Consider the following 72,089-nt stretch of genomic DNA (forward strand, 5'->3'; position numbering starts at 1 on the left):
AAGAAAGAGAAAAAACAGAATAATACAGAGGAATATAAACATCACACAACAATAATTTATTAAAAAATGATTAAAAAAAAAAAAAAAAAAGTGCAGTAGCCTATGTGCAATAGTCCACAATATTTATGTTTAATCATATGTGTAATATATTGTTGCTTACTTAACTTATAGCTATAACTTATTGGAATCAACATAGGGAGAAGGTGACGGTGTGGGATTTAATAAGCTGTGGCTTCTTTCTGCTCCTTTTGAACATGAATAATTGTTAAGTTTGGTTGTGTTTCTTTTATTCTGTGTTGAAATAAACTTTCATTCATTCAGACTTGATTCTAGAAGTTGAAAAAGACTGAAATAAACTCACTAAACTGAACCAAGTCTTGACCTTTTGTCCTGTAACTGTCCTCATGTGTTGAAATGAAGCTTTCATCTTCTATTTTTAAACATTACATGTGATGAATTCACCAAATCGCTGCCTGTTTTAACTTTGCAGAAGCTTTTGAAGAAACCCAGAGGACGTTCTTCACCTGTCAAACCTCCTGCTGATTCACTGAAGTCGTCTTCGTCTCTCTGATGTTTTCTCTCCTGCAGCTTTGAGTCTGTGAAGGTGAAGTGGAGAAGACGGTTTGTGTCTCGTGTCGCAGACGGAGGACGAGTTGAAAAGAAACCGTCGTCATCACGGTCACATTTTTTGTGGACTTTGTGGACTTTTCTCTCTTTGCTCGGTCAAGTTGCTTCTGTTCTTTTATGAATGTGTGTGAAAATCAATTTCATGGACTAATAATAATAACTGTTAAAGTCAAAGCCCTGATGATGGTTGTTCTGGTGCAGATTGAATATTATGAATAGAAAAGTTCCAACTAGTTTCTGTGTTTTGGAGGCAAATTAAATTTCAGTCCTCGAGGCTCCAGTGTTCTGGATAAACTCCTCTTTCTCTTTCTGTTTGTTGTTTCAGAGTCGTAGGAGCTGATGATCAAACCTGCTTCACCTCGACTGCACTGCAAAAACTCAAAATCTTACCAAGAATATTTGTCTTATTTCTAGTCAAAATGTCATTTCTAGTCAAAACAAATCTCATTCTACTTAAAAATTAGACTCATCACATTAAAAGCAGCTTGTTTTTAGACACTTTTTACTTCTTTCAAGCAGATTTTCCACTTTAAATAAGTAGAAAAATCTGATAGTGGAGCAAGTTTTTCTTTCTTATTACAAGCACAAAAAACTTGCTTTCACTGGCAGATTTTTCTACTTATTTCAAGTGAAAATTTGTTTGAAACAAGTGAAAATGATCTAAAAACAAGTTCATTTTTTAGGTTATGAGTCTTATTTTTAAGTGGAGAGAGATTAGTTTTGACTAGAAATGAGACATTTTGACAAGAAATAAGACAAATATTCTTGGGAAGATTTTGAGTTTTTGCAGTGTGTATCTGTTTGTTTAAACCAACGTCTCCCGACTGATTGTGAGTCTGATTGCTCTGGTTTTTATCCAGTGAAATCCTTTTTCTTCAGCTTATTCACCTCAGTGTTACCTAGCTGGGACTTATTACATGATGTGCATTTATTTAGGACTTGACTGGATTTGTTTTGCAACCAAAAAAACAAAAAACAGATTGCACATTTCTTAGGTGCAACGATTCATTTTCTTGTAGCCAAGTTGGTTCCCTTCTCTTAAAGAAAGAAAAACACACAATTAAAACACTGAAATAACATGAAACCGACAAATGTAATAATGAATAAAACTTTACGAAACGAAAATCAGACATTTGCTTTCGAAATGTGGTTCAACAGAATTGTTTTTTGAAACTGGCCCGGACAACAAAATGTCTGTATAGCAGAATTCATACATAAGGCAATTCAAAATGCTTTATAGAGGCACAGAAATACATTAAAATCACAGAGGTATTAAAAGAAAAAGAGACAAATAAGCCACTAAAAGAGACTAAAATCATTAAAATAATGTATTGAAGCTGCAGCAAATAAGGTTTTCAACCCTGATTTAAAGGAGCTGAGAGTTGGAGCAGAGTTTGATCCACAGACGAGGAGCAGAAGAACTGAACTTTGAGTTTTCATCAGTTAATTATCAGTTAATTATCATTATTATAAACCAGACGCAGCAGGTGAATGCAGATTGGAAACGAGCTCCATCGGCTCAGTTGCATTTCTTCCTGGTGACCAACAGAGGTCAGAGACAGATCAGAGTTCTGCTTTTATCTGAGGAAAGAAGAGAGAGGAACTCATTTATGTTTGTTTTTTTTATTTTAAACAAAAGGAGATTTAATTAGATGTGTTAGTGCGATATTTCACTTTACAAAAAGACCAGTCGGTATAAAACAAAGATGTGAAACATTTGTCATTAGATGTAAATCCTACAGAGCCACTGTGGATCCTCTGGGGTTAAATGACAGGTAGTTGCTGCCTGTTCTAGTGTATTGATTATGGATTGATTAGAAAAGGAGGAGCTGGTGCTGAATGAAGGAGATTAAAGGGATTAATTAACCCTCTATGGTACAGTAGCTACGCATTATGATGCCATTGGGGTAAAAAAAAAAACAGTCTCTATGTACTTTCACCTTCACTGGCCTCATCATCCTCATCTCAATCTCACTCTCATCTTCCTCATCATCATCATAACAGCCTGAAGTTTACTTTACAGCAACAAAAATCTAATTTATTGTAAGGATCAAAACAAAATTATGATGAATTATTTATTTTTGAACATTATATTTACACCTAAACACACACTACCATAGTCTCCTATGCAATGTTGATTCCATAATGGTCCACTGTCGCCTCAAGGCAACATTGCAATTTTCTATAATGGTACGTTGTTGCTTTCGGGCAACAGGTGCATTTTAACAAGTTTCCATTATTTAATAAGTAACTAAATTGCATGTAACTATTAAAAATTAAACTTTACTAATCTATTAGTGTAAATGTATTTTTTTCCAGATGAAAAAGGGCCAGGAAGTTACTGTATGTTTTCAGACCGTTTTAGTGGAGCAAAATGGCAAACCTGTTTCCTTTGAAAAGGTCTGCATTGCAAAAAAGGGTTTCAGTGGCTTCCTGAAAGTCATTTGGTAAATTAAAGCATTATTTTTTTTGTTCTCTATTGTTTCCTCTCTTTTTTAAAGTAAATGGCTCATACAACATCATTAAAGGGATAGTTCAACATTTTGGCAAATTGGCCCATTGCCATAATCCCTATAGTCATAGCAGTAGGTTTGTTACCTTTAATTGTCGGTGCAAGCTGTTTTTAGAACGGCGGAGCAGAGCCGTGAGCTGCTCAGAGCTACGCTACGGAGGCTCATTATGGGATTTCTTGGTTTCCCTCATCATCAAACTCATCAAATACACAATCCAACAACTCCACAACGCTCTGGTGGACAAGTTGTGACCTGCACATTCACCACGCTATGAGATAATAACACAACGTTACCACACAGAGTTGTTGTAGAGGGAAATTCATGCAAAACCGCTGATGCGTGTTGCCTTCAGGGACAGTTTTTCATCAACAGTCTCTGTATTTCCCTCTAAAACAACTCTGTGTGGTAACGTTGTGTTATTATCTCATAGCGTGGTGAATGTGCAGCTCACAACTTGTCCACCAGAGCGTTGTGGAGTTGTTGGATTGTGTATTTGATGAGTTTGATGATGAGGGAAACCAAGAAATCCCATAATGAGCCTCCGTAGCGTAGCTCTGAGCAGCTCACGGCTCTGCTCCGCCGTTCTAAAAATAGCTTGCACCGACAATTAAAGGTAACGAACCTACTGCTATGACTATAGGGATTATGGCAATGGGTCAATTTGCCAAAATGTTGAACTATCCCTTTAAAGGAAAAATAGGAGTAGAAACAGGAGCAGGAGCTTTATGGGTTATGTTTAAAATAATAAATATATTTATATGTGTGTGTGTGTGTGTGTGTGTGTGTGTGTGTAATAGAGGCAGACGTGTGTGTGTCCTTCAGGGCCTGCAGGAGATCTGAGCTCCGACTATGGAAATGTCAGTGTTATTAAAATGCAGCGACCACTGACCAGAGGTCGTTGTCTTTCTCTCTGCAGGCGACCCACTTTCCTCTCTGATTAATTCCTCTGTGTGTGTGTGTGTGTGTGTGTGTGTGTCTGTGTGTGCATGTGTGTGTGTGTGTGTGTGTGTGTAAATGTGTGTGTGTGTGGCATAAAGCAGCAGCAGTGATGATGGGATACGGATGGTTGTGTTTCTCCTCCTCGTAAAAAAGAAAAGAAAAAGGCTGCGGCATATTTCCGCAAATCTCTCTGCATCGTGTCACATCATCGCGACAGAGCGGTTGCCATGGTGATAATCTCCCACCACTAGAGACGATGGGGCGGCGCCTTCTGGGGGGGAAAAAAAAATAAAATAAAAAAGCGAAGAGGGCAGGGTGGGGTCACTAGACACAAAAAAAAAAACATGATGTAAATGTATAAATATAAGATATATAAGATTAAATATTTAAATGTGAAACTCATTAACATAAATATATTCATGTTCATATCTTACATTAATTTTCATGCCTATTCTAAATGACAGATGTGATGAAGCGTTAATGAATAATTATTTTTGCTTTTCATGAATGTGAATGTGAATGAACTCCTCTGAACACATGTAGGAAAAAATAAATAAAATAAAAAATAAGAGATTCAACAAGATTAATAATGATGCAGACGGATTTTACAATAAAAATGAGATTAGAGATTAAAGCAGCGCTCCTCCTCTTCCTCTTTGTTCATGATGAATAATATCAAAACTTCTTCTTTTTTTTGATCATCTTTCCCTTCTAAATAATTTATATCTTGAGCAGCTGATGTGATTCAAAGTGTTTCACATATAATTGAATGAAAAATGAAAACATAGAAGACTTAGAAATAAAAGCTTTAATGATAAAAGCAGTGGAACTATGATATACTTTATATGTATAAGCAGGGCCGTTGCTAGGAATTCTGGGCCCCCTTAAAGAATACTAAAGTGGGCCCCTCCCCCTAACTTTTCCTTTTTTTTTTCTTAGACTACGTATGTATTATCGTTTTTTATTTAGCCTTCTTTGTTTTGATGCTAATGCAGCATTACACTGCAAAAACTCAAGTATCTTAGCAAGAATATTTGTCTTATTTCTAGTCAAAATGTCATTTCTAGTCAAAACAAATCTCATTCTACTTAAAATAAGACACATCATATTAAAAGCAGCTTGTTTTTAGACAATTTTTTAATTCTTTCAAGCAGATTTTCACTTCTGATAGTGGAGCAAGTTTTTCTTCCTTATTACAAGCACAAAAAACTTACTTTCACTGGCAGATTTTTCTATTTATTGTGAATTTAAGTGAAAATTATCTAAAAACAAGTTAATTTTTAGGTAATGAGTCTTATTTTAAGTGGAAAGAGATGAGTTTTGACTAGAAATGAGACATTTGGACAAGAAATAAGACAAATATTCTTGGAAAGATGTTGAGTTTACAGTGTACTATGAGTATTAGTCAGGGTCTTATGCAGAATAAATCAGTCATACAAAGATTAGACTACTGGGTTTTTTATGGGCCCCACTGGGCGCTGGGCCCCTAGAATTATCATCACCTTTCTCCCCACAACGGCCCTGTGTATAAGTCTGTAAAAGGAGGAATAAAAACCACAGAATGACACAAATACAAGTCGTTGCAGTGAAAAGCTGAGTTAAAGGAACCACCCGTGTAAACTCCTCCTGCATATTGATGCATCAGGATTAACAGTCTAATAATAATGATAATAACAATGTCAGAGATGATAATAATTCAGTCGCTGCAGATTTCTGGATCGTCCCGGTTCAGTTTTAAGGCTTTAGAGCCAAAATCCATAGTTTGAACTCTTCAGTTTTAAATCATTATTTAATCGTTGTCTTGTTTTAACGCCTTTTATTCCTGCACATAAAACTCTGAATTCCCTCGATGTCGAGACGACGACGAGATGCTATAAACTCCACTAAACCTGCTTCTGGCTTCTAAACCAGACGGATTTGATGCCACTTTATTGCGACGCTGCCCCACGAGGACGAGGAAGACAAGCAGACTCATAATCGCCTCATTGTTGTTGTTTGGAGGAGGAAGCAGCAGCTCGCACACTCAGAGGAGATCAGACCAGATTTACTTCTTTTATTTCTTCTTTTTTTTATCTGTCTCTGCTCATTTTTCAGGATCAAGTCCAACTCTCAGATTCCTGATGAATAAGCACAAACACACACAGAAGTGTTTTTTATACAGCTATGTATGGCACTCGTTCCATTACAGTTCTCATTCTACTTAATGAGACACTGATTAGGTGGTATTTATAGAAGATTATACAAACCACTGCTGGGATTAAACATTATAACATTTATAAACTCTTGCTAAGTTAAAGCAGAAGTAAGCGATCCGGTGGTTTTGACTAATGCTGCGTTCCAGGCAGGCTTTTGAAACCGTAAATTACAGCTTCAAGTCACGACTTACGACTTTGTAGCGTTTCAGGCAACCCACTCGTGTTTCTCCGACCTGTTTTACCTGTGAAAGTCACTATAATGGCCACTCGTAACTTCTGACCCGTGAACTTGTACCAGATCGAACTGGTACGACTTCACAGGTCAGAAAAACACCAGTTACGAGTTGCCTTGAACGCACCGTAACTTCCTGTCAGCCGATGGAGTTAGCAGCCCCCGCCCTCGTCATGGATCTATTGGTCCTCGTCCCTACGTCACCACATTCAGGCGCATCCCTTGGCTGCACACACAGAGAGGACTGCCCCTTTATGCCGTTCTCTCTCCTCATTGGATAAAGGTTGTAGGATACAAGGAAAGTTTTCTCCTGGGCTCAGAGCAGAGCAGAGTGACTGACAGACCCGTGTTTCAGACCAAACACTCTATAGAAGTGATTGCTGTCAGAAGATACAACTATTTAAGACTTAGATTAACACAAAAATATCGCTGTCTTCTGCTTTAATGAGACACTGATTAGTTGGTATTTATAGAAGATTATACAAACCACAGCTGGGATTAAACATTATAACATTTATAAACTCTTGCTAAGTTAAAATATTCGTGTTGTGCTGTTTAAGGAATGAATATGAACATGTTTTCTTTGCATTATTTATTTTTCAAGGTCTGAAAAGACTTAAGATTTGACCTGACGAAGAGCCAAACGCTCGAAACGTTGTCCTTGTCCTTTTATCATGTAATCCTCTAATAAATTATTTGATATTTTGGGAGAAAACAGTGTGGCGAGTTCATTTTCTGCCAATAAATGAGTTGTTTTAGAGGTAAATTTATGCAAAACCTCTAATGCGCGTTGCCTTCAGGGACAGTTTTTCATCATCAGTCTCTGTATTTCCCTCTACAACAACTCTGTGTGGTAACGTTGTGTTATTATCTCATAGCGTGGTGAATGTGCAGCTCACAACTTGTCCACCAGAGCGTTGTGGAGTTGTTGGATTGTGTATTTGATGAGTTTGATGAGGGAAACCAACTGAGAAATCCCATAATGAGCCTCCGTAGTGTAGCTCTGAGCAGCTCACGGCTCTGCTCCGCCGTTCTAAAAACAGCTTGCACCGACAATTAAAGGTAACGAACCTACTGCTATGACTATAGGGATTATTATGGCAATGGGCCAATTTGACTAAATGTTGAACTATCACTGCAGCAGCTTTGGTCTCGGTGCATTTGATCTGGTCTGTTTATCTGTTATAATGTTATAAACTGAAAATACAACAGCAAAAGTAAAGGTTTCTGTCTTCGTATCACTGCAGCGAGTTCAGAGATCAGAGGAATCGGTGTGATCACTATAAGGTGAGGAACAGAAACAGCTGAGTCTGCTGCTCGATTCACCGCTGCTGCTGCTGCTGCGTATTATTATGGAAATGAGGAGTAAATGTCCAGGATGGAGCTTCAGTCCCTCTGGCTGGAGCTGCATCATCATCATCATCGGCTCCTCTAATTGGCACATCTCACAATGACACCGATAAACCTCCCATAAAGACGCTACAGTGCTAGGCTATACTGCTGCCCTTAAAGGGATGGTTCACCCAAAGTTGAAATTTCTACTCATTATCTCCTCCCCCTCATGTGGACTAAGGGCTGGGAGAAGTTTCAGAGTCCTCCGTGGCTTCTCTGAGTTACAGGGGGTCTCGGCGTAGCAGTGCATGTCCATATGACGGTTGCAAATGGATACCAACTGTCTTCGTAACAAAAAGACACACCAAAAAACATCCAAACACCTCCATGCTGCTCGTATGTAATGTCCGTCTTGTATTGAAGCCCCAAAATATAGACTTATTTAATTTTTTTCGGGACAATTTCACATTTCGGGGCTTCAATACTTTTTAACAGTTCTATTTAATTTATAATGTCTGTCGCAATTCTTTTTGAAATCTCCCGTGCACTGCACTTTAAATTGTTTTTTATCCATAGTTGTCTACCAGCAAGCACTTTTTTAATCTGTTACTTTGCCCAGCAGGTAGAGAGCACCGTAGCATTTTCTTCTTTTGTCTTCTTCTTCTTAAAGTATTTTTATGAATTGTGTATTTTATTATTTGTCCTGTTTTATTTGTTAAATGCTGCTGTCATGAATGAATTTCCCCTCGGGGATGAAATAAAGTATAATCTAATCTAATCTAATCTAATCCAATACAAGACGGACATTACATACGAGCAGCATGGAGGCATTTGGATGTTTTTTGGTGTGTCTTTTTGTTATGAAGACAGTTGGTATCCATTTACAACCGTCATATGGACATGCACTGCTACGCCGAGACCCCCTGTAACTCAGAGAAGCCACGGAGGACTCTGAAACTTCTCCCAGCACCTTAGAAATTTCAATTTTGGGTGAACTATCCCTTTAAACAATCTGTGATGGTGTGTGAGCTGTGGCAGATATCCATTACCGGCTCTGTGAGGAGGCATTTAGGGTTCATCTGTAGCTAAATTGTAGCTCTGTCTCCTGGTAGTTTTCTTCTTTCTTTGCCTCGGTGAAGTCAAGAGGATCACCGCTAGTAAAGAGGAGGAGGAGGAGGAGGAGGAAGAGGAGGAGGAGGAGGAGGAGGAGGATGAAGCTGTCAGAGATTAAGTTTGTGCCTTTTCCAGGAAACCAAACCTATAAAATAAAAATGGAAGGAGGCTCAGCAGAGATTTAACCCTCGCAGGACGATAAAACATCCACCACAACGTCGGCTGATGAACTCACGACTGAGTGGACGACCAGAGCAGAGGTGGGTAGAGTAGAGTAGCCAAAAATTGTACTCAAGTAAGAGTATAGTTACTTTAGAATAATATTACTCAAGTAAAAGTAAAAAGTAGCCATTCAAACATTTAGCTACTTGAGTAAGAGTAGAAAGTACTTGGTGAAAAAGCTACTCAAGTACTGAGTAACTGCTGAGTAACCTCTGATTTGTTCGTTTAATGATCAGCGCGTAAATGTAGGACTAATCAAATACACAGAAATATAATAGCAATGAAAAAATTCAGTTATTGCCAAAGAACAACATTTAACGACTAAGACAATAGCCTAAATTACATTTTTTTTTTTTTTTACAAAGTAACTTAAGACAAATTCAGCCACAATAACTTACATAGGCCTATGAACTGTCTGAGACTAATGCCAGAACCAGGTATTTAAACTGTGGATGGTCCTATGATTGGTTTCTAGTGAAACCAAAGTCACATGACCACACCCCCGAAACTGGAGTGGTGGTCATGTGACTAGGAGTCACATGTCTCCAGGTGTGTATGGGGTTTAAACTTCCTGGGGAGGAAGAAGAATAAGATGACCTGGATGATTTATATTGAATATCTTTGCCTTGCCGGACATTATCCCCGACATACCAGGGCTGACGTCATCCTAATCGTTTACTAGCCGCAGTTTCTCAAATTTGAGGCGGAGTGGCCGTCCTGTTTACCGCAGAGATTTTGTGAGCGGTCATGTGACTGCCTGGCTCTGTCTGATTGGTTACACGGAGGCAAACGTCGCGAGTGGCTACATCTGATTGGTGAAACGCAGTCACGTGACAGAGGCTCGGACGTATCTCCATTAAAACAAAACAATTTTCACATTAGATCGATAAGAAAAAGTAGCGAGTAGCGACCGGAATGCAGCTCGATGTAACGGAGTAAAAGTACCGCTTCTTCTGAAGAAATATACTCAGGACCACGTTACCGCCGAGTGATCTGATAATAAAGTATAATCTAATCTAATCTAATCTATGACGCCAGAATCAGACGACAAGAGTTCAGGACGACGGCACAATTGGGAACACATTGGGAACGACAAACAGGCGTTTAGTCCAACATAGCTGAAGAACAGTGGTTTTGGGTCAGTGCCGCTCCACAACGCCCCAACCAGAAGTCTAGTCTGTTAGAAGACTTTTCATTTCCCTGCCTGGTTTTAAATCTCCTACGACGTGAAGAACCTTGACGTTGACCAATATGTCTATGGATATTCTCATTCATCCAGGTCATCGTTCTTTTCTGGGCAAATTGAATCGTAGGCAACTGGAATAGTATTTGTCTGGGAAGACGTTTCTCCTCTTATCCAAGGGGCTTCATCAGTTCATACTCAACAAGACTCGTCTAGCTAGTGCGGACTAGTGAGACTTGTTGCGTATGAACTGATGAAGCCCCCTGGATAAGAGGAGAAACGTCTTCCCAGATAAATACAAGTCCAGTTGCCTACAATACGATTCAATTTGCCCAGAAAATATTGACCAATAGGATGACAGAGCTCTGACGCCTTGTTTACACACAGTGGGTCTCATTCATGAAACGTGAGTAAATCTGTGTGTTGATTTGCACATAAAAGCTCACTCTACTAAAACTCTACTCCAGATTCATGAACGGTGCGGGAAACTCAGATTTGATCGTAAACACGTGTGTAAGATGATGAATGCCAACCCATCGTAAACTAACAACACGCCCCCGGTGATCAGCAATTAGCATAGATCTCCATACATGAATAGCCATATAAGGAGATCCTGACCACCATATTAGGAGGTAGGTGCATCCTGTTCACCTGCGGCCATGACGCAATCGAGGAAAGAGGGAGAGAGAGAAAAAAGAGAGAGATCGCGGATCGAAGTCATTTTGGGTGAAGTGGAGTCCAGAAAAAATATTTAATTCTCTTCTGTTAGTAGTGGTGTGACTGGAACAGGTCAAAGGCGTGGAGGGAAGAAACAGATTTAGTGAATAAAGTAGGTCTATCCTTGGTTGATTAAAGAACCGTTTAAGAAGTAAAGCCAGAATAGTTCGATATGAAACATGAAAAAAAAAAAACCAACAACTCCAGAGCTACAGCAGCGACGGGAGGAGGAGGCTCTTCACAGCCTCAGCTGTAGAGGAGCATGGTTGGATCAACACATGAAGTTATATAGGTAGGTTATATTGTTACAGAAGCACCAGCCGTCTGTCACAGCTCCATCCAAACCGGTGCCGACTGCGCTGCTGCGCAGGGTGAAGTGTGCGGCCACCGAGCGTGTAGCAACACAAAAAAGTTTTTTCCGGTTTTATATCAGATTATTATCATCATTAGATGGAGCCTTGACGTGTTTGTGCGTGTCCGATCCCTAAAACGTCTCTCTCTCCAAATATTTCTAATTGTTTGTCATGTTTAAATTACGTGTTTCAAAGGCGTTGGCGTATTTTGAACATGAGAGAGAGTAATACGGATTAAAATTGTAATTTTCAACAGTGACAAGCAGTATTTATTTGCATTCCTACATTTACACAAGCGCTACACACAGTCCGGAGCAGGTGTAGATTTTGTGAGTAGCTACGAAAAAAATCAGCACTACTAAAAGATTGATGAATGCGGAAATCCACATAAATTTGCGCTGCTCAGGGTTTACACACAAATCCGTGCTGCTCACGTTTCATGAATGAGACCCAGTGAAGCTACGTTAGCTCGCTTCATGTACGCAATGTAAGTTCATGATTTTGAGGTTTACGCATGTGTTAACGTACCTAACGTTCTCTCTGAAGAACAGACAGTCCATCCTCTCCTCTTCATCCAGGAACGGCTGCACCATCGTGTCTAAGCCAAAGACCGTTAGCATCACACAGCACTTTGGTAGCCACGATTAAACGATGAATAGTCAGGAACTCTCTGTTGGTGACTGACTCTAGTGGTCAGGAGAGGAACTGCAGCTGCTGCTTCTTCAACGTTAGCGTATTTGGCCTCGAAGGTTGGAGCTTGGTCACACTAGGACTCTGGAGCTGGAGCTAAGGGACACAAGGAGCTGAGTTAAGGTGGAAATCTTGCATATTTTTTTTTAAATCTGATGTGGACCATCGTGAAAAACAAAACCCTAGACTGATCTCGGCATAAGTGACATCCTGGATCCTGCCTGTTCCCTTTCTTCTCTCTGGAGGAAGATCCAGGACAATAAATGTTTTAGATTTAGACATTTTGCTTGAACCAATACATTTTACTGTAGCACCTGATGTAACGACCTACATTGAACTAAACTAAACTCCAGCTCCGTGACGTCATCAGCAGCTGGCTGCAGGTTCTGATCCCATTTGATGAAGATTAGGAAACTATTGTGATCGTGGATAAAAACAAAAACAAACTCTGGCTGCTTCCTGGTTTTCCTGTTATTGTCCTGAAACGGTTTTCCAGTTGGCCCGCCTCATTCCACTGGAACAGAGCAGCAGACTTTAGGAGTAGAACAGGATGTAGTCGTCCAGCTTATTGCATTTAGCCCCGAGGAACCTGAGGACGAGGACGATCATGTCACATCTTCTAAACATCTGCTGGTTGAGCAATTACTACGGTTCACTTCCTGCTGAAGCAGCGAGGAACTCTCTGATCATTCTGTTCTGAGCTTTCTCCTCCTTCCTGGATCTAGAGCTCAGTGGGAGATTCTCTGATGATGAAATCATGCAGGGGGCAGTAATGATGCTGTAATCCCTGAGAGACCGGGCAGCGTCTCACAGCGTCTATCAGAGCAATGGAAATATGAATCTGAAAGAGGCAATCAACTTCAACGGGACGGGGAAGGAAGGAGAGGGAAACAGAAGGGCGCTCCAGTTCCCAGGAGGAGGAGGAACTGATGTTGGTCTCGGCCTCTCGGAGGGAAGAACCTCTGTTTGTGTTGGAGCTGATTGTCCTGGATCTTCTTCCAGAGAGAAGAAAGGGAGCAGACAGAATCCAGGGCAGGATGAGCTGGTTTTCTTGCCCAATGTCAATGTCCACGTCAGATTAAAGCAGAAGTAAGCGATATGTTTGTGTTAATCTAAGTCTTAAATAGTTGTATCTTCCGACAGCAATCACTTCTATAGAGTGTTTGGTCTGAAACACGGGTCTGTCAGTCACTCTGCTCTGCTCTGAGCCCAGGAGAAAACTTTCCTTGTATCCTACAACCTTTATCCAATGAGGAGAGAGAACGGCATAAAGGGGCAGTCCTCTCTGTGTGTGCAGCCAAGGGATGCGCCTGAATGTGGTGACGTAGGGACGAGAACTGTTATGGTGCGTTCAAGGCAACCCGTAACTCGTGTTTTTCCGACCTGTGAAGTGGTACCAGTTCGATCTGGTACGAGTTCACAGGTCAGAAGTTACGAGTGGCCGTTATAGTGACTTTCACAGGTAAAACAGGTCGGAAAAACACGAGTGGGTTGCCTGGAACGCTACAAAGTCGTAAGTCGTGACTTGAAGCTGTAATTTACGGTTTCAAAAGCCTGCCTGGAACGCAGCATTAGCCAAAACGACCGGATCGCTTACTTCTGCTTTAAAGAGGAACTATGTAGGATTTCCACCTTAACTCAGCTCCATGTGTCCCTTGTCTCTAGTTCTGCAATCTGCAACAAACTGCAATCCCCTCTTCTTCCTCTGGGGGCTGGTGTCAGAAAGCAGCATTCTCCATAGACCCCCATGTTAAAATCACCCACTTTACATCCTCAATAAACATGTTAAAAGCCTGGTGTCAGAACGTTTTTTGGTCTCAATCGATAGTTTCTACCCCCACACACACTCTGAGGGGGGTGAATTTTTTTTTAACTCTACCGTTTTACTGTTATTAGGTTAAAACTCTGACCAATCAGGGCGCAGAAACGTTGAGTGACAGGTCCGAGCAGCTCCGTGGACAGCTGCTTCGAGGCCAGTGGGCGGGTTCTCGGCCGGCCAATCCAACATGGCTCTGTTCAGGCCGCCATGTTGGAGTCACAAAAACGACTCCCCAAAACCAATGGGGGACGTCACGGTGCTAAGTCCATTCTTTTTACAGTCTATGGTTCTGACCAAGCTCCAACCTTCGAGGCCAAAACGTGAAGCTAACGCCGAAGAAGCCGCAGCTGCAGTTCCTCTTCTGACCACTAGAGTTTCTGTAGACTCAACATGTTTACAGCCTGCTACAGAAACAGACTTGTTCTCTACTGACCAGAGTTTAAACTTTTATATTTTTCGTCGGTCCAACCATCAGGACTTCTTTCTGTCTTTTTTTTTTTTTTGCAGGGTAGAGTTTCCACGGTTACGCCAGCCTCCATCCTCTCTGCTACTGATCCTCTGTCTGTTGTGGCTGCAGAGACAGAGAAATTGATTCTTTATATTTCCAGGAAATTTCATAGAGGGCCAGTCTTCATACTGATTCACTGTACAAATATAATATATACATGCACAAACCAAACTTTATTATGTGACATATTTGTACATGTACAGATTAGAAATTAGAACAATTTCATATGAACTTACTTGTCTGACTCATACAAGTATCCATATTAATGTCTGCTAATCTTGCAGACACACTGTATGCCGCAAAGACATATTTCCTGTTACCACGAGCTGATGTTATTATATTATATTATATTATATTATATTATATTATATTGTATTATATTATAAACAATAGAGTCCAAAAGTCTGGGACAGTTTTCCCAGAATGAGATCACGTGTTTAAACTTATGAAGGAACGTATTTATGGTAGAAGGAAGGAAAAACATGTAAATATAGAAAGTTTTCATATAGATACTTTATTAAACACACATAAATATAATGTTAACAGATGGTTGCAGCAAGTTATAGAAAAACTATTCTTATGGTACTTCACACATTGTATTTGTCTTCTATAGGAACACTAGAGGACATTTGGCCTCTTATCCGAGGTTCGCAAGGTCAGTTTGCAACGCAACCATCAAATCTGAGCTATGAGAAACCTCTGGACTCTAAAAATCATATTTAATTTGCACATACTGGTAATTCTTTAGTTTAGACCTGTTTGTATGTCATATATAACATTCCCGTGTCTATGCAACCAACATTTACTTCATGATTTATTCATTTATTTGTTTATTTCTAACAGGGACAGTGCAGCCAAACCAGAGTTACTGTAGCTCGAGTTGAATTTCATCTGTCGTCCCCGGGGAGGAAACAATGAACATCTGCAAAACACAACACAAAAACACTAAACAGCATCTTCAACACCTACAATATTTAACAACATTAAGAGAAAACAACGCAGCTACAGCAATGCAGTTTCAAGATTACACAACAATAGAGTCCAGTGTTTAGTGTATTTAATGAAATATGATTAAAAACTCGTCTGTTATCGCTATAAAACAACCGAACCGGGCCGATAACCATCTTCACAGAGCTGAGAGGCTTCATCATCAGTCTCAGTCTGAGTCATGTAGATGCAGCAGCTCGTCCATTTCCTCTGGAAGAAACAGCGAGCCGATAAGAGACCGATGCTGCTGGTGCTGTGGAGGTTCTGATGCTCTGGGCCGGATCGCTGCAGTGCTGCTGCTGCTGCTGCTGCTGCTGCTGCTGCTGGAGTTGGATTAAACGCCATTAGTCGCTAATTGGTTTTAGAATCAGGAAACCGTCCAATGTACTGTAGTAGCCTATAAAGTGCTTTTTATTTTGTGTAGCAGCCTGTACAGTAAACTCTCTCTCTCCTCCTGTGATGATACAGCTGGAACAATTACAGTGCACTTTTCTAGAAAATCATCTAAAGAGTTGTAATAAATAAAGAAATATGGTCCCATCCTATCTCGGTATTCACCTTGTTAGAAATCATGGACATTAGGCTTCGCTCCACTGGCTTTTTACTCTAATATAACTGTCCCTCGTGTTTTCTCAGAACTGCACAGGGAAAAAGGCGTTTTGTTTCGTTTTGCTGCTCCCTCTGCATGCAACTCTCTGCCAGATGAATTAAAATGGTCAAACCTGATCCCTCATGTTGATAACCTTGTTATAAGATTCTTAAAACTAAGGAACTGGAAAGCATTGGGCTCTGTCACTTCCTTTACTGTAATCTATCCCTGATAATTTCATTTTCATTTATTGGACTATTGTGATTTTGCTGCCTCTTGGCCATGCAGGTCGCTTTTGAAAAAGAGATTCTACATCTCAATAAGTTTTACCTGGTTAAATAAAGGTTAATAAAGAAAGAAATAAGGACCCTGTTGTGTTGAATTAAAGGCATGAGCCTATAGCTGTGTCTGATGCAGGAGATATTTATGCAGAAAAGTCCTGAAATGATCAATGCATCCTGGAGCAGGAGGAGAGGAGGAGGAGGAGGAGGTGGTGTGTGTGTGTGTGTGTGTGTGTGTGTGTGTGTGTGTGTAAGGGTTGGGGGTGTGGATTTGTTTTGCTATATTATTGCTTAACCATGTTAAAAAATAGCCTCTATTTTGGAATTCTGCTGGAAAATGACATGTCCATAATGATTAGGGGCTGTGTCCACCAGACGCGTTTTTAGCGCTCTGGGCGTCTACTTTACATTCAAACCCTATTGAGTTGGGCGCTCACAGCGCTCAGCGCCCTCGGCGGTAAAACGCCCTCGGCGCTTGCTTCTTTTTGTCGCGGCGCTCAGAGCGCTTCGAGTTGAAATCTGTTCAACTTTTAGAACAGCGCTACGCTCGTCAATGTCACTTTTCCCCGCACTGACCAATCAGAATCAAGAAGGGGCGGGACTTACGTTACCGACAGCAACACAACCGGAGACGTGGCTCGGTTTATATCATGACCCACTTGTATTGAAGGTAGGCCGACCTCAGGGTCCATGTCAAAAGCTGCTGCTAATGCTATTGTGTATTTCTGACACTCGTTGTAGTGTTTACATTAAACAAGGCCAGAACACGGAAGTGTCAGAGGACTCGTTTTGTAACCTAGCAACAGCGGCGTTCTGACGAGGGAGAGAGAGAGCACTAAGCGCTGGGAAAGCAGCGCTGAGAGCGCTGTCAGAGCTGAAAGCGCGTCCGGTGGACACGGCCCCTTATACTGTATCTCTGCAATCAAGGTCTATTTGAATAATCCTGTATCATACTGTAATAAAGGGAACACTTGTAAGATTTGTTCATATGTGTAAGTCTCAATATATATATGTGGGTCAGAGTAAATGAATGACAGATTTAATTTACGCCTAAAGAAAAAATACAATTTTAGAACAAGTAGCCCCTTGGAATGATGCAGTTGCAGCTCAAAATATGTAGCAAACCCTATCGTAAAACATCTGATAAAACATTTCCTGTTCCACAGTGTATATGCTAATATAGTGAAGCAGAGCAAAATTACAGAGGTTTTAGTAGCTACAGAGTAGTCAGGCGGAATTTTCAAATTTTGCATTTTGGGCACATTTAACACGGCAAAAACTCAAAATCTTACCAAGAATATTTGTCTTATTTCTAGTCAAAACTAATCTCATTATACATAAAATAAGACTCATCACATTAAAAAGCAGCTTGTTTTCACACCACTTTTTACTTCTTTCAATCATATTTTCACTTGAAATAAGTAGAAAAATCTGATAGTGGAGCAAGTTTTTCTTTCTTATTACAAGCACAAAAAACCTGCTTTCACTTGCAGATTTTTCTACTTATTTCAAGTGAAAATTAGTTTGAAACAAATGAAAATTATCTCAAAACAAGTTCATTTTTAAGGTTATGAGTCTTATTTTAAGTGAAAAGAGATTAGTTTTGACTAGAAATTAGACATTTTGACAAGAAATAAGACAAATATTCTTGGAAAGATTTAGAGTTTTTGCAGTGGGATGGCACCAGCATCTATAACATTGGAAATGATCAATGATCATCCTGGAGCAGGCGGAGAAAGTGAGGGTGGGGGGAGCAGAAGGAGCAGGAGGAGGAGGTGATAGTGTGTGTGTGTGTGTGTGTGTGTGTGTGTGTGTGTGTGTGTGTGTGTGTGTGTGTGTGTGTGTGTGTGTGTGTAAGGGGTGGGGGGTGTGGATTTGTTTTGCTATATTGCCTAATCCCGCGGCAGCAGCAGCACTACTGCATCACACACCAACACCATCTGTCACCAGTCAGTCAGTCATCATATATTACAGCCTTACCGGACCATACTGGACTGGACTGAACCGGACCGGACTGGACTGGACCGGACTGGACTGGACTGGACCGGACTGGACTGGACTGAGGTTTTGGCTGACTGGTTCTATACTGGTCGGACTACTGGTACCGGCTGTTTGTTGGAAGAGGAGAGAGTCCAGAGAGTCCGTATGCGTCTGAAACCAGAGCGGATTTGATTTGCAGCAGCGGAGGAACAGACGCTGATGCGGTGACACATGGCTGCTTGAATCCGAACCCAAACCCAGATCAGAATCGCTTGCATTACATTGCATTACATCGCCACGCATCGCCACGCATCGCCACGCATGATCCTGCTGTGACTGCAGCTTCCACCGGTGGAGAGCTACGGACACTGGGATGCTGAGAGCCGCTGCTGCTGGAAGGATCAACCAGACCACCGAGACCGAGGAGTCCACAGGAGGAAGGAGCAGCCTGCGGGTCTGATCTGGTTTTACCTCCTTGGTGAGCTGCACCTGTCACTACCTGCAGTGATTTATTAATAAAAAATAATAATAATGACTGATACATGCAGGTTATTGATCTTTATTCTACAGCATGCAGCCTGCACTTTAATCTATAGTATAATGTAATCTGCATTTCATTTCATTTCATTTCATTCCTGTCCTGCTGCTGTTATAGCCAGTAAAACAAAAAAAGGAGCTGAACATTCAGTATAGCTTATATCTGCATGAAAATAAAGACATATCAATATATACTGTAGGCTATATACACTGCAAAAAATAAATAAATAAAGGGAACACTTAAACAACACATTGTAACTCCAAGTATATCACAACCATGTGAAATCAACCTGGGATGATACAGTAATTTAGATTTACATTGATCATTTTTGTTCTCAACACACTCTACTATATATTGAATAATGATTTTAAACTGCATTATTTCGTTAATTGAGATCTAAGATGTGTTGTTTAAGTGTTCCCTTTATTATTTTTTTGAGCAGTGGTATGTTTAATTGGATGTACTGCCAGGGCCTGTGTGGGAAGCTCAGCCGACTCAAGGTGACATTCATTAGCTAAAGTTTTCTCCTCAGGTGTGAAACTTCACGCCTCAGTAAACCGTACGATTCATTTTACATTTTCAGCTGTAAACTTTTCTATTTCCCTTTCTTTATTTCCTTATTAGGCAATTAACACATAGATCTTTGGTCTAATATGAACCACAATCAAAAGGAGAAATTATAATCAAACCACCACTGACAAATACCGATGAGACTCTTTTGCACCATGTAAACATAAATATATACAGATACTGTGCAATAGATGTGAAATCTGAAGGTAAATTAAGTAAATATATATAAAATATGATGATTGCAGTAAATGTGTATGTTATTTTCAAAATAAAAGAATCTTCACTTCACTTTGAACTCACATCTAGTACTGTCTGATAAATCTAATATATTTTTATTCACTTTTACTTAAATGGATTTTTCTATTTTAGCATTTAGTATGTTATGTTAGTTATTATTTATAATCTATCTATCTATCTATCTATCTATCTATCTATCTATCTATCTATCTATCTATCTATCTATCTATCTATCTATCTATCTATCTATCTATCTATCTATCTATCTATCTATCTATCTATCTATCTATCTATCTATCTATCTATCTATCTATCTATCTATCTATCTATCTATCCAGCTAATCTACAGTATATTGCAACCAGATCATTATTTAGCCTGTAACTTGTTTGTTTGATATTCATTTACGTATTTTCATTAATGAAACATGATCAGGGCAAACTGAAAAAGAGAAAGACATTATTACAGTAAACACTACAAAAACATGATAAAAATGAATAAATGCAAGACAAGTGATGTACATAGTTTATTTTATTTGTTCTGTTTATTCTTATTCATTTTTATCAGTCCTCATCCTGACTGTGCACATTTATTCGTTGCACATGCATGTAAAAGGACAATGAAGTATCTGCAGTGGTGGACAGTGACGGAGTAAATTTACTTGAGTACTGTACTTACAGTAAGTACATATCCAGAGGATTTGTAGGCTACTTTACTTGAGTATTAGATTTCTTTGGTACTTATTACTCTTACTTGAATACATTTTCAAGACAAATATTTATACTTTTACTGGAGTTAATTTCTAGGGAGGCTGAAAAGTACTGGTTACTTTCAGGTCTGTTAGGAAACCCTAACCCCTAAAAGCAGCACATCAGTGCAGCTGCTTTCAAAGAGTTAATTCTCAGAAACAAGAGCTAACAGGTCCTTAAATTCATTTAGAAAAAAATATAGTAATTCATTGATGTGAAAAATAAGAAATTTACTCTTACTCTTACTAAATTTAAAAGCATGTATTTTTGGATACTTAAGTACCTTTAAAAGCAAGTACTTTTTTTACTCTTACTCGAGTCGAGTAACATGTCGACTGAGCTACTTTTACTTGTAACGGAGTAAATTTTGACCATTAGTAGGCTATTTCTTACTCACTCCGGCCAATTTACCAGTTTACAATGTATATAGAAATACACTTTGATGACCGTATTTAACTCTAATCTTGTTAATTAATCTCACTTTTATGTGTGTTTATCTACAGTCTATGGTGTTTAATCTTCTTTTCTAAAAACGCGATTTTTAATTCCCTTTTTCGCGTTGCAGTGTGCCTAGAGGGCTAGTGTCCGCGCCGAGCCGCCGTAGCGATGGGAGATCACGTGTCCAAGCGGCTGAAGCTGATCTCGGCGGAGGCGGAGATGGAGGAGCGCTCCTTCCCGAACCCGTTCCCGGACTGGGACCAGGACCAGGGGGGGCTGGCCACCCCCAACTCCGGGTCGGAGGACGACTACACCCCCGAGCAGTTCGATGCCGACGGAAAAGTGAGAAGTTTTTATTTTTAAATACGTTTTATTTTAATAACAACATCGTCTCACGTGCTAATGTTTTGACAACAGCTAGCAGCTAACAGCTAGCTAACGTAGCTATGATGCTGCTGCTGTGTCGTAGTTTACAAAAACTTCGTCGTAACATTAAATTTAACGTTTCCATAGCGACTGACTTTGTGTGTTCGGTACGTGTTTGTTGTGATTAATGAGCTGAACCGACGCAAACGAGTTGACAAACGTTGCTAAATGCTAAAAAAAAAATGCGAAGGACTAGCCGTTGGCAGTTGGGAGCTAACGTTGCTATGGTAACGTCAGGATTCGGCAGCTCGTGCGCTCAGCGTTGTTTGGATTGTGACGCAGCAAATATCACGTCGTTGATTATGAACCTTATCAATAAAAGTTTCACTTTCTTTGATGTTATTTGATGATAAATACATTTATTTATATATATAAATGAAAAAAGTTTCACTTTCATACCAGTGGTTGAAAAAGAAAAGATGTAAAACACAGTCATCAGTCTTTGTAGTGGCCTATTTTGAACCATTTGGAAATAAAAAAATAAAAAATACAGACTAAAAACTACAATCAACTTGATTATATGTATTTTTTGTCATTCAAATTTTTTATTTGTTTTAACATATCTTTACAAACATTTCAAATGTCACAGATATGGCATACACAAATTGATAGATAGATAGATAGATAGATAGATAGATAGATAGATAGATAGATAGATACTTTATTAATCCCGAAGGAAATTCATCTGTCAGCTGCTCCAAACAGTCTGTTTAAGAAAGTAAAAAGGAGAAACAAATAGATAGGACGAAGAACTTGATTATATATAAAGATTTGTGCACATAAGGATAGTTTTATGAATCCACTGCCATTCACTGTTTTTATTTCATTCATTCACTTTATTCATTTTTATTTGTCTTTATGTAGTTAGTCACTCAGGAGTTTCACAGACATGATGTGCATGTTTTGTGTTGAGATGCAGCTGGATTTGTTGTTGTTTAGTCAGGTGTTGGTTTAGTACTAGGAGTGTTATGTTTTTAGTCTTTTACCAACACTCACCCTGAGCTACGGTGACCCTGAGAGCTCAAAGTACTGTGGCATACGTCAGTATTGAAAACACACAGGGCTAACTTAAGATTTTAGGAGCACAAGCAGAAACTTTGAGGGGCGCGCACTGTAAATCGACTTGCAAAGAAATATTCACATTTCCTTTCGCATAGGAACTTCGGGGTAATTTTATGCAGGAACCGTCTACAGGAGCTAAATTCATGCAAAACCGCTGATGCACGTTCCTGTTGGGGGCAGTTTTTCATTGCATTTGCCTCTAAAACAACTCTGTGTGGTAACGTTGTGTTATTATCTCATAGCGTGGTGAATGTGCAGGTCACAACTTGTCCACCAGAGCGTTGTGGAGTTGTTGGATTGTGTATTTGATGAGTTTGATGAGGGAAACCAAGAAATCCCATAATGAGCCTCTGTAGCGTAGCTCTGAGCAGCTCACGGCTCTGCTCCGCCGTTCTAAAAATAGCTTGCATTGACAATTAAAGGTAACAAACCTACTCCTAAGACCCTTTAATGGACTTTTTGATGCTGGAACTGAACTTGTTTGGTTGTTATTGTAAGAAATAGTCTTGTTTCCTGCATGAGAATGAGTTTATATCTTATATAAACTAACAACAGTGGATCTAACAATAATTAAACTGTCACTTAGTGCCGATAATATCACGACAATAACTCATTTTGTGCAGCGTGTGTGTGTGTGTGTGTGTGTGTGTGTCTCATGCAGACGGAGCTTCAGATCCTCAGTCTCGTATCAGACTCTCTCGGCTCCTCTGAACGTTTCATTGTGATGCTAAACAGAAACATTTATTCTTGTTCGACAATCCCATCACTTTGCTTTTCTGCTTTGTTCTCGTTGCTACTCCCCCCCACCCTCTCCCCTCCAACCACGATGACAGCAGCCGTGAGTCACAGCAGAGAGAGACACAGAGGTCTGGGGGGGGGAAGAGGATTCACTGAGTGACAAGTGACCGATGCAGACCAGAGGAAACGCTGCTGTGTGTTTACCCAGGACCGGCCCTACTGTAGCATTTTGGTGGCCCCCTAAACAAGATTTTTGTTTGTGGCCCACTCTAAGTGCAAACCATAGACTGTAAAAAGAATGGCCGTAGCGTCCGTGACGTCCCCCATTGGTTTTGGGGAGTCGTTTTTGTGACTCCAACATGGCGGCCTGAACAGCGCCATGTTGGATTGGCCGGCCGAGAACCCGCCCACTGGCCTCGAAGCAGCTGTCCACGGAGCTGCTCGGACCTGTCACTCAACGTTTCCGCGCCCTAATTGGCCAGAGTGTTAACCTAATAACAGTAAAACAGTAGAGTTAAAAAACAATTCACCCCCCTCAGAGTGTGTGCGGGGGTAGAAACTATCGATTGAGACAAAAACAACGTTCTGACACCAGGCTTTTAACATGTTTATTGAGGATGTAAAATCGGCGATTTTAACATGGGGGTCTATGGGGAATGCTGCTTTCTGACACCAGCCCCCAGAGGAAGAAGAGGGGATTGCAGTTTTTTGAACGCAGAAGTGAGCTTCACTTCTCAGACCCACAACTGCCCCCTTGGTGCAAACACCAAATCACATACACTGCTTGAAGCAGAAGTAAGCGATCCGGTGGTTTTGGCTAATGCTGCGTTCCAGGCAGGCTTTTGAAACCGTAAATTACAGCTTCAAGTCACGACTTACGACTTTGTAGCGTTCCAGGCAACCCACTCGTGTTTCTCCGACCTGTTTTACCTGTGAAAGTCACTATAACGGCCACTCGTAACTTCTGACCCGTGAACTTGTACCAGATCGAACTGGTACCACTTCACAGGTCGGAAAAACACCAGTTACGGGTTGCCTTGAACGCACCATAACAGTCCTCGTCCCTACGTCACCACATTCAGGCGCATCCCTTGGCTGCAAACACAGAGAGGACTGCCCCTTTATGCCGTTCTCTCTCCTCATTGGATAAAGGTTGTAGGATACAAGGAAAGTTTTCTCCTGGGCTCAGAGCAGAGCAGAGTGACTGACAGACCCGTGTTTCAGACCAAACACTCTATAGAAGTGATTGCTGTCGGAAGATACAACTATTTAAGACTTAGATTAACACAAATATATCACTTACTTCTAGGGCTGGGTAAAAATATCGATTCAGCAATGCATTGCAATTCTTTTCTCTGCAATTCAATATCGATTCAGCAATCTTCTGAATCGATTCAAGCCCCTGGCCAGTGGGGGCGCTGCGAGCAACACCCTCGTGTGATTCGCGCTGTACGGACGGGGGCCGCACTAGACCAAACCATAACAATATGGGAGTGAGTAGCAGCAGCAGCGGGGATCGATCGTCGGGGGAGGGACGCACCGCGCCGTGCCGTATTAACTTTCGCTTTCAACACGCGCTGCTGTTATGCATGCGTGCTTCTCTGTGGTGTGTATGTGTGTGAGAGGATGCGGCCATCGTCCGACGGGGGGGGGGGGCGGCGGCGAATATCGCTACTTTTTTTTTTTTTTTAAGACGTTAGTTTAGGCGGCAGCTCTTTGTTGTTAAGGCGGCCGCCTTAACAGGAAAGCGCTGCGGGAAACCCTGAAGCTGCTCTCACTTCTTCCTCTGCTCCTCCTCACTCACTCACCTACACACAGACAGGACTCTGTCTTCCTCACACTCACCCCAGCCCCTCAGTTTCTCATCCCACCTGCCTGTACCATACACATTGACAGTCAGTCAGAAATCACAGAACTTAAACATCATAACAAGAACATTACTGCGGGGTCGCTACAATATTTTCAGTTGTGCAGTCAACTATTATTAATAATATTGTTTTGTATTGTTTTATTACTCAAAATGTTATGAGTTATTTTCCAAGAGGAAAGTATCACATAGCCTAATTTAAATTTAGCTGCACTGTAGTTCAGTGTTAAAGCAGTGTCATATTTTGTTATGCTATGAGTTATACTATGGCTGTTCATAAGGCATGAAACTAAACAAATAATTATTAAAAAAAAAAAAATCTGGTACTCTTATTTGTGTATTTCTGCTTGATACTGAATCGATATCGAAGCATTTCAATCAATATCGAATCGAATCGATATCGAATCGAATCGATATCGAATCGAATCGTGACCTAATGAATCGAAATCGAATCGAATCGTGAGATTCTCAACAATACCCAGCCCTACTTACTTCTGCTTTAAAATTGAATACAGACATGTTTGATAGACAGATGTAACAATACTCAAGTGTTTTATGTCTAATCTTCCGCTCTAAGTAGCCTACACTGAGGCCAGTTTGTCCCAGAACACTGTATGAAGAAATAATTTAGGCCAAATTTTCTGAAAAATAAATTTCAAATCCCTTGTGAAAACACTCCTTCAGTCATGAGAATGAACTGATTTGGTGCTTGAAATAGGATATGAATACAGTAATAGATAAGTGTAGAAAACAAGTCTAAAAGGAAATTTTGTAAAATTGCTTTTTGAGCACAAATGTTGTCATTCTGCCGTTCTATTTTCACAGAATGTCTCAAATGTGAGATAAAAGAAGCTGAATATTGACTTCAAAGCTTCATCAGATTTTTTAAATGAGAAATTAGCTTTTTTTTCCTCTTCAAACAAAAATACTTACTAAATAAACAGAAAAGTGTTTATGCCAGGCCCTGTGTTTACCGATGACAGCGTCTCCTCGAGGAGCAAAAAAAACAAAACGTCACACCGACCTCGACCGGCAAAACAAGCTGTAGAAAAACTGCACAAAATCTCTTTAGAGCCGATTATTATTATTATTTATTCATTCATTCACGGCTGCTTATTTATTCATAGTTCTGGTTCTGTAGCTTATCTCTTTTTATTGGTATTTATTGCAGATTTTAGCAGCAGTGGAATAAAGATGGAGACTTCAACATGTTGTGCCTAGTTACGGTTTCTAAGCTGTGATTGGTACAGGTGTGTAGCGCCGCATGATGTAATAATAACATTACATTATAATACATTTTCACCTCATGATGTAATAATGACGCATTTTGTAATAATCTGTCACATTTTGTAATGAATTCTTGAACACAATATGTAATAAACTTTGCTGCATTTTGTAAAAAGTTGTAACATATTGCACCAAATTATTACAAAATGTGGGTGTTGCACTTTTTAATGAAAAAAATATAATAATAATTATGCGCAATATGTAACAACAAATGTGGCAAAGTTTATTACATACTGTGTTCAAGAAGTTATTACATATTAATGCACCAAATTATTACATTTTCTTCATAAAAAAAGTGCAACAACTGCATTTTATAATAACTGATGCAATATGTAACAACTTATTACAAAATGCGGCAAAATTTATCACATATTTTTACATATTTTTACATATTGCGTTCAAGAACTTAATTACAAAATGTGATTAGTTAGAAGTTATTACATCATGAGGTATTACGGTAATAATGTGGCGTTAATATATAATGTGGTGCTTCAAGGTGTTGTTTAAGGGCGCGGCCCATAGCTGATGGTCTATTGATTAGTGATTGACAGCAAATAATTAATTCATGAAAAAAAACTAAAGGATTTGCAAAAAGGATTTTCTTTCTGCTTTTAATCGTTGGTTTCCCGTTGATGAATCTTTAATGACGATATTTTATTATCAGATGCATCATGTTCAGTGGCTCGTCTCTCCTCTCCTCTCCTCTCAGCGTTTCCTGTTAATTTATCCGGACCGAGCAGTAAATGGGCCTCAAATAGCTCATCCTGCATCCCAGAATGAATCCCTTCGGTGTTTGTCTGAGTCTCAGTCAACTGTCTGTGAATCTGTGAAGCTGCTCCCACTGTCGCACAGTTTGTGTTGGGTGAATATTATAATACGAGCCGGGGGTGAGGCGGGGTGGGATAGAGGCTGTAGAGAATTAATTAACGATCAAAACCCGGCCCTTGAAGCTGAATCTGACCTCTGCTGTGAGATCTGGAAAAGGGTAAACGAGGCCTCGTGGAAAATAACCTCATTAACATAAACACGAGTCCCAACACGTCTGGGTCAGAACCTGCTGTCGGATGTGTGAGGCCTCATGAGGACGACCCGCCCGCTGCCGCCACCACCTCTTATTTTTATCCTAACTCTGTAATAATAATGATAATCTGGACACAGTAACAGTGAACATGTTTCCATCAACTTGTTTTAGCGAATTAATCTGAAGATCGATAAAAATATTAATGCGAATAACGCCGGCTCTAGTGCATTTCCATCTAACCGTGCGTTCACATCGGGCGCGAGTAAAATATTCACCTCGCTCTACTCGCTCGAGTTTGCCCGCTGGAATATTTGTTTCTACGCATTCGCGCAAATATTTCGCTTTCGCGTTTTCGCTTCATTCGCGCCGCGCCATTCACGTCATTCGCGCCGGCACAAATTCGCGTCCATTCGCGTCTGTACATTGACTTTGTATGTAATCTTATTGTGCGAAAAATTTGCCTCGTGCCCGGTGTGAACACGCCGTAAGGCCTTTAAATCGAATAAAAAGCCGTGCGTAATGACGTCATGTGTTGTTTTGTATTGAAGAGAATTAGGGCCAGATTTCTATAAAAACTCAGAATATCTGGAATAAAAAGTTGGAATTTCTGACAAATTTTCTCAGAAATTCTGACTTTTTTTTCAGAAAATGTGAGTTTTTTTCTCAGAATCTTAAAAAACAAAAAAAAAAACTTGTTGGGCCCTAATGCTGCGATCATATTGGTGTATCGGATTGTTTTCTTGCAATTTAAGGTGTTTTCCTAAATGAATAAATAGGGGAATCGACATAAAATATGATCATAACTCACATATCCGGTAAAAAACTTTCTTTCAGCATTTGTCGCATAAACTTTGTATTGATATTGAATAGAAAATCCGTATTAACTTTTTATCGATATTCATGTCATTTAATCAAATTTTACTGTTTCTATAAGGCGTTTTTAATTCAATATTGCTTAATGCTAATAGAAATGTGTGGATGGAAACATGTTTAGTAACTGAACCTGAGATCACATCTATAATTTCCTGTTTTTAAATTTTGATCTCTTTCCTCCTCAGGTGAGTTCAGGATTTCAGAAGAAGGTCCAGAGTAAGATCAAAGACCTTCTGCAGCAGATGGAGGAGGGGCTGAAGACCGCCGACCCCCACGACTTCTCCACCTACACCGGATGGACAGGTCCGTCTCGTTAGGATTTTTATGAATCCAGTTCTGCTTATCAATTCCCTGTTCCCTACGATTCCTTATTTCGTTTCCAAAATAGTGAAAAATAAAAGGCCAAATGTTTATTTAAAAAAAGTAACTCTTCAATTTACAGGCTGTTAATTGCGTGATAATGTCAAGAAATAGCTTAGAAATAACAGTCCATTTCATAGTAATGTCATGTTTTTCATGAAGGCAAAAGATTACACATGCTTTTCATGCTTAGATTTTTTTTTGAAAGGCCAGAATTTTTCTCCACCAAGTCGTTGTAATTGACCGTTATATCTGGGATATTTCTACGTAATCAATCGTTATTTCTCTGCGATATTTCTCGACATTAACACGTAATGAACGGCCTGTAAATTAAAGTGTTCTTACTTTAAACATTAGTTAAGCATCAGAGCAGTCCTCCTCTATTAAATAGGAAAGGAGGACATGTCTGTTCTGATGATAGCGATCCTGAAACGCGTGTTTCTCTTCTATAAAACTTATTCTACATCTCGGAGGCGACGTTTTTCCACGTACGAGCTTCCTTCTCCCTTCGTAGTCCAGGAACCGATAAAGAAAACCGAATTTAATTTATTTTTGTAAGAACCTCTGACTGAAAACAAGAAGACATAATGAACGTTACCACTAGGGCTGGGCCGATATGCTTTTGTGCCGATTCGATTTAAATTGCGATTCTGATTTAACAAGTATTGCAATTCGATTTTACCAAGTATTGCGATTTTATATTTCAATTATTGTGATTTTCTTTCCTTAAACAAGAGCAGGTTGAACCAAACACTTGTAATTACATCATAAGTCATATTTACAAAAACAATACACACATCACATCAGTTTGTCTGTTGTGTTCGTTTGTTCACAGAGATATCTGTGAACAAACGAACACAACAGGCCGGTTTGACTTTGTCGAGTGATCACAGAATACATGATTGTACAATAAAGATTGGTCGTCCCAAAAAAAAAAAAAAAAAATTAAATCGCTAGAAAAAAATTGCGATTAATATAAAAATCGATTTTGGCCCAGCCCTAGTAACCACGCTACTAACCGTCCCTGACGCTCAGTGAACGCCTCATCATCACTAACCTCAGCTGCGTCTCCACCGTCAGGTATTGCGCTGCTGTACCTGCAGCTGCACCGCGTGTCCCTCGAGGCCTCCCACCTGCAGAGGGCGCTGGACTACGTGAAGCGCGCCATGAGGATCCTGAACGGACGCAAGGTCACGTTCCTGTGCGGCGACGCGGGGCCGCTGGCGGTGGGCGCCGTCGTCCACCACAAGCTGAACAACGCCGACGACAGTAAAGACTGTCTGACCAGGTGAGAGGCGTTCGAGTCCCTCTGTAAAGACCAGGGGCCGGATTCACCAATATGTTCTTAAAGGGATAGTTCAACATTTTGGCAAATTGGCCCATTGCCATAATCCCTATAGTCATAGCAGTAGGTTCGTTACCTTTAATTGTCGGTGCAAGCTATTTTTAGAACAGCGGAGCAGAGCCGTGAGCTGCTCAGAGCTACGCTACGGAGGCTCATTATGGGATTTCTTGGTTTCCCTCATCAAACTCATCAAATACACAATCCAACAACTCCACAACGCTCTGGTGGACAAGTTGTGAGCTGCACATTCACCACACTATGAGATAATAACACAACGTTACCACACAGAGTTGTTTTAGAGGGAAATACAGAGACTGTTGATGAAAAACTGTCCCTGAAGGCAACGTGCATCAGTAGTTTTGCATGAATTTCCCTCTAAAACAACTCTGTCTGGTAACGTTGTGTTATTATCTCATAGCGTGGTGAATGTGCAGCTCACAACTTGTCCACCAGAGCGTTGTGGAGTTGTTGGATTGTGTATTTGATGAGTTTGAAACCAAGAAATCCCATAATGAGCCTCCGTAGCGTAGCTCTGAGCAGCTCACGGCTCTGCTCCGCCGTTCTAAAAAATAGCTTGCACCGACAATTAAAGGTAACGAACCTACTGCTATGACTATAGGGATTATGGCCAATTTGCCAAAATGTTGAACTATCCCTTTAAGAAAAATCTTAAGAAATGTCTTAAGAAGAAAACAGTCATTTCTTACAAATTTCTTATTTTTCCGACTTAAGAACTTCTTAAAATACGTTGAACAGCGTATATAGTTTGCATCTTAACCGTCAGTCACTCACTAACCATGGAGAAGGACAAAAAGAGATGCAGAAACGTTTCAAGGCAGGAGCTTGAGGTTATGGTGGATGGAATTAATGTACGAAAAAAATTACTAGGGAAGATTAATAATATGGGAATAACAGCGGAAAATAAGACAAGAGGGTGGGCCAAAGTGGCTGAAGCTCTTTGTGTTATTAATTAAAAAATATACGTATTTACTTAAAGTATGACCTACGTACTAGTCTAAACTTGTCTAAAATTTGTTGAAAAAGGTGATATTAGAGGCTTACCTATTCGCCGTAGGAATTTTAAGACAGGTCAAGGTTGTCTTAAAGTTTAGAAAAAAGTTAAGAACAAATTTGAGAACTTTGATTTCAAGAATACCATTTATTCTTAAGAAGAAAGTTGAGAAAATACTTAAGAACTTATTTGGAGAATATGACTTCTTCTCTTTTTTCTTCTTAAGACTGAAATTAAGAAACACACTTAAGAAGGTTTTGTGAATCTGGCCCCAGATCAGTTATATGCCGTGTGTTTTATGTCCGGTGTGTTTCCCGTCAGGCTGCTCCAGCTGCAGCGCTCCGTCCTCAGCCCAGACTCTGAGATGCCCGACGAGCTGCTGTACGGCCGCGCCGGATACCTGTTCGCTCTGCTCTACGTCAACAAGGAGATCGGAGCCGACACGGTGGACGAGGCAACCATCGCTAAGGTAACACGCTTTTTCTTTTACTGTTTAACCTGAGAAACGCTGAGAGGTTAAACATCAAGTGTCAGGAACTGAACATGTTGTGTTTTTATCTCAGATCAGATCTGTGCTATGAGACGCAGCATTTTCTAAACTATGAGACTCTGATGAGCTGGAAGTTTATCTTGTGTTAAAAGTCAGAGTTTAGCTTTGACTCAATGTTACTGAATATTATGATATTTTCTGTCAATGCATTAAATTTCATAATATTGAAAAATATCGTACAGTTTCATTAGATCATTAAAATATACTTAAACATGTACGTGTGTCTCCATTGTTGAAGTTTAGCCTTTCGTTTTTACAATCGAACTGAAAAAGATTATGTATATTCTTCTTCAGTTGTGTCCGACTGTCAAACTAGACGATAAAAGAAAGTTAAATGTCTTTCTTTTGCTGTTTGCATTCATGTTTTACAAAGAGTTTAACCTGAACCAGGCTTTACAATGATAGATAGATGCCTTTATTATCATAGTTGTAATCATCATATCATATCCATGCAGGCCTAGATGGAGCTTGACCACATGAAAGTCCAGTGATCCGATTGGCCAAACCACCTCCGGAGGTGGTCATGGACGTGTTGTGACCACATTTTAACACAAGTGTAAACAGTGATACGTCCTGTATCCGCATACGAATACGCGGACGGAATGGTGTTTCCCGTTAATTAACAAGACTCGTTTGGGTTCGCCATGGTCTCTCCTGCTGAACTCGGTCTCTCTCACACGCGGGCACACGCTATATTGCGTTAAATGTACAGTATTCAAATTACCCTGATTTCTTTTTTTTCCTTTTTTAAAATTTGAAATAACAACAAAGAGCTACAATGCAGCACAGAAACTTCACATTTTAGACTTGTGGAATAACTTGTATAACGTTTTTATTAAGTTATTATTAAGTCTTTTCCCAGTTTGAGACCCTCAAAAATAGACTGCAATTTATATTCCAGTGCGATTTATATTCTGAATTTATGGTAGATAATATATATACACACACACATAGTGTATATAAAATGATATTTTAAAATAACACACTGATATTGGTGCTCGGTATCGGCCGATAGCCACAGCACAGGTATCAGACTCGGTCTCATGTCCATCAGCTGATGATGCTGCAGGTTGGTTTTTGGTCCAGACCGTTAATTTCTGTTTTTCTTAAGGCCCATCCCATGTGGACAGTCACCATGGTTACTTGTATTATTCTATTCTAGGCCCTGTCCATGTGTTTATAACAACAGACTATAACAGAGCTGCTCTCACCTGCTCTACATCGACTGAGTTCAGTTCAGTTGGTTTCCGCTGGTTTATTTTATTTCTGTTTCATCGTCTCATTCTGGTTTAAATCGTTTAATCGTTTGGTTTTAATTGAGTTTTTTATCAGCGACTGGAAGGAGTTTCCTCTCAGTGTTCTCAGCGTTTCACTGTTTTTCAGCCTCTCAGGTGCTTTTCAGCCTGAATAATGAGACACAAACCGCACATGTAGAAGCTGCAGGAGCCATATGGACACACACACACACACACACACACACACACACACACACACAGTGGATAATAATCCCTCCACATGCCATTTTGACCATTTTCCTAAGAAGTCACACACACACACACACACTGCAGGACCAGCTGTCCCTTCTGGTACAACGCCAGCGCACAACACTATATACTGTACACACAACAGACACACACACACACACACACACACACACAGACACACACAGTCACAGATGTCCCTGTTGTCTTCACTGTTCGTAGTTTTATTCTCATGAATATTGACGGAATAAACAGAAAGTGTTGAAGCTCCTGCAGCTCTGTTCGCTCAACCATATATCTGTCACACACACACACACACACACACACACACACACACACACACAGAGCTCCAGGCTACCGTTTACACGTCTTTTTATCTTCCTCTTTATTCTCTCTGTTTCTCTGTCAAACACTTTTTCTCTCCTCGGCTCTGAGACTCTGAGGTTTTATTTTCTCTTGTTTTAGTTTTTTTAGTCTTCTTCAGTCAGAGTGGCGGCCATGTTGTTCCAGGGTGTTATTACCTCCATGTGATTATTTGGCACAAACCGAACAACCTCGGACCGAACAATGAATTAAATCTGGGTTCGGTCAAAAGGTCGAGGGTGTGGTGGAGTTTCTGCAAATTTGGCAAAAACATTCACTTGGACTCATGACAGACCGATTAGATTTCTGTGGTCAAAGGTCACGGTGAACTCCCAGAACACGAGTTTGGCTTCGTGAATGCAGCAGAGTCAGAGCTCATCGAGGGATTAAAGGCTGCAACTAATGATTTAAACGATTAATCAATTAGTTGTTGTGGTCAATAAAATGTTAAAAAATGTTGAAAAACATCAATCAGTGTTTCTCAAACCACCAGACGACGTTCTCAAATGTCTTGTCTTGTCCACAAACCAAAGAGAGACTCAGTTTATTGTCATAAAGGAACAAAGAAACCAGAAATATTCACATTGAAGAAGCTGGAATCAGAGAAAATACTCAAACAGATTATTAGATTATCAAAATAGTTGATGATTGATTTAATAATCGATGATTGTTAAATTAATTGATTAATTGTCGCAGCTCTAAATGGATTCACTTCATTTGGAACAAATGTTAAATATTATCTATGAGGATATTATAGTTTGTCTCACCTGCTAAAACACTAAAACCCGTTCTCTGAACCAAACTCTCAGCGGCTTAAACTCATTTTTTGAAACTCTTTTGGCCAAAACACAGTTCAGGTTCTTTGACACAATTAGCGAAACTCATCCGTTCTTTTTTTTTTTTTTTGCAAAACCTTTAACACGTTCTAAGTTACCTCCACATATACACTGTAATATCAGGGTATCCACGGGGTCTTGAAAAGTATTAAAAGGTGATAAATCAATTTTGGGAAAATTAAGACCCTTAAAAAGTATTAAAAAGTCTTTTCACGACTTTATAAAGTCTTAAAAACAAAATCAAATGAGCTGAGGCACATGTCATGACTGTCTGTACAGACTGTAGTTTTTGTTTTTGGAGACTTGAGCAATATTTCTTTTTTGATAAACTTTTCCTTTTTCCGGAAACTGCTTTTCCACTAGCCCTAGTACCTGGTACCAGGTACTGAAATAGTACCAGGTACCATTTTTAGTACTGAGCCGCGCCGCGCCATGCAGAGCCTCGAAGTGCCGGGCCGTGCCACGCCATGCGGAGCCTAGCAGTGCCGCGCCGTGCCACGCCATGCAGAGCCGAGCAGTGCCGTGCCATGCGGAGCAGTGACGAGCCATGCCGCGCCATCTAGTGCCGAGCAGTGCCGAGCAGTGCCGAGCCGTGCCGCACCATGCAGAGCCGAGCTGTGCCGAGCCGTGCCGCGTCATGCAGAGCCGAGCTGTGCCGAGCCGTACCGCGCCATCCAGAGCCGAGCTGTGCCGAGCCGTGCCGCGCCATGTGGAGCCGTGCCGCGCCATGCAGAGCCGAGCAGTGCCGAGCCACGCCGCGCCATGCAGAGCCTTTGTGCCATGTAGTGCCGAGCAGTGCCGCGCCATGCCGAGCCGCGCTATACAGTGCCGAGCCGCGCCATGTAGTGCCATGTAGTGCCAAGCTGTGCCGCACCATGCAGTGCCGAGCAGTGCCGAGCCACGCCGCGCCATCTAGTCCCGAGCAGTGCCGCGCCATGCCGCGCCATGCAGTGCCGAGCCGCGCCATGTAGAGCTGAGCAGTGCCGCTAAAGTGTAGTGGAAAAGCGCCACTAGTGTCGTCACTCTGAGAGTTTCTCCTCAGAGTGACGACACTAGTGACGACACTAGTGGCGCTGTGAAGATAAAAGTTAGTGACAGATGATCTGAGACAGACTGCCCAGCTGGTCAGAGTTCCAGAGGAGGAAACCACAGACAGACAGCCCTTCATCAGACTCCACCTCCCTCACACAGACTCAGAACGAGGACAAACTGCCTTCTCCTTCTACGCCCCACACCGATGGAATAAATTACAAAACTCACTGAAAATCGATAGACTTATCTCACTTGAGGCTTTCAAAAACCTACTTCTCACCACAGCATTGGGGACTCAGACTCAGACGTGCACTCGCTTCAGTTAGTGATTTTACTACTCTTGTTTTCAGAACTGTATTTGATTGTGCTGTTTTGATGTTTGATCTTCTGTGATCTCTGTGTGCTACAGGGCATCCTTGAAAAAGAGAGCTCGCTCTCAATGGATCTACCCTGTTAAAATAAAGGTTAAATAAGAGAAACATCCTCCAGACTCTGGATGACAGAGGTTTAACTAGACTGTAAGGCTGAACCCCCAAAAATCGAAGCTTTGTTCGTTGCCATGGTAATCGATCATGAAGTCCGTGATCGATTGTTTTTGTTGACACCGGTTCTCATCGGCAACTGTTACATTAAATTGAGTCGGCTACTTGGCATCCTGGAAACCTGCTTGACTTTGGAGACGTGTTTGTTTGCCATAATTCATTATTTACGCTATGATTACCAAAATATGGTAATCGGGTCAGCCCTACTAGACTCTGGAGGAGGATGTTCATGGTCGACCTCCACCTGTTAAAGCTGTACAGAAAAGAAAATTGAATTTGAGCCCACTCTGGGTCTGGCTCTGTGCAAAATTCTATTTTTGAGTAAATCCGGGATGAGGGGTCGGTGCCGTGTGTTTTGGGTGGCAGCCGTGGGCGGGGGCCCCGGCGACCCAATCCCCGGACAACGACTCTGGCTTTAGGGACATGGAATGTCACCTCGCTGGGGGGGAAAGAGCCTGAGCTCGTGCGGGAGGTTGAGAGGTACCGGCTAGAGATAGTCGGGCTCACCTCCACGCACAGCCTGGGCTCTGGAACCCAACTCCTTGAGAGAGGCTGGACTCTCTTCCACTCTGGAGTTGCTCACGGTGAGAGGCGGCGAGCTGGTGTGGGCTTGCTCATAGCCCCCCAGCTCAGCCGCCATGTGTTGGAGTTCTCCCCACTGAACGAGAGGGTCGTTTCCCTGCGCCTTCGCGTCGGGGATAGGTCTCTCACTGTTGTCTCGGCCTACGGGCCGAACGGCAGTGCAGAGTACCCGGCCTTCCTGGAGGCCCTGGGAGGGGTGCTGGAAAGTGCTCCAACCGGGGACTCCATCGTTCTGCTGGGGGACTTCAATGCCCACGTGGGCAGCGACAGTGTTACCTGGAGAGGTGTGACTGGGAGGAACGGCCTCCCCGATCTGAACCCGAGCGGTGTTTTGTTATTGGACTTCTGTGCTAGCCACAGTTTGTCCATAACGAACACCATGTTCAGGCATAAGGGTGTCCATCAGTGCACGTGGCACCAGGACACCCTAGGCCGGAGGTCAATGATCGACTTTGTAGTCGTGTCATCTGATCTCCGGCTGTATGTCTTGGACACTCGGGTGAAGAGAGGGGCTGAGCTGTCAACTGATCACCACCTGGTGGTGAGTTGGATCCGCTGGCAGGGGAGGAAGCTGGTCAGATTTGGCAGACCCAAGCGTATCGTGAGGGTCTGCTGGGAACGTCTGGCAGAATCCCCTGTCAGGGAGGTCTTCAACTCCCACCTCCGGGAGAGCTTTGACCAGATTCCGAGGGAAGCCGGAGACATTGAGTCTGAATGGACCATGTTCTCCACTACCATTGTTGACGCAGCCGTCCGGAGCTGTGGCCGTAAGGTCTCCGGCGCTTGTCGCGGCGGTAATCCCCGAACCCGGTGGTGGACCCCGGAAGTAAGGGATGCTGTCAAGCTGAAGAAGGAGTCCTACCGAGCCTGGCTAGCTCGGGGGACTCCCAAGGCAGCTGACGGGTACCGGCAGGCCAAGCGGAGGAGGACTACCGGTCGGCCTCGAGGAAATTCTGGCAAACCATCCGACGCCTCAGGAGGGGGAAGCAGTGCTCCGCCAACACTGTTTACAGTGGAGGAGGGGAGCTGTTGACCTCGACTGGGGATATCGTCGGACGGTGGAAGGAATACTTCGAGGATCTCCTCAATCCCACTGACACGCCTTCCGCCGAGGAAGCAGAGGCTGAGGACCCAGAGGTTGATTCATTCATCACCCAAGCTGAAGTCACTGAGGTAGTCCGGAAGCTCCTCAGTGGCAAGGCACCGGGGGTGGATGAGATCCGCCCTGAGTACCTCAAGTCTCTGGATGTTGCAGGGCTGTCGTGGCTGACACGCCTCTGCAGCATCGCGTGGCAGTCGGGGACAGTGCCTCTGGACTGGCAGACCGGGGTGGTGGTCCCTCTCTTCAAAAAGGGGGACCGGAGGGTGTGTTCCAACTACCGGGGGATCACACTCCTCAGCCTCCCGTGGAAAGTCTATTCCAGGGTGCTGGAGAGGAGAATTCGGCCGATAGTCGAACCTCGGATTCAGGAGGAACAATGCCGTTTTCGTCCTGGCCGTGGAACACTGGACCAGCTCTACACCCTCCGCAGGGTGCTCGAGGGTGCATGGGAGTTTGCCCAACCAGTCCACATGTGTTTTGTGGACTTGGAGAAAGCTTTCGACCGTGTCCCACGTGGCATCCTGTGGGAGGTGCTCCGAGAGTATGGGGTCGGAGGCCCTCTGCTGAGGGCTGTACGGTCCCTGTATGACCGGAGCAGGAGCTTGGTTCGCATTGCCGGCAGTAAGTCAGACCCGTTCCCGGTGCGTGTTGGACTCGGGCAGGGCTGCCCTTTGTCACCGGTTCTGTTCATTATTTTTATGGACAGAATTTCTAGGCGCAGCCAAGTGCTGGAGGGGGTACGGTTCGGGAGCCACTTGATTTCATCTCTGCTTTTTGCGGATGATGTGGTCTTGTTGGCTCCCTCGAGCCAGGACCTTCAGCATGCACTGGGGCGGTTTGCAGCCGAGTGTGAAGCAGCTGGGATGAGAATCAGCACCTCTAAGTCCGAGGCCATGGTTCTCGACCGGAAAAAGGTGGCTTGCACCCTCCAGGTCGGGGGAGAGTTCCTGCCTCAGGTGGAGGAGTTTAAGTATCTCGGGGTCTTGTTCACGAGTGAGGGGAGAACGGAGCGCGAGATTGACAGGCGGATCGGTGCGGCGGCCGCAGTAATGCGGTCATTGTATCGGTCCGTCGTGGTGAAGAAGGAGCTGAGCCGAAAGGCAAAGCTCTCGATTTACTGGTCGATCTACGTTCCCACCCTCACCTATGGTCATGAACTCTGGGTCATGACCGAAAGAATGGGATCCCGGATACAAGCGGCCGAAATGAGTTTCCTCCGCAGGGTGGCGGGGCGCTCCCTTAGAGACAGGGTGAGGAGCTCTGTCACCCGGGAGGAGCTCGGAGTAGAGCCGCTGCTCCTCCACATCGAGAGGAGCCAGCTGAGGTGGCTCGGGCACCTGTATAGGATGCCCCCTGGACGCCTCCCTCGTGAGGTGTTCCGGGCATGTCCCACCGGGAGGAGGCCCCGAGGAAGACCCAGGACACGCTGGAGTGACTACGTCACTCGGCTGGCCTGGGAACGCCTTGGGGTCCCCCCGGAAGAGCTGGAGGAAGTGTCCGGGGAGAGGGAAGTCTGGGGATCCCTGCTCCGACTGCTTCCCCCGCGACCCGACTCCGGATAAGCGGATGAAAATGGATGGATGGATGGATGGAACCCTGAATATAACCCCACCCGTACAGCCACCTTTTTTTTTTTTTTCTTTAAAGAAACCATACTGCTTTTTTGTAGAATTTTTACCACATCTTTCTAGAAATGTTTAAATATTTTTGGAGAAAATGTACCATTTTTTTCCAGAAATTTCTCTACAGTGTTTCCAAAAATTCAAGCCATTGGCCCTAATTTGAATGTACATTGACTAAAAGAAGAACAGTATTTGTGTATCCCTGGTGTTTGCTTCAACATTTTGTCCAATGGTGGTCTGTGGTTTAATTTGTGTCAATTTAGGGTCCTTGATGTAAAACAGTTTGAGAACCACTGTCCTACATTATTTTATGTAGAGTCTAACGAACGCTCTGTTTGGTTTTGAACTGGTTTTTCGGTGATAGTTTGACTTTGATGGAAAACTCAGGGGTTTTGTGAACGTAGTTTGAAGTTTTGGATTTGTGTTTGAGGTGTCAGTGGTGGAGGGATACGACCACAAGGAGGTGACTCTACAGTAGTTTGTGGACCCAGTTGTGATGGTTCTGCAGCTCGTTGCTTTAAAGAAAGTTTGAGTGTTTCTGTCTCTGCAGGTTGTTTGTTGTCGGAGTTGCAGTTTCAGTCTCAGTGTCTCGACGGAGCTTTGTCCGTTTCCTGACAGTTTATAGAAGAAGAACAACAACGAGGAGATAATTTGACGTGTTGTTAATATAAAACGTGTTGTTGTGGCTCAGTAGAAACGGGCCGGTGGTCCAGAGGACGGTTGTGATGAGCTGAAGCCTGAAGCCTGAAGCAGACAGAGCGTTAATACTTAATGTGCTTTGGAGAATTTACTTCATGAATATTCAGTGTTGACTCCAGACAGAAGAGCTCAGGGGAGACAGATGATGTCTAATCCATATCTATCTATCTATCTATCTATCTATCTATCTATCTATCTATCTATCTATCTATCTATCTATCTATCTATCTATCTATCTATCTATCTATCTATCTATCTATCTATCTATCTATCTATCTATCTATCTATCTATCTATCTATCGTTCGTTCGTTCGTTCGTTCGTTCGTTCGTTCGTTCGTTCGTTCGTTCGTTCGTTCGTTCGTTCGTTCTATCGTTCTATCTATCGTTCTATCTATCTATCTATCTATCTATCTATCTATCTATCTATCTATCTATCTATCTATCTATCTATCTATCTATCTATCTATCTATCTATCTATCTATCTATCTATCTATCTATCTATCTATCCTCTCGCTCCAGATGTGAATGAACGACTTCATCATTTCATTGAGTCTGCATCTGGATGTAAATGAGCCGGTCGGCTGTAAATCTGCTCCGTCATGAGGGAAGTGTCACCACCGCCGCTGCTGCTGCTGCTGCTGCTGCAGAGCTGATTTCCTTCCTTTTCCACTCCCTCCATCTTCCCTGGGGGGAAACAAACTGCTGACTCAGAGCCCCCCTCCACCCCCCCACCCCCTCCACATATAGACTGACTGTATATAACCCCACCCGTACAGCCGGTGACGGCGTTGACAGAAAGCTGCAGTGAGGCTCGTAAAAAAAACCAGACTCTGTGCTTTTACACTGAGTCAGACTGAACTCTGGTATTAAACTGTAAAATGTTCGCACATTTACATCAGTTTGTTTCATTAATTAGCCCTCAATGATGAAGGTTTTGTTATTTTTTATTTTTTTAGAAATATATTTATTGATTTTCAAGAGAAAAATAAAATAAAGAAAAAGGAGAGAGAGAGAAAAAAAAACACTTAACATACAGAACACAGCACATCTTAGATTACAACAATATTCCATGGTCATAAGATGAGTACTATGAACAAAAACATGTAAGAGCAGAAAAAATAAATGAAATAGGTAGACGTATACCGAATCAGAATATACTCGTTTGCACTGTGATGTTTTATACAATAGCCATTGTCTATGAGCTCACATTATTAAGGTAATTCAGCACCGGGTCCCATGTTTTATCAAACTTATCTCCTCTATCTTCATTAAATAATCTCAGTTTCTCCAGATAGAAAGTGTTTGACAATTCTCCCAACCATAAATTACCTACTTTTATTAAAAATAAAAACAGTTCACAAAACAAACGTATACTCCAGACAGGAGTAGACACGAAAAGCTGGTACCGATGTATTTTTTGCGCGTTGGCATCGACTTTGTACCGAAGTATCGGTTCTCAACGACCATGTTAAAGACGGAGAGAGATGAGGAAACTCTTCTCTGCTGAGTGTTTCCAGTTGCTGTTCAGCTGGAGGAGTTTCTGTTTCTCCACCATCTGTTTGTGAGATAATAAAGATGTTGAGGTGGATTCAGGTCTGCTGTTTTGCCTTCATCGTAAAATCCACACAGATGCGAGTTTCAGTGAATCAGCACAAGTATTTTATAGTTTCGGTGTTTCGTCCAGATGGAAATGGCGTTATCGGGGGTGAAAAGAAAACTGTATTTTTTGGAAATGGGTCCCAGAGTGTTTAAAGGTCCTGGTGCATCTTTTAGACTGGACCTTTTAATTTAATTTATTATAAAACGTTTGCATATTGAGGCTGAATTCATTTGTTTCCACAGGACGATGAATATTTGAATATTCAGATACAGATGGAGTTTATTGTAGTTGACAATAACTGAACTCAACCCAGAGGTCGAGCTCATTATGTCTGATGTAGAAATACTGAATATTCACATGTAGCCCAGAGACACAGATCTGATGTGTGTGTGATGTGTGTGTTTGCTCTGAGCCCGTTGAGCCGTCGACCTTCTCAGATAATGAGCTTCTGTTCGTGGACCGTTCGTCTCAGGAGGCGCTGAGGCGTGAGCGACATCTCACTTCGCCCCAAACTCAATTCAAATGTCAAGAGGAGACTCTCAGATCCACAGCTGGAAAACTCTCATTCACATTTTAACAGCTGCTGCACAAGGAATACCACTGAATGCCTCGTGTGAAGCAGTTTGTTCTATAAATAAAGATTAGTACAGTAAATCCTCCAATAGCAGCTCAGGCTTTTATTTGCCTTACCTGCAGAACTGACCTGTCTTCTATCAGAGACAGGCGTCTATATGGGACAGGCTTTTATTTAATCTAGAACAAAGATGAAACTTCTCTCCATTGGTTCTGTTGTTTCTGTTTAACAGAGTCAGTACAGTTCGTGATGTCATAGAGAATGAATGGAAGGAGGTCAAAAAACTAACAAATCATTGGACTTTTCATACTGCCTACTGCTGTCTACAGCTCCGGCATACTTTCACCTAGAGACTCCATTTAAACTTTAAACAGTAGACACAAGTCTTGTGTATTAGTGTATGAATCCACGTTTTGATAGGTCATATAGTTTTTGATCAATCACTGTTCAATGATCATGATCATTTTTTGGAGAAATTATGAGATTATAATGGGTGTGTATTGCACGGAATGTTCGTGTCAGAGTGCGTGACATCATCGGTTAGAGTGGGAGAGAGCCCAAAAAAATTCAAATTTTTTTCTCTTTCCACACTCCTCCCGGACACAATTTACACTCTACACACATGATTTTTTCCAAACTTGTAGACAAACTTGTTCTGTCTCTCACAATGTGCTCGAAATGTCTGAGAGACTTACAGAATTTGAATTGTCAGCCTCTAAGTGCGGCCACGTCTGTCTCTGCTCCTCATTGACTCCAATACAAAGATTTTCTGAGAGAAGCAGAATGGACCCCTGTTTTAAAATCGTACGTTTCTCCAAAATATTTACTGTAGAAACACCAAAATCACACCAAATCGTTCAGGAAGTCCTTACAGCGATGATGGTCTGTGTTTTGTTCTGATAGGAGCTACTGTTTTGTCAGAGTAAGCCCAAATGCGAGACCAGTGCAGAGGCAGAAAATCTCTCTTTTCTCTACGTTTCTGTCTGCCTCAGCCTGGGGGGCCTCTATCGTCATTGGCAACCACCTCAAGTTGCCGTGGTAACCTCTGAGCCTCAGGCCAGAGCTCGTTATGGTTCATAAACAATCCACCCGCTCGTTAACATGTTTATAAACACACGCACACACTCCTCAGTATCAGAGCTCACTGAAAGACGATCATGTCTCTGTCTGATCAGCTCTGTCTTGACCTGAAGATCGTGGGTTTGATTCCCGGCAACCCCGGCCGTAGCTCCCGTGGTCCTATCAAAATTTCCCAGAGAAAAATTTCTAGTTGTTATTATTATTATTATTGTGTGAACTGGGATGAAATTGTTTTGTCCGTGACTGAAGAACGAGTGTGAACTCAGATCAGAGACACATGGAGACAGAATCTGAGTCTAATGCAGATTATGAAGGAGTGAATGTGCAGCACACTGTCATGACAGATGCACTGTTTGTGTGTGTGTGTGTGTGTGGTGTTGTGTAACTGACCCTGGATGTGAATCAGTAGAAACTCAATGACCTGAGGTGAGTTCAGGGCGTCAGATCTTTTTCTGCTTCAGCACGAATCAGTTTTTATAGAAGAGGAGGTGGAAGAAGAGGAGAAAAACATCTCAACATCTCCTCCTCTTCTTCCTCTTCTTCTTTCTTTTTTGTTCACTTCTCTTTTCATTATGATTTTTCACGGTTCACATGTTCATTAATGTAACAATTCACCATTCTCATCCGTTCATCTGTGAATTACAACTGAATCACACAGCAAACAACACAGATATGAATGATTGGTCCTCCCACAACAATATAAAAGATTAAATCTATAAAACACAAAATAAAGAACTAAACTGGCTGCAGCTTTATGATACTAAAAAACACAGATACAAACGGGTGAAAGGGAAAAATAAAAAAAGGGGGGAAAGGGACATAAAACGTAGCAGCGTTACATCAACGATGGTCGACTCGTACCGGTGGGACTCACATAATCTGTCCTTACAGAAACACCTTGTTGTCGTCTTGTGGTAAAAGTTAATTCTGTCCATCTTAAAAATGTCATAAATGATAAACGTCAGTCCACTCGTCCTCCATAGCTCTTTGTCCTAACGGCTTCTCTACAAGAAGCAGTGAAATCTGAATCTGGAATAAATGTTTGTCATGAGAGGAGAGATGGTTGAACTCATTAGTGTAACAATCTTTTTCTTCTCCTCCTCCTCCTTCTTCTTTATTCTCCTCCTCCTTCTTCTCTTTCTCTTTCTTCTCCTTCATCATCATCATCATTTGTGACCCGTTCTATCAAAATGAGTCGGATGTCGCAACGTTCTATTTTTAGATAATCAGCTGATAACATGGAAAACCCATAGAAAATCAAAAAAAAATGTGTACCCTAATTTCAAAGCAATGAGATTCAAAAACAATCTCCCAAAGTTTCACAGTCCAGATAATTGAGAAAAGGCAGGTAAATGATGATTAAAGTTGACTTGCAACTTAAACCCTCTGAAAATGAGCGTTGCTTCGGTGCAAAACATGAAATATCTCCTGAACCGTTCATGATAGAGACGAGCTTGCACATGTTTTACAAAATGTCAACAAAACATGACAACTTCTGAACCGTTTATGATAGAGACGAGCTGTAAAAAGCATCTGAATTGTGAGATTCTCTGCTTTCCGAGGGTCATTGAATGCTGCCTCTATGACAACAAGAGGCCGTATAGGGTGCGTGTAATTACGTGGTACAGGAACAGATGCCAGAGTCACTGGCAAAAACTTTAACTGCAATTTTCTCAGGTTTTGAACGGAATAAGAGAGTAGGCGATCGTAATTCAAATGGCCACATCTAGAAAACCATCAAATGTATGACTTTGACTAGAGTGTCATTTTAAAGCTTATTTTCTAATCTTTCCATTGATACCAAAATCTCAACTTTGAAATTTGGGTCACTGTAGCTGGGTTTCCATCCAAGTCGTATCGAATTTAAAAGCGGATTTTGTAAAAATGCGCAAAAAGCAAAGCGAATTTATGACCGTTTCCATTCATTAGTGTTTTGCGATTAGGAGGAGTGCACCGTGAGATTACGTCATAAGAGAGCGTGACTGTATCCAACAGTTGACACTCAGCTGACACTCAACATCATGGACAATTTACTTACTTTCCGGACTATAGACGCACCTGTATAATCCGCACCAGCTACATTTTAAAAGAAAATACTGTACCTACATATTATATAGGCCGCACTTGAAGACGCAGGTTTTCATGTTGTAACATGAGATATTTACACAGAAAGACAGTAGGGAACTGTGACAGTCCGCTCGCTTTTCCGCTGTTTTGGTTACGCTCCTCTCGCCCATGTGCATCTGTTTACATACGAAGCCGGTGAAAAATCAATAAATGTAGCGGTGGAAAACGTTACATAACGATGTTACAGTGTGTGTTTGTGTAGTCTTAACCGTCATAAACAAAAGATTATGGGTGACGGAGCGCGTTTGTGTCGCGGGGTGCAGAGACGAGAGCTGGGAGACCGCGTTGTTCACCATTTGTTTGAACGTCGCTGGGTGAAGTCCAGCAGCACTTCACCCACAAACTCTGGCTCAATTCGAATAATCTGTTTCCATCACAAAAACTCGCATTTCCTTTATTCGATACGCTGACAAATCCACCCCCTCCAAGCGTATAAACTTTTATGCGCATTTGCTGCCTTTATTCAAATTTCTGGCGTTTCCATTCAAGTATTTATGCGCATTTTCACAAAATGCGCATTAGAAAAGGTGGATGGAAACCCAACTTGTGACTTATTTTGATGGATCGGGTCACATTTGCACTGTTGTTAAAGATGAGCTATCTATCTTAGTGATTGATTTATTTATTAATTTTATGTAAATCTGCATTTTCTTTGGGCGCTGTAGCATTTGAACAACGTGAACTGTACCTGGTAAAAATGTAAATAAAGTGTTTTTCTAAAATCTCTCCTCCTCCTCCTCCTCCTCCTCCTCCTCCTCCTCAGGTGGTGACGGCCATCGTGGAGTCGGGGAAGACGCTGTCGTCGGAGCAGAAGAAGACGGAGCGCTGCCCGCTGCTCTACGAGTGGCACAAGAAGCAGTACATCGGAGCAGCGCACGGCCTGGCCGGCATCTACTGCCTCCTGATGCAGGTGAGGGTCACATGACCACATGACCACATGACCACCGACCAATAGGAGCCCAGGAGAGACTGGGAGATGGGAATATATTACTGTAAAGGGATAGTTCACCCAAAATTCAAATTTCACTCATTATCTACTACTCCCCCTCATGTGGACTAAGGGCTGGGAGAAGTTTCAGAGTCCTCCGTGGCTTCTCTGAGTTACAGGGGGTCTCGGCGTAGCAGTGCATGTCCATATAACGGTTGCAAATGGATACCAACTGTCTTCGTAACAAAAAGACACACCAAAAAACATCCAAATACCTCCATGCTGCTCGTATGTAATGTCCCTCTTGTATTGTTTGTTTAGTTTATTTATTTATTTCATTCATTTATCAAGCATAAAAACAAAAAATAAAATAAACAATGACAATACTATAACTCTTGAATGAAAGGGGGCAGAAAGTAGCGAACTTATATTGTCTACCCCTTGTTACAAAGAATTCATTCACAAATTAGATAATACCTACATCCAAGCAAAGGAAAAAAGAAAAAAATGGAAGTAGAAGAAGAAAAACATCAACAACGTTTACAACAAAAGTGACATAAAATAAATTGGACGGCTGCAGCCCAGCCAGCTACTCATCATCTTAGTACATTTCTATTAAGTGTTGACATGCTACATGCAGTATAGACACATGAATTTACTGTCACATGCGCACATATACACATAAATAAATACATAAACACCAATATCTGTGTATAAATCCATACAAACATAAATTTTCACACCTACATGTACACGCGCAGACACTTATGCACATTTTGAAACCCCGACATGAGAAACTGTTCCAAAAAAAATTAAATAAGTCTATATTTTAAGCTTGTTTTGTAGCGGAAGCTCCCAGTGTCTCAGTTCACTGCTCTTCCTGGTCCGTCCAAATCTCGCGCGATTTACAAACAAGCTTAAAATATAGACTAATTTAATTTTTTTCTGAACAATTTCTCATGTTCAACTCAACTCAACTCAGAGAAGCCACGGAGGACTCTGAAACTTCTCCCAGCCCTTAGTCCACATGAGGGTGAGTAGATCATGAGTGAAATTTCAATTTTGGGTGAACTATCGCTTTAATATTATAAAGCTCATTTATAATAACGATGATCAATCAGCTGATCAGGATAAAAAGAGACATTTTAATCACAAAGACTCGTAACTTTTGTCCCCAGACGTCTCCTGTAGGAGAGTATTGATCCGGTTTTCAGTCGATCACAGAATCAAATCAAAGACTGATGTCGTTTAATTTATTAATGAACCTGCTGATGTTCATTGATCCAGATGATCGACAGTTAAACCTTCAGCTCCTGTTTGACTAAACTGACGTTAAAGGGATAGTTCAACATTTTGTCAAATTGGCCCATTGCCATAATCCCTATAGTCATAGCAGTAGGTTCTGTACCTTTAATTGTCGGTGCAAGCTATTTTTAGAACGGTGGAGCAGAGCCGTGAGCTGCTCAGAGCTACGCTACGGAGGCTCATTATGGGATTTCTTTGGTTTCCCTCATCAAACTCATCAAATACACAATCCAACAACTCCACAACGCTCTGGTGGACAAGTTGTGAGCTGCACATTCACCACGCTATGAGATAATAACACAACGTTACCACACAGAGTTGTTTTAGAGGGAAATTCATGCAAAACCTCTGATGTGCGTTGCCTTCAGGGACAGTTTTTCATCAAGCAGTCTCTGTATTTCCCTCTAAAACAACTCTGTGTGGTAACGTTGTGTTATTATCTCATAGCGTGGTGAATGTGCAGGTCACAACTTGTCCACCAGAGCGTTGTGGAGTTGTTGGATTGTGTATTTGATGAGTTTGATGAGGGAAACCAAGAAATCTAAAAATAGCTTGCACAGACAATTAAAGGTAACAAACCTACTGCTATGACTCGGCCAATTTGCCAAAATGTTGAACTATTCCTTCAATGTTTCTACACTGAGCAGCGAATATCACATCCTGAGTGTCTGTATTGATTATTGATTGATTATCTCCTGTTCAGCTCTGATCTGCCTCAGTGTGTTGAAGCTAAACTGATCTCTGTCTTTTTCTTCGTCCCTTCAGCCCGGGGCGAAGCTGCAGTCGGAGATTTTGTCCGAGCTGCTTCGTCCCAGCGTCGACTACGTTCGCCACAAGAGGTTTCGCTCGGGGAACTTCCCGTCGTCGATCAGCAACGAGAGCGACCGGCTCGTGCACTGGTGCCACGGAGCGCCGGGCGTCATCCACATGCTCATCATGGCCCACAAGGTGAGAGACAGAAGCTGGGTTTCCATCCAAGTCGTATCGAATTTAAAAGCGGATTTTGTGAAAATGCGCAAAAAGCAAATGCGAATTTATGCCCGTTTCCATTCATTAGTGTTTTGCGATTAGGAGGAGTGCACCGTGAGATTACGTCATAAGAGAGCGTGAATGTATCCAACAGTTGACACTCAGCTGACACTCAATATCATGGACAATTTACGTACTTTCCGGACTATAGACGCACCTGTATAATCCGCACCAGCTACATTTTAAAAGAAAATACATATATAGGCCGCACTTGAATATAAGCTGCAGGTTTTCATGTTGTAACATGAGATATTTACACAGAAAGACAGTAGGGAACTGTGACAGTCCGCTCGCTTTTCCGCTGTTTTGGTTATGCTCCTCTCCTCCATGTGCATCTGTTTACATACGAAGCCGGTGAAAAATCAATAAGTTACATATACGATGTTACAGCGTGTGTTTGTGTCGTCTTAACTGTCATAAACAAAAGATTACGGGTTACGGAGTGCGTTTGTGTCGCGGTGCAGCAGAGACGAGAGCTGGGACACCGGGGCGTCGCTGGGTGAAGTCCAGCAGCTTCACCCACAAACTCTGCCTCAATTCGCATCATCTGTTTCCATCACAAAAACTCGCATTTCCTTTAATCGATGCGCTGACAAATCCACCCCCTCCAAGCGTATAAACTTTTATGCGCATTTACTGCCTTTATTCAAATTTCTGGCGTTTCCATTCAAGTATTTATGCGCATTTTCACAAAATGCGCATAAGAAAAGGTGGATGGAAACCCAACTAGAGAGAACAGCGCCGCCCGGTGGTGGAGCTGAGAACTGCAGCCACAGAAACGTGTTCAAACCTTCAGGTGTAGAAACAGTTTGTGTGTTTTTTTTAATTAGAGCTGGTGAACGGAGCTCCCCCACTGAGTCAACACACACACACACACACACACACACACACACACACACACACACACACACACACACACACTCTGATGTCGTCTTCCCTGGCCGTTAGTGGGTCTGTTGGCTCGTGTGCAGCCGGAGAACAAAACACAATGAGCGACACGACGCCTCGTCTCCGTCTCACTACCACACAACGACTAACATGAACAATCACTCAGAGGAAACCAGAATCAGAATTATTTTTATTATTTGTAATAAATGTATAAATAATATATACAGGGTATCCGCGGGGTTTTGAAAAGTATTAAAAGGTGATAAATCAATTTTGGGAAAATTAAGACCCTTAAAAAGTATTAAAAAGTATTTTCTTGACTTTATAAAGTCTTAAATTTTGAAGGTATTTTTTCTGAATTAGCTGTCCAAGAGTTTGAGTCCTATTTATTCATTTTATTAAAAAACAAAGATGAACCGGTACATAAAGAAGAAAAGAAGATTGTTGTTTTTGTTTTTTGAGAGTGGAGCAATGTGGGTTTTTTTTTTTTTTTATAAACTTTGCCTTTTATTTATTATCCCAGCCTATTTTGAATTCTGTTTCATCATAGCGGTCTACAGTCTTTATCACAAACTAAAACTGTTCAGTTAAAAGTGTCACTGATGTAAATGGTTACAGCTTGAAGTGGCGGAGAGGTGTTGAAAAATATTGAAAAGGTCTTGAAAAAGTCTTAAAAAGGTATTAAAATTAACTTCAAGATTCCTGTATATACCCTGATATAATAATATAATAATAATAATAATAATAATAGAGCAGTAAAGGTCAGTTTACGGCACCAGGAACGTGACGTGGTGTCGGTGCAGACACAAAACGTCCCAAAAATAGTTAAAGGTAGTGATAAAATAGAATAAATTAAAATATTCTAGTGCAAAAAATACTTTATATAAATAATTTATATAAAAAGAATAAAGATAACGATAGATAAATGCAGAATACAGAAAAAAATATTGCCTTTCATTAACTGCACTGTAAAATTATTCTGTTATTTTTTTAAAATCTTTTTTACGTGTTTTAGTTGTTCTGGCTCCCTTTCTGTTTTTACTACTTTTTATACCTGTTTTAATTCTTTCTCTTGTCTGTTTTTAAATAATGTTTGCTTTTTATGTTCTCATTTTGCTAATATGTGAAGCACCTTGAGTTGTCTTGTTGCGGAAATGTGCTATACAAATAAACTTGCCTTGCCTTGCAAACCACGAGTGTTTCTCAACGTTGCGTCTCTCAGCCCCAAAAATAGTTAAAGGTAGTGATAAAATAGAATAAATTAAAATATTCTAGTGCAAAAAATACTTTATATAAATTATTTATATAAAATAGAATAAAGATAAAGATAGATAAATGCAGAATACAGAAAAAGTTATTGTAAAACCACGAGTGTTTCTCAACGTCGCGTCTCAGAGCAGAGAGAGAGAGAAGAGACTGTTTGACTAATTGTCTCTAGAAATGTAAGAGGACGAGGCCTCAGCAGCGCAGCATCCTCCCTGTTGCTAGGCAACGCGATCAATACGCCAGCTACATGATTAATCGTCTCATTCACATCATTTAGTCATTTATTTTTCCTCCAACATTTATCACACAGAAGAGTTCAACAGTAAAACCTTGGAGAGAAATAAACAGAAGCCAATTAAACAACGTATTCAGCTTTTAGTTTAGAGAAAATTAATCTTTAAAGTTTTAATTAGTTTATTTTTAAACTGGACGATGACGTTATGGTTAAATGGTTGGTTAAATAGATAAAGTAGACAAATGTGCAATTAACCAATCAATAATTAAATCAATGAAACAACAATCAGCTGATGTTTTTCTCTCTCACATCAGCTGATCGTTGTTTTCCAGGAAGCCGCCAACCGCTCGTTTCTAATGAACTTTAAAAGTTGTTTCACAATCAGTGCTCTGTTCTGTTGCTGTGGTGTTAAAGGACGATTGACAATAATAATCTGTGTAATTTCACAGTACAAGTCTTTAAAGGCCGTTTTCTCAGAAAGAGTTTTTCAGACTCAGACTCTGAGCTAGAAATCTCCACTTCAGCAGCACTTCCAGACACCAAACCTTCCACTTTGATCCCTTTCTATATTCTGAAGGTTTTTACAGAGGGGATTGTTGATATATCATTCACAGCCTCATTTATACAACATTTTATTACTAAAAACATGGAGACATTAGATGTTTGAGGGCTGGTGACAGTATTTTCTCATTTACAGAGTGATAAAAAGAGATATCCACAATCCTCCTCTGTAAAAACTAAAGACTCTAATATGTCGACAAAATAAAACAAGAATTTAGAAAGTAGCTTTATCCATTGTTCAAGTTTCTGTTCTGGAAATATATGCAAATTAGCACATATTTAATTATATACTGCCTCATTTACATATTTAAACATAAAATCTGACAAAACTTGTAATACAAAAAATATTTGTCTTAATGTGAGTGATAAACTTGGGAGGTTTCATGGTGATATCTGTTAGTTTAGTTTTTTACCCTATTCACCTCCTCTTCTCTCTGTGTGTCAGGTGTTTAAGGAGGAGAAGTACCTGAAGGAGGCGTCCGACTGTGCCGAGGTGATCTGGCAGCGCGGCCTCCTCAGGAAAGGCTACGGCATCTGTCACGGCACGGCGGGAAACGGCTACGCCTTCCTCAGCCTGTACAAGGTCACGCAGGACAGGAAGTACCTGTACCGCGCTTGCAAGGTGAGACCGAGGCCCCGCCCACTTTGACCCGGCAACATCCGATTCATCCAGACAAACAACAAAACAGAAGTTCATGAGTCAAATTTAATCTGAAACAAGAACAAGAAGTGTTGATTTATGATTTTTATTATTTTTTATAATATCTCTATCGGTAATTTAAAGGGATAGTTCAACATTTTTGGCAAATTGGCCCATTGCCATAATCCCAATGATAAATTCATGCAAAACCGCTGATGCGTGTTGCCTTCAGGGACAGGTTTTCATCATCAGTCTCTGTATTTCCCTCTAAAACAACTCTGTGTGGTAACGTTGTGTTATTATCTCATAGCGTGGTGAATGTGCAGCTCACAACTTGTCCACCAGAGCGTTGCCGAGTTGTTGGATTGTGTATTTGATGAGTTTGATGAGGGAAACCAACCAAGAAATCCCACGAGCCTCCGTAGCGTAGCTCTGAGCAGCTCATGGCTCTGCTCCGCCGTTCTAAAAACAGCTTGCACCGACAGTTAAAGGTAACGAACCTACTGCTATGACTATAGGGATTATGGCAATGGACCAATTTGACAAAATGTTGAACCATCCCTTTAATATTCATTGTCATCTTCTTTTCTTTTTGCTTTTTGATTAATCTATGTTTTTCATTTTCCTTTTTCATTTTTTGTTGCATATTTATTGCTGCCACATCTCAGTTCATCTCAGAGATGAAGAATTTAAGAACAGACTAATAAAGATCTTCATGTCTCCATGGAGACGCTGTGATTTTATTTTATATCTGAAATTAATAAAATGTTTCCTTTGAAACTGGATTCTCCACCCGGACTAGAAGTTTAATTATAATATTATTATTATTATTAACTGTAGATATTTAAATATAAATCCTCCTCCTCAAAGTCTCATCAAGGGAACAGGTGAGTGTCACGTCGTCATAGCAACAGAGGCTGAAGCGACCAGTGGAAAAGTGAATCCACCACAGCTACTCCTACTTCTTCTTTTCTAAAGGCAGAATTTGAAAACCTGTCGTTCAGTGATGATGATGATGTTGTAATTATGGGATGTGTGATTGTCTTCCTCTCCAGTTTGCAGAGTGGTGTCTGGACTACGGCAAACACGGCTGTCGCATCCCGGACCGACCCTACTCTCTGTTCGAAGGTCTGTGATTCACCCTCATGTTAATATTATTATTATTATTAGAACATTGTTTTACTTTATATATTTTAAAGGGATACGCCACCATTTTTTTTCGTGTCCTGCCTCACTCCCGAGTCCATGACCAGCAGATAGACACCATCCTTTCCACTGTGCGTGCAGTAACAAGGGAGATAGAGCCGTATCGCCCGTAATTAGCTTAGCTCAAACACTGGAAGTGTATGGGTAGTGTTAGCCTGCCTCCACCTAAAGTCGCTAATTAGCTTAGCTCAAACACTGGAAGTGTATAGGTAGTGTTAGCCTGCCTCCACTTAAAGTCGCTAATTAGCTTAGCTCAAGCGCTGGAAGTGTATGGGTAGTGTTAGCCTGCCTCCACCTAAAGTCGCTAATTAGCTTAGCTCAAACACTGGAAGTGTATGGGTAGTGTTAGCCTGCCTCCACCTAAAGTCGCTAATTAGCTTAGCTCAAACACTGGAAGTGTATAGGTAGTGTTAGCCTGCCTCCACCTAAAGTCGCTAATTAGCTTAGCTCAAACACTGGAAGTGTATAGGTAGTGTTAGCCTGCCTCCTACCCGAGCTGAAATCAGCAGTCAGAAGCTGGTTTCATTTTAGCTCTAAACTCTGTAATATCACTTTATCCACATTTCAAACATGTTTAGGAGAGAAAGTAGCCGTTTAGATCAGCAGTGTGTCGTTAATTTGTCTAAATACCAGCTGTTTGCAATTTTGTTGGGACGAATTCGGCGCTACTCAAGCTAGCCGTTGTGACCAACGCACTTCCGGTTACTTTCACAAAATAAAACACCCGTTGCCCTTTACATACAGAAAACCATGACGATAGAATTTGTGCTTTTACTTTGAAACAGGAAGCTAACCTACCCTCGATGTAGCTAGCTTGAACCAAAATAAAGCGTCTTTGCTTGAACCCTCCGTTTTGACCGATCTGGTCCCGTTAGCGGCATTTGACCGCTCAAGATGCCTTACCGGAGAGTTTTGTCAGCTCTGAGACGAAGATCGGCCCGCCGGTTTCCGTTTAGAGTTGCTGAAGAGTTTCTCTGATGACTTTAGGTGGAGGCAGGCTAACACTACCCATACACTTCCAGTGTTTGAGCTAAGCTAATTAGAGACTTTAGGTGGAGGCAGGCTAACACTACCTATACACTTCCAGTGTTTGAGCTAAGCTAATTAGCGACTTTAGGTAGGAGGCAGGCTAACACTACCCATACACTTCCAGCGTTTGAGCTAAGCTAATTAGCGACTTTAGGTGGAGGCAGGCTAACACTACCTATACACTTCCAGCCTTTGAGCTAAGCTAATTAGCGACTTTAGGTAGGAAGCAGGCTAACACTACCTATACACTTCCAGTGTTTGAGCTAAGCTAATTAGCGACTTTAGGTGGAGGCAGGCTAACACTACCCATACACTTCCAGCGTTTTACACGAAAAAAAATGTCGGCGTATCACTTTAACATTATTATTATTATTATTATTATTATATTATTAAATGACAGTAACCGACGGTAACAGACCACTCCCCCCTCCTCCTCCTCTTCCTCAGGTATGGCCGGCGCCATCCACTACCTCTCAGAGATGGCCGCTCCTGAAGCTTCCTGTTTCCCCGCCTTCGAACTTTGACCTGCGACCGACGGAGGATGATGAAAGCGGGAGAGAGGGGTGTGTGTGTGTGTGTGTGTGTGTGTGTCTGTGTGTGTCTGTGTGTGTGTGTGTGAGGGGGGCGGAGCCAAACAAACTGACCTGAGATCTGACTCAAACTGGACGAGTGTGTGTGTTTGTGACGCAGCGAAGAGACAAAGGGACAGAACTGCAGCGATGGAACGCCGTCGTACTTCCTGTTTGGCCCGTCAGAAAGTGTGTGTGTGTCTGTGTCTGTGTGTATGTGCTTGATTGTGTGTGTGTGTGTGTGTGTGTGTGTGTGTGTGTGTGTGTGTGTTATTTCCAGTCGGCATGGATGCAGAGGAACACACCCTGATCCCTCAGCCTTTAATATTGTAGCACCCGGGCCAAGAAAGAGGGTGTGTGTGTGTGTCTGTCTGTGTGTACGTGTGTGTGTGTGTGTGTGTGTGTGTGTGTGTGTGTGTGTGTGTATGTGTGTGTGTGTTTCTATGCCTCTGCATGCTCACTGTAAAAGGCTCTCGGTGCCTCGTATCCTGTCGTTGTCGTGGTTTCTCCTCCCGTGTCGTCGTGTTGTTTCTGTCTCCAGGCGTTTGTCACGTCGCGGGGAAAAGATGTGCGACAGATGTTGTTTAAAGGGATAGTTCAACATTTTTGGCAGCAAATTGGCCCATTGCCATAACCGCTATAGTCATAGCAGTAGGTTTGTTACCTTTAATTGTCGTTGCAAGCTGTTTTTAGAACGGCGGAGCAGAGCCGTATGGGATTTCTTGGTTTCCCTCATCAAACTCATCAAATACACAATCCAACAACTCCACAACGCTCTGGTGGACAAGTTGTGAGCTGCACATTCACCACGCTATGAGATAATAACACAACGTTACCACACAGAGTTGTTTTAGAGGGAAATACAGAGACTGCTGATGAAAAACTGTCCCTGAAGGCAACGCGCATCAGCGGTTTTGCGTGAATTTCCCTCTACAACAACTAAATGGGCCAATTTGCCAAAATGTTGAACTATCCCTTTAACACCTCTGACCTGGGAAGTCATCAAATAAGAAATAAAAATGACTTCCTGTTTTCTTTCGTGAAGCGAAATTGTCCAAAAAGAATCAATGATACGATTTAAATAAATAATATAAATATAAAACTAATTTAAACATGAGATGCAAAGATGATAAAAGAACAGATGTTTATTATAATGAGGGAAATATATGATTATACGACACATTAATCTTTGTATAGAGGAATTTATTTTCTCCACGATGTGACAAACATCTGATGAATTGTAATTATTATTTTTTACTTTGTCTTTTTGTTACTATGAAAAAGAAAAACCTCCTTATTTTGCATCGAACCCTTTCCAGCTGATGTGTTTTGCTCGTTGGCTTCCTGCTCGAAAAACTGGGTTTAAATCTGGTGTCAAAACATTTTGGTGTCGCTTTGGTTTATGACTTTATGAATAATTTACTGACAAAAGTTAAAAAAAAAAATGTTTTTGTCACGTGTTGTTGACACCGGCCTTAAATTTAAACCTGTGCTGAATGATCCTGTTTTTCCTTCTCTGTCCTGCTCTGATGCACATAAACATCTGTAAACACACATCTGTCTCGTGCACATTCATGACGTCTCGTTTAATTTTAAAGAAATGGAACCAAATATGAAAACATGAAAAAAAAAAGGTGTTGAACCAAACTGACCTGTTTGATTTCATTCAGATGAACAGGAGTGAAACTACTGAGTTGATCTGAGTTGTCTCGTGTCTGACGGCACCTGAAGGCATCATCATCATCATTATCATCACAGTGGACGGTTACAACCTCTCTGTTTTTATTTCTATATGAACCATCAGACACGATGCAGGATGCTAGTCATACTCAACACTTAGAGATTGAGTATTTACACATGTGTTCAACTGTTTACTAAAAAAAAAAAATACTTTAAAGGGATAGTTCAACATTTTTGGCAAATTGGCCCATCACCATAATCCCTATAGTCATACAGTAGCAGTAGCTTTGTTACCTTTAATTGCTATTTTTAGAACGGTGGAGCAGAGCCGTGAGCTGCTCAGAGCTACGCTACGGAGGCTCATTATGGGATTTCTTGGTTTCTAACTCATCAAACTCATCAAATACACAATCCAACAACTCCACAACGCTCTGGTGGACAAGTTGTGAGCTGCACATTCACCACGCTATGAGATAATAACACAACGTTACCACACAGAGTTGTTTTAGAGGGAAATACAGAGACTGATGATGAAAAACTGTCCCTGAAGGCAACGTGCATCAGTGGTTTTGCATGAATTTCCCTCTAAAACAACTCTGTGTGGTAACGTTGTGTTATTATCTCATAGCGTGGTGAATGTGCAGCTCACAACTTGTCCACCAGAGCGTTGTGGAGTTGTTGGATTGTGTATTTGATGAGTTTGATGAGGGAAACCAAGAAATCCCATAATGAGCCTCCGTAGCGTAGCTCTGAGCAGCTCACGGCTCTGCTCCACCGTTCTAAAAATAGCTTGCACCGACAATTAAAGGTAACGAACCTACTGCTATGACTATAGGGATTATGGCAATGGGCCAATTTGCCAAAATATTGAACTATCCCTTTGAGAATCAAATCTAATTCATAAAAATAAAACTTTCAGGGGTCACACAGCCGGTAGTTATAAAGATTGACAACATTACAACAGTGTGCGTAAGATAAGTACAAAAAATTCTACTTATTTTTAAGAATATCCAAGTATAATAATAATAATTGACTGTTTCTAAATGTATTTTACAATAAGACGTTATAACATCAACATTAAACAATCATTGATTTGCACTTTATTTGTATTTTTATGAAGCAAAGTGAAACTAATGAATCATCATCGTCCCAGTTTAATTTGGTCAGTTTGGTTCTGTGTGTCACCTTCAGGTTCAGTCCTCTGTGTCTGTGTGTGTGTGTGTGTGTGTGTGTGTGTGTGGCTGCTGTCGTTGCTATGGAAACAACACCAAGGTGAAATGACAGAGTAAAATAAATCCCAAGATGTCCGACAGCACGTGAATGCACATAAATGCCTCGTTCTCTCTCTCTCAGAGATCTGATCTGGTCTGATCTGGTCCTGAATGTCGTTGCATGAGGACAAAAAACGTCACGTGGTCAAACTGTGTGTGTGTCCAGTGTGTGTGTGTGTGTGTGTGTGTGTGTGTGTGTGTGTGTTCCCGCCCCCAGCAGCGAGGACTCTGGACCTAATAGTCCAGTAATTTTAGGCCAAAAAAGGGGTCAACGTTAAACAAATTGCAACAGAAGCAAACTCAACTGATTTTGTATCCTCAACATGTCCTGAGTGAGGGGGGAAAAAGCCCTGAAGAATCCCATTAGGGGAAAGTTTAGAAAAAGACCCTAACATATCCCATTTATACGCATGTAAAAAAAAAAATTCACGTGTATAGGGTAAAATTTTTAACCTTTAGATATCTCCATGAAAATTACTGAGTTGATTACTTAGATTAAGACAAACAAAAAATGTATTACAAGTTTTTTGAAATTCTTTGTTAACATGAGAAAATTTGCATAAATTTGTATAAATTTGCATGTATTCCACCGTTTTGACGGCACATGTATATATGAAGTTGCTGTGGTGGTACCGGCATGAAAACTGGAATGAGTTGACTCCATCGGTCAACCGACAAGTTGACCACTTTAAATTTCAAGATGACTGTAATTTTTTAAGACAGCCACATCCTTAGTAGAGCAGGTATGACATGAGCCAACAGCGCATAATCCAATTACGTATGGCTAATTTGCATACATACAACACCTGATCTAAACATTGAGTAGAGCAGGTGAAAATGTCTTGTTCAATATGTTAACAAGATTGAACAAGACATTTTTTAACTGTAATATGATATTACAGTTAAAAAAGGAATGGAACCAATTTAGGCCCATGAGCATTAATAGAGACGGAGCATGTCATACCTGCTCTACTAAGGATGTGGCTGTCTTGAAAAATTGCAGTCATCTTGAAATTTAAAGTGGTCAACTTGTCGGTTGACCAATGGAGTCAACTCATTCCAATTTTCATGCTGGTACCACCACAGCAACTTCATATATATACATGTGCCGTCAAAACGGTGGAATTTATGCAAATTTATGCAAATTTGCTCATGTTAACAAAGAATTTCAAAAAACTTGTAATACATTTTTTGTTTGTCGTAATGTAAGTAATCAACTCAGTAATTTTCGTGGAGATATCTAAAGGTTAAAAATTTTACCCTATTGACGTGAAAACATTTTTTTATATGCGTATAAATGGGATATGTTTGGGTGTTTTTCTAAACTTTCCCCTAATGGGATTCTTCGGGGCTTTTTTTCCCTCACTCAGGACATGTTGAGGATACAAAATCAGATGAGTTTGCTTCTGTTGCAATTTGTTTAACCTTTTCTCATAAAATGACTGGACTATAAGTGAAGAAGTGTTTGACCTTTGACCCCTGTGTGTGTGTGGACTCGGCCTAATTGGTGTCAAAGACATGAATGAATGAATGAATGTGTGTGTTTTTATTTCCTCCTCATTAATTAAAGCCGTGTTGCTCGGTGACGGAGCAGCAGCGTCGTCGCCCCGGTAACTAACTAACTGTTCTACCCATAATGCACCTGGGCTCAGTGAGAGATGGACGCCTGCTGGAAGACACAGAAATAAAAAGAACAGAGCTGCAGTAGAAACTCCTCTCCTCTTTTATTGTTGTCACTGTTTTATTTTATATTAAAGTAACTCATCTGATATCACACTAACATACGAACATGTTCATGTGCTCACATTCATTCATATTTACATACATTCATACTTACATAAGATGTACATATATGCATTCATACATGCATACATAATATATTCATACATACATAGATACTTACATGCATTCATAATTCATAAATACTTGAATACATACATACTTTAATTCAAGTATGTATTCATACAACATACATGCCTTCATACATTTACATACATAGATTTGTACATAAGATTCAAACATACACAGATTTATATATTCATACATATAAACATACTTAGATACATACATTCATACACACATATTGATACGTGCATACATACATTCATTCATTCATTCATACTTAGATACATACATTTATACATACATTCATTCATACACATATTGATACATTCATACATAGGCTACATACTTAGATTTCCCAGCTTGGGATCAATAAAGTATATCTATCTATTTATACATACATACATACATACATATATTTATACATACATACATTCATACACATTGATACATACATTCATACTTAGATACATACATTTATACATTCATTCATTCATTCATTCTTACATTCATACACATATTTTTACATACATACATTCATACTTAGATACATACATACATTCATACACATATTGATACATACATTCATTCATAGTTACATACATACATTCATACTTAGATACATACTTTAATACATACATTCATACACATTGATACATACATTCATACATTCCTACTTACATACATTCATTCATACATACTTAGATTTCCCAGCTTGGGATCAATAAAGTATATCTATCTATTTATACATACATACATACATACATACATACATACATATATTTATACATACATACATTCATACACATTGATACATACATTCATACTTCCATACATTCATACTTAGATACATACATTTATACATACATTCATTCATACACATATTGATACATTTACATTCATTCATTCATACTTACATACATACATTAATACTTAGATAATACATTTATACATATTCATTCATACTTACATTCATACACATTTTTACATACATTCATTCATACTTACTTAGATACATACATTTATACATTGATACACATTGATGCGTGCATACATTCATTCATACTTACATACATTCATACATACACATATTGATACATACATTCATTCATACTTTCATACATACATTCATACATTCATACACACATACTTAGATTTCCCAGCTTGGGATCAATAAAGTATATCTATCTAAGTATATCTATCTATTTATACATACATACATACATTCACATATTGATACGTGCATACATTCATACTTTCATACACATTGATACATACATTCATTCATACACATATTTTTTACATACATTCATTCATACTCACAAACATAAATTCATACTTAGATACATAAATACATTTATACATACATAAATTCATACACATTGATACATACATACATTCCTACTTACATACATTCATACATACATACTTAGATTTACCAGCTTGGGATCAATAAAGTATATTTATCTATTTATACATACATACATACATACATACACACACATTGATACGTGCATACATTCATTCATAATTACATTCATACACATATTTTTTTACATACATTCATTCATACACATATTGATACATATATACATTCATTCATACTTACAACATACATACATTCATACATATTTACACACATTCATACTAACATACATGCATACATACTTACATTCATACATATTTTTATAAATACATTTTTACATACTCGCATACATTCAGTAACAGTTAATAATCTAAAATAAGGACAGAACACGTGCATCTCATTTCCTGTGTGGGACAAATAAACAACATCATTAAATCCATGAGTCAGTATCAGATTTTATCAGAAGTGAAGTTTATTTACATATTTCACAATGCATCATATTTACGTTGAATCCTCAGAGCGGATGAACAGAGAGAGACGTTAACGAGGGAGAAACGGAGGGATAAAGATGCTTCGTCAATCACAGAATCTGTTGCATAGTTGGACATGATTTAACAGAAACTCTTCTCTTCATATTGTGCTATTACGTAGGATATTTCCAACATCCCAGTCCGAATCCGAAGCCTGCTACTGGTTTCCTGTTGGGAGTTTTCCAGAAACCAGACTGGGAAGGTCAGAAGAGTCTCTGAGGAGTGGACGCTGCCTCTACAGTACGTGGGCATGTGCTCTACAGATGTTGTTTCACTGTGAAACGGCTCCACAGCTGGACGGACCAGGACAGGAATCAGCTCAAAAGACCATAAAGAATATTTAATTAAAATGTGAACAACAACATCGACCCCAAACAAACACAGTCAGAACTAAACAGGCTTTCACAACCACATCTAGTGTAGAGCCAGGTGGTGTTGGTTCATCTGGAAAACAGATAAATGAGCTTCAGGCGTTGTCTTCAACTTAATTCACGGCAAAAACTACCAAGAACCAAGAATATTTGTCTTATTTCTTGTCAAAATGTCTCATTTCTATTCAAACTAATCTCTTTCCACTTAAAACAAGACTCGTCACCTAAAAATTAACTTGTTTTTAGATCATTTTCACTTGTTTCAAACAAATTTTCACTTGAAATAAGTAGAAAAATCTGCCAGTGAAAGGAAGTTTTTTGTGCTTGTAATAAGAAAGAAAAACTTGCTCCACTGTCAGATTTTTCTACTTATTTCAAGTGAAAATATGTTTGAAAAAAGTAAAACATGTCTTAAAACAAATCTCATTATACCTAAAATAAGACTCATCACATAAAAAGTAGCTTGTTTTTGACTAGAAATGACATTTTGACTAGAAATAAGACAAATATTCTTGGTGAGATATTTGAGTTTTTGCAGTGTGACCTGATTATTTGTGCTGTAAATTCAGTTTAATCATTTTAACATGAAAAAATAACTACATCACATCATCACAGCTTTAAATGGAGTTAACTGGTGATTCCTTGACCTCCCAGTCTGCTGTATGGGAGCCCGACTCTGCCTATTAAGAAAATTAGTTTCTTTCCTGCAATAATATAATGTGGTTATTATCACTTACAAACATTATTTAGCGTTGTATAATGATGAGAAACTCAAATTATGATAAAAAGATGTTTCTCATAATTGTAAGATGCTGTAAAATTGAATTTCAAGTCATAACCATGAGAACAAATACTTCTAGTTTTGGATTAAAAGTTGTTTTTCATTGGCAGAGTTGTTCTTCCACACTTTGCACTCCAATTTGATCTGTGCTGTAAGAAAGGGATGAAAACTTTGATGTAATTACGTGAACCGCAAACATTTTTTCTTTCTTTTTTTAAACTTCATTCAGCCATGCAAGCCTCAAAGCGTTCCTCTTTTTAGTTTTTTAACATGTACACATCAACGAGTCGTCACGTCGTCTAGAAGCTGTGCAACCAAACGAACGTCCTCAGTTCACATCAGGAAGAAACAGACAGGAAGTGACCCGTCGAAAACTGTTTCTCTGATTTCTCTCGTATTTACAATATTATGAATAAAAACGTTGTAGAGAAAACAAAAACTTTAGATTCCGAGTATGAATTTGTGAAAATCAACTGAGAGATTTAACGTTGTGTTCAAAGATCACTGACAAAATCAGATTTCTGGAAGAGGCCAAAAAGGTTTCAGTGTTGTTGGTGCTTGTTGTGTATCAGTGGGGCAGCGGCGGTAACACTACGCTACAGAAAGAGCTCAGTTAAAGGGATAGTTCAACATTTTGGCAAATTGGCCCATTGCCATAATGGTCCCTATGTCATAGCAGTAGGTTTGTTACCTTTAATTGTAGCTCTGAGCTGCTCGCGGCTCTGCTCCGCCGTTCTAAAGACAGCTTGCACCGACAATTAAAGGTAGGCTAACGAACCTCTACTCCTAAAACTGTAGGGATTATGGCAATGGGCCAATTTGTCAAAATGTTGAACTATCCCTATAACTTTGAAAAGATTATGACGGCACATTTAGATTTGTTTCGCACCTTCTCCAAAATCAATAAATAGCCTATTCGAAAAACGTTTGGGAAAACATCATGAAACGGCATCTGTGAAGCTAGCGCTATTAGCAAGTTAGCTTAGCACAGGCTGTAGGTAGCTAACTAGCTGTAGGTGACTTTTAGCTAACTAGCTGTGGGCAACTAGCTGTAGGCAGACTACTGTAGGTGGTTAGCATTAAGTGGCTAGTTATAGGTAGCTAGCTGTAGGTGATTAGCTGTAGCTCCCCTTTGCTTCGCTGGTCACTGGATTGAAAACAATGATAGAAAACAAACCGAAATATTCAGTTCTCACTCTTGTTAGCTCGTTATCTAACAGGAGCAAAGTTTACAGTTATATTTGTACCATTGTCTGACAGTTGTTTGACTCCGCCCCCTTAGAAGTCATCACTGTCATGATGCACATTCAGGGGTCGAACTTTAGATTTACTGCCTCTGCTCTTTAGATCAAGCAAAGTAGCTGCTGCTAAATTTTAAAAGGGATAGTTCAACATTTTGGCAAATTGGCCCATTGCCATAATCCCTATAGTTTTAGGAGCAGTTTTGTTACCTTTAACTCATCAAACACACAATCCAACAACTCCACAACGCTCTGGTGGACAAGTTGTGACCTGCACATTCACCACGCTATGAGATAATAACACAACGTTACCACACAGAGTTGTTTTAGAGGGAAATTCATGCAAAACCACTGATGCACGTTGCCTTCAGGGACAGTTTTTCATCAAGCAGTCTCTGTATTTCCCTCTAAAACAACTCTGTGTGGTAACGTTGTGTTATTATCTCATAGCGTGGTGAATGTGCAGCTCACAACTTGTCCACCAGAGCGTTGTGGAGTTGTTGGATTGTGTATTTGATGAGTTTGATGAGGGAAACGTTCTAAAAAAACCTTGACAATTAAAGGTAACAAACAAACCTACACTACGACTATAGCGATTCCTATAGCAATGGGCCAGTTTGCCAAAATGTTGAACTATCCCTTTAAGGTTTTAAAACCACAAACACTATACAATGTTGGAATAACAGCTGTTTTTTCCTGATCGTCCATGAACGCATCATCTGCCTCATATAGCTATCGTAGCCGGTCTCCGTGGTTACGTAACTGAACTTTACTGAAATGAAAAATGCATCATGAACTCATCACTTAGTAAAAAGCTCCAGCTGCTGCTTCGTCGTCGTCGTCCAAACTGCTTCTACATCACCGTCTGTTTATGATGATGTCATCACTGGTAATTAATTAAAAAATTAATAGATCCAACGTTTCGATATGGGATGCATACAGTTACAGCTGTGGTTGTCATGGCGATGGGAGGGGAGAGGGGCGTGATGATGGTGAGTGAATCCAAAATTCAACCTGAACGTGTCCTCGTCCTCGACGCCGTCACTGTACAGAGATCCACATCACATCACATCAGTCCAGATGAAGCAGAGTGTGTGTGTGTGTGTGTGTGTGTGTGTGTGTGTGTGTGTGTGTGTGTGCACTGCAAAAAATCAAATATCTTACCAAGAATATTTGTCTTATTTTTTTTAGTCGAAATGTCATTTCTCAGTCAAAACAAATAAGACTCATCACATTAAAAAGCAGCTTGTTTTTAGACACTTTTTACCTCTTTCAAGCAGATTTTCACTTGAAATAATCTGATAGTGGAGCAAGTTTTTCTTTCTTATTACAAGCACAAAAAAACTTGCTTCCACTGGCAGATTTTTCTACTTATTTCAAGTTAAAATGTGTTTGAAACAAGTGAAAATGATCTAAAAACAAGTTAATTTATAGGCGATGAGTCTTGTTTTAAAGGGACAATGAGGAGTTTTGTTAAAGCGAAGTGTTTTCTCACTACATTTATGAGCCTCCGCACCGTGAAATTCTTTGACCGGCGCAAGACAGACTCATGTTTTCATTCATCAAGAATTAAAGTCAGAGGTTGGAAGACGATCACATACCGTCGTAGTTCCCACCATAAACGGAGATTCGGCGGCGTTATTCTCATGACTCGCCACAAAACCGAAAGTAAAGAAACGCTGGTCGGCTCGCCCAGCATTTCCACCACCACTAATAATAACAAAATAACCATAGAGACAAAACCATAGATTTATCTAAAATGGACCATTAACAAGTGGTAACGGAGATTCATCCACATTAATATCAGACTTTTTTATAATAGTGGGGCGGATTAGCTAAACAATCGTTCACTTTGTGATAAAAGCATGAAATTTGGTGGATGTGTTGGTGAATATGTTTCAAACAAATCTGGATATTGGGCCACCTCAAAAGCGCCCCCTAGTGGCCGTGGCAGCCATTTGTTATGCGAATAAATGAATGATTAATATAAACTGCCCTTTTAATAATACCAACTGGTGATATATTGTATATTGTTGGAAAGCCTGATTAGTCACCTTTACAACGAGGTACAGCTTGTAAGGATCGTGCATTCATGGAATGAGCAACGGGGCTAAATGTGTGGGTAGCGCCCCCCAACAATGTGCATCCCCTGTGGGGCGGATTAGCTCAATAAATCACAAGAATTGTTTATTTTGTGGGGGAAATTTAGAACCCAAGCACAACAATTTGGTGGATGTGTTTGTGGATATTGTTTCAAACAAAAAAAAAAAAAACATTTTTTTTTTTTTTTTTTTGGTTTTTAAGGACCCTTAAGATGTCTACTTAAGATTTTTGCTTGTTGCCCGGGTCAACTAATGTTCCATGGGGGTTTTTTGCCGGTCATTTTGAATTTATGTCCGCACGAATGGCGAAAACGCCAATTTTCATAACTCCTAAACCAGACATCATACAAAGACAAATGAACACACTTTTTCATATAATTATGACACCAGGAATCAAATGGAAAGGTCGCTGAGATGGTAAAACCATCAGAGAAAAATGAACTCTCGTGTAGTATTTTAGTATAGAGACAAAACCATAGATTTATCTAAAATGGACCATTAACAAGTGGTAACGTAGATTCATCCACATTAATATGAGACTTTTTATAACCAAATAGAAACTCCTCATTGTCCCTTTAAAATAATCTGATAGTGGAGCAAGTTTTTCTTCCTTATTACAAGCACAAAAAACTTGCTTTCACTGGCAGATTTTTCTACTTATTATTATTGTTTGAAACAAGTGAAAATTATCTAAAAACAAGTTCATTTTTAGGTGATGAGTCTTATTTTAAGTGCAAAAGAGATTAGTTTTGACTAGAAATGAGACATTTTGACAAGAAATAAGACAAATATTCTTGGTAAGATTTTGAGTTTTTGCAGTGTGTGTGTGTTTCAGTCTCGTTTAGAACAACAGATTGTGTGTTTTTCCCAAAGTTTTTCATCCAAAAGCAGCGACATGAACAATTGTCAGTTTATTTTTCCTCTTTCCTTCCCTCCTTCCTTCCTTCCTTCCTTCCTTCCTTTCCTCCGCTCCGTCGTTACTTCTTGTCGTTGTTGTGGAAGATCTGTTCGTACGGCGGCGGCGGGTGGTTGCAGTAGGACGGCGGCGGCGGGTACGACGTCATCATCATGTGGGCCGAGCCGGGCGCCGCCGCGTACGCCGGGTGCGTCGTCATGGCGACGCCCGGGTCGCCGCTGCCGACGACGACGCCCGGGCCGCCGCCGCCGCCCGTCATCCCGTTCACCCCGAAGCCCTGAAGCTGCAGGCTGCCCGGTTGCTGGGAGACTGGAGAGAGAGAGAGAGAGAGAGAGGTCAGGTCTCCATGGCAACGCAGGTGGTTGCCAAGGGGGAGCGGGGGGGTGGGGGGGAGGTGGGGGGGGGGGGGTTGTTGGGGGGGGGGGTGGTGGATGAGGGGGGGGGGGGTTGGGGGGGGGATGGGAGGGGGTGGGGGGGAGATTGGGGGGAAAGGGGAGTATGGGGGGGGGCGGGGAGGGGATACGGGGGGGGGGGGGGTGGGGGGGGTGTTTGGGAGGGGGCGGGGGGGAGCGGGAGATGGACGGATACTTCCTGTCTTCCTTTCTTCCTTCCTTCCTTCCTTCCTTCCTTCTTTCCTGTCTGCCCTCTATCCTTCCTTTTTGCTTCCTTCCTTCCTTCTTTCCCTCCTTTCTTCCTGTATTGCTTTGTTTCTCCTTCTTTCATTTTTCTCTTCCTTCCTTCCTTCCTTCCTTCCTTCCTTCCTTCCTTCCTTCCTCCTTTCCTGCCTGCCCTCTATCCTTCCTTTTTGCTTCCTTCCTTCCTTCTTTCCCTCCTTTCTTCCTGTATTGCTTTGTTTCTCCTTCTTTCATCTTTCTCTTCCATCCTTTCTTCCTGTCTGTCCTCTATCCTTCCTTTTTGCTTCCTTTCTTCTTTCCTTTCTCTTTTGTTTTCTCCTTCTTTCATTTTTCTCTTCCATCCATCCTTCCTTTCTCCTTTCCTGTCTGCCCTCTATCGTTCCTTTTTGCTTGCTTCCTTCCTTCTTTCCTGTATTCCTGTGTTCTCCTTCCTTAATTTTTCTCTTCCTTCCTTCCTTCCTTCCTTCTTTCCTTCCTGTATTCTTTTGTTTTCTTCTTCTTTCATTTTTCTCTTCCATCCTTCGTTCCTTTCTTCCTGCCTGTCCTCTATCCTTCCTTTTTGCTTCCTACCTTCATTCCTTCCTTCCTTCCTTTGTTTTCTCCTTCTTTCATTTTTCTCTTCCTTCCTTCCTTTCTCCTTTCCTGCCTGCCCCCTTTCCTTCCTTTTTGCTTCCTTTCTTCTTTCCTTTCTCTTTTGTTTTCTCATTCTTTCATTTTTCTCTTCCATCCTTCCTTCCTCCTTTCCTGCCTGCCCCCTATTCTTCCTTTTTGCTTCCTTCCTTCCTTTTTGTATTCTTTTGTTTTCTCCTTCTTTCATTTTCTCTTCCATCCTTCCTCCTTTCCTGTCTGCTCTCTACCCTTCATTTTTCCTTCCTTCTTTCCTTCCTTCCTGTATTGCTTTGTTTCTCCTTCTTTCGCTTTTCTCTTCCATCCTTCCATCCTCCTCTCCTGTTTGGCCTCTATCCTTCCTTCCTTCCTTTCTTTATTCCTTTGTATTCTCCTTCTTTCATTTTTCTCTTCCATCCTTCCTTCCTTCCTTCTTCCTGTATTCCTGTTTTCTCCTTCCTTTTTTTTCTCTTCCATCCTTCCTTCCTCCTTTCCTATCTGTCCTCTATCCTTCCTTTTTGCTTCCTTCCTTCCTTCCTTCCTTTATTCTTTTGTTTTCTCCTTCTTTCATTTTTCTCATCCATCCTTCCTTCCTGCCTGCCCTCTATTCTTCCCTTTTGCTTCCTTCTTTCCTTCCTTCCTGTATTGCTTTGTTTCTCCTTCTTTCATTTTTCTCTTCCATCCTTCTTCCTTTCCTGCCTGCTCTCTATCCTTCCTTTTTACTTCCTTCCTTCCTTTGTTTTCTCCTTCTTTCATTTTTCTCTTCCTTCCCTCCATCCTCCTATTCCTGTCTGTCCTCTATCTTTCCTCTTTGCTTCCATCCTTCCTTCCTCCTTTCCTGCCTGCCCTCTATCCTTCCTCTTTGCTTCCTTCCTTCCTTCCTTCCTTCCTGTATTGCTTTGTTTCTCCTTCTTTCATTTTTCTCTTCCATCCTTCCTTCCTCCTTTCCTGTCTGCTCTCTATCATTGATTTTTGCTTCCTTCCTTCCTTTCTGTATTATTTTGTTTTCTCCTTCTTTCATTTTTCTCTTCCATCCTTCCGTCCTCCTCTCCTGTTTGGCCTCTATCCTTCCTTCCTTCCTTTCTGTATTCCTTTGTTTTCTCCTTCTTTCATTTTTCTCTTCCTTCCTTCCTGTATTTCTTTGTTTTCTCCTTCTTTCATTTTTCTCTTCCATCCTTCCTCTCTCCTTTCCTGCCTGCCTTCTATCCATCCTTTTTGCTTGCTTCCTTCCCTCCTGTTTTCTCCTTCCTTAATTTTTCTCTTCCATCCATCCTTCCTGTATTCCTTTGTTTGTTCCTTCCCTCTTTCCTTCCTCTATTCTTTCCTAACGTCTTCTGCATTAAAGTATTTTCCTTCAGTGCGACGCGCTACAGTAAATGAGCTCCTGTTAAATCTCTTCATGCGTGTTATGAGTGTTTAGAATAATCAGCCTGTGATAGAAAATATAAATCTAAATGTAAAAAGTGGATTTATTTTCTAGTTGAGACGGAGTGAAACTTCCTTCCTCTGGGTCTCGTATCTCTGCTTCTTCTCTCTCCTGGTTATTAACTGCAGCTCCGTTCAATTTTCTGCTTCGTCGACGACTCACACACAGTCACATTCTCTTCATTTAATATTTAGGCTCAAACTTCCGCCCCGAAATCTCAACTTTTAAATTCTCCTTTAAAAAAAAACCTCCACAGAATCTAAATAAACAGGATCAGAGATTTAAAGGGATAGTTCAACATTTTGGCAAATCGGCCCATTGCCATAATCCCTATAGTCATAGCAGTAGGTTCGTTACCTTTAATTGTCGGTGCAAGCTATTTTTAGAACGGCGGAGCAGAGCCGTGAGCTGCTCAGAGCTACGCTACGGAGGCTCATTATGGGATTTCTTGGTTTCCCTCCATCATTTATAAACTCATCAATACACAATCCAACAACTCCACAACGCTCTGGTGGACAAAGTTGTGAGCTGCACATTCACCACGCTATGAGATAATAACACAACGTTACACACAGAGTTGTTTTAGAGGGAAATTCATGCAAAACCGCTGATGCACGTTGCCTTTCAGGACAGTTTTTTTCATCATCAGTCTCTGTATTTCCCTCTAAAACAACTCTGTGTGGTAACGTTGTGTTATTATATCATAGCGTGGTGAATGTGCAGCTCACAACTTGTCCACCAGAGCGTTGTGGAGTTGTTGGATTGTGTATTTGATGAGTTTGATGAGGGAAACCAAGAAATCCCATAATGAGCCTCCATAGCGTAGCTCTGAGCAGCTCACGGCTCTGCTGTTGAACTATCCCTTTAAAAAAAAAATAATGCAGGATCAGAGTTTTAAACAGTTTGGAAAATATTCACTTTAAAACGTTAAGAATTTAATTTAACCCTGCAGAGCTCCCTCCTGTGGCCGAGAGAGGAATCACACCAACACTGATAAAAGACCGTTCATCTGTCTGTTACAGATGTTTGCCAGCTGTTGTGTCGAGCCTCCACATGTGTTACAGTGTGTGTGTGTGTGTGTGTCAGTGTGTGTGTGTACGTCCCCGTACCGGGCGTGGTGACCGGGTGTCTGGTGAAGGACACGTTGAACGCCGGGTCGTCTCTCAGCGGCGACGGGTACATCCTCCTCCGGATCAGGAAGCCGGCGCCGCAGCAGAACAACACGCCCATCATCAGCAGAACCCTGAGACGCACACACAGAGGACACGTTTATTTTACCTAATTATTATTTATTTTTTATTGTAATTATCACATTTTCTATATAGTTTGTGTTTTTTTCATCATTTTGACATGATAATAATGTGAAACAGTTATTAAAGAGATAGTTCACCCAAAATTGAAATTTCCTCCGTGGCTTCTCTGAGTTACAGGGGGTCTCGGTGTAGCAGTGCATGTCCATATGACGGTTGCAAATGGATACCAACTGTCTTCGTAACAAAAAGACACACCAAAAAACATCCAAATACCTCCATGATGCTAGTATGTAATGTCCCTCTTGTATTGAAGCCCCGAAATGCAAAATTGTCCCGAAAAAAATTAAATAAGTCTATATTTCAAGCTTGTTTGTAGCGGAAGCTTCTCGAAGCTCCTCTTCCCGGTTCTTTAAATTTGGACGAATCGGGAAGAGGAGCTTCGAGAAGCTTCCGCTACAAAACAAGCTTGAAATATAGACTTATTTAATTTTTTTCGGGACAATTTCTCATGTTGGGGCTTCATTACAAGAGGGACATTACAGACGAGCAGCATGGAGGTATCTGGATGTTTTTTGGTGTGTCTTTTTGTTACGAAGACAGTTGGTATCCATTTGCAACCGTTATATGGACATGCACTCCTTCGCCGAGACCCCCTGTAACTCAGAGAAGCCACGGAGGACTCTGAAACTTCTCCCAGCCCTTAGTCCACATGAGGGGGAGGAGATAATGAGTGCAATTTCAATTTTGGGTGAACTATCCCTTTAATTTCTAGGATGAAACCTATGCATATTAGATTTTTTGGGTGATACTGTATCTGTGCCATTTGGCTGTTTAAAAATAAAAACGCCCTCTCTTCTCAGTGTCTGAACAAAGCATCAAGAGTTTTCTCAAAATAACTGAAAATAAAACAAACATCACACTTAATGAATTCATCAGATCAGAGCCGCCATGTTTCTTCTCCATTTATTATTATCTAGTGTCAATTTACAGTTAAATAATTAATAATAGGATTGAATAATGTGTTAATAAAGAGACATACTGTAAGTAGCAGTGAGCTGTGTCTCCTCAAACCAAAATATAGTGTCGCAGAGTCAATTCAATTTCAATTTTAATTTATTTAAAAGGGACAGTTCAAACACAAATGTTGCCATTTGATGCACTGTACCAGATTATAGCTTTAAGCTAATTTGCATCTGTGGTCCCTTGGCAGGTCACATTAAAAATACAAGTCAGATTAAATAAAGACTAACTTATTTAGGCACTGAACATGTTCCACTCGTGACTTTCGACGGAGCGGTGACTCACCAGAAGTACCATAGTCTCTGGATGGACAGCGCTCTGACGCAGCAGCGAGTCCCACAGCAGTCTTCATAGGAGCGACATCTGAGGACGAGACCGAGACGAGTTCAAGGACAAAGAC

At 40.9% G+C, this 72,089-nt stretch overlaps 2 protein-coding genes across 2 annotated transcripts in view; one reads left to right on the forward strand and one right to left on the reverse strand.

Moving 5' to 3' along the window:
• The first annotated feature begins 20,940 nt into the window (after window positions 1–20,940).
• Window positions 20,941–55,268, forward strand: lancl2 (LanC lantibiotic synthetase component C-like 2 (bacterial)). Its single transcript, XM_085763981.1, has 9 exons — window positions 20,941–21,152; window positions 28,270–28,387; window positions 29,525–29,732; window positions 31,123–31,270; window positions 45,757–45,903; window positions 47,992–48,174; window positions 51,651–51,827; window positions 52,901–52,973; window positions 54,528–55,268. Exons 1-9 carry the CDS (start codon window positions 20,979–20,981, stop codon window positions 54,602–54,604), a joined length of 1,305 nt encoding a protein of 434 aa, XP_085620107.1. The 5' UTR covers window positions 20,941–20,978; the 3' UTR covers window positions 54,605–55,268.
• Window positions 55,269–66,801: 11,533 nt separating this feature from the next.
• The window catches only part of vopp1b (VOPP1 WW domain binding protein b), a 26,520-nt gene continuing 21,232 nt past the window's right edge, over window positions 66,802–72,089 (reverse strand). Inside the window, exons 3-5 of the mRNA XM_085763950.1 lie at window positions 71,975–72,052; window positions 70,526–70,659; window positions 66,802–67,058 (exon numbers count right to left, since the gene is read on the reverse strand). Coding sequence (XP_085620076.1) covers window positions 66,811–67,058; window positions 70,526–70,659; window positions 71,975–72,052 — 460 coding nt within the window. The 3' untranslated portion in view covers window positions 66,802–66,810. The remainder of the gene's footprint in view (window positions 67,059–70,525; window positions 70,660–71,974; window positions 72,053–72,089) is intronic.

Source organism: Trachurus japonicus, chromosome 20 (assembly GCF_045865225.1).
Source record: "Trachurus japonicus isolate A0001 chromosome 20, Traja_1.0".
Taxonomy (NCBI): Eukaryota; Metazoa; Chordata; class Actinopteri; order Carangiformes; family Carangidae; genus Trachurus; species Trachurus japonicus.

What these genes read in the sequence shown, in the direction of transcription:
- lancl2 (XM_085763981.1), top strand. Translation starts at nt 20,979, where the DNA reads ATGGGAGATCACGTGTCCAAGCGGCTGAAGCTGATCTCGGCGGAGGCG. An exon ending in CACCTACACCGGATGGACAG is followed by an intron (nt 28,388 to 29,524) that starts GTCCGTCTCGTT and finishes CTCCACCGTCAG; the next exon opens with GTATTGCGCTGCTGTACCTG. An exon ending in TCTACTGCCTCCTGATGCAG is followed by an intron (nt 45,904 to 47,991) that starts GTGAGGGTCACA and finishes TCGTCCCTTCAG; the next exon opens with CCCGGGGCGAAGCTGCAGTC.